Genomic DNA, 55545 nt, shown 5'->3' with positions numbered 1-55545 from the left:
TTGACATAAATTCTGCATAGTGTACGATTTTGCCTGCAAAATTTTAGTGTCTATCTCCAAAATACCAGGACTCTGTTTGTAGCCATTTTATCATACCTACAGCTTCCTCTGGAGCAACCGTCTGAGTGGACAGATAAGGAAACGGAAATTGAATTATCATATTCACGAGAATAAACAACCATTTCTTTTTTTTTTTTAAGATTTTATTTATTTATTTGTCAGACAGAGATCCCAAGTAGGCAGAGAGGCAGGCAGAGAGAGAGAGGAAGGGAAGCAAGCTCCCTGCTGAGCAGAGAGCCCTATGCGAGGCTCCATCCCAGGACCCTGGGATCACAACCCGAGCCGAAGGCAGAGGCCTTAACCCACTGAGCCACCCAGGCGCCCCCGATCAACCATTTCTTTAACGTTGTCACGTTGCCAGGCTTCAAACGTTTAAAAAACTTATGTTTGATTTGGGATCCAGTAAGACACTGCAGTTGCGACCAACCAACTGTATTTCTGTGTCTTTTTAAATCTAGGTCTCCCCTATGTTTTTCACCCCTTAAGTTTTTTTGAGGAGGGTGAAGAAATTGGATAGTTTGTCCTGTGGAATTCTTCACAGTCCGAATCTTGGTGGTTGCGATCGACTGGGAGTTTACATTCCAGCAGGATATTTGTTCCACGTTTGCTGGGATGTTAGCTTGTTTCCTAGAATCTACTCTCCTTCGATCCTCCTCTCCTGGAGGTAACTCCCCAGAAGTGGGTCAAAAGATCGGCCGAAATTAAAGGGTTTTGAGAAGCGTTAGCCACCTGGCCTCCAAAGTCTGTGACCAACCGAAATTGACTTTCATGGGGGCTTCTTCATTCCAGACATCCTTGCCACGTCCTGCTTGAGAGAGCTTCTCAGATTGGTGTCCCAGTATCTCAGTGCTATGGGAAGCAAGTGCCTGCCCCTGCTCTCAGGTGAGTGCCCATGAGCCCAGCATCCTAGTTTGGGTTGCTCCCCCCAGTTTGGCACTCTATGCCGAAGTGATTGTGTGCACCAGTCCTATCAGAAACTCTCACGCTGAGTCTCTTAGTTGCTCTCCCCAAGCAGAGCTGAGACAAAGACTTGGGTGTAAGTAGTTTATTTGGGAAGGGATCCCAGGAGGCACAAGGAAGGGAGTGGAGGTTGCCAGACCAAGAGGAGACAAGAGCCGATGAGGGTGTGTTAATGAAGAGTTACGCTGTGGGTAAGTGGCACTCAGTCCTGTTGGGGCATCTCCAAGAGGGAATGCCTTATGTGCTTTAGCAAGGCTAGGAGGCTGGGTTATTTACCCTGGGTCCTCATCCTTTGCTGCTAGATAGCCACTCCCGTATAATTCCCAAATATTTTGGGCTTGCCCTCCACAGTCTGCAGAAAATGCCCTCTTACAGAAAGAGAGCTATTTGCATGCATTGGAACCCCCTCTGGGGAAGTCTAAAGGGGACACTTGAAGGACCTGCTACAATGGTCAGACCACCTAGAGGGGCCATGTTTGGAGTATTACAGTTTAGTAGTTAAATTACCTGGATCCACCCACCGTTCTACTCTGGGATATTGGTTCTTCAAGGCAATACACAAACACCACAAGAGGACTCAAGTACAGTTTAAGGCAGGTTTGGGAAGGAGATCTTATTAGCAAGCATGTGATGTCCAATACTCTATGTCAGGGATGGGCAAACTTTTTCTATAAAGGGCCAGATAATTACTGTTGTCAGCGCTGTGGGCATTTGGTCTCTAAACTCACCGACTCTGTCTGCACTGTCATGTAACAGCAGCCCCAGGCCTTCTCAGACTGATGGGCATCTCTGTGTTCCAATAAAACTCGGTTTATACACATAGAAATTTGAGTTTCATATCATTTTCAAGCGCCATGAAATCTTCTTGATTGTTTTTAGCGATGTAAAAACTGAAAACCATTCTTAGCTCACAGGCCATATAAAAACAAGTCCTGGTCTGGGTTTGGCCCAAGGGCAATGGTTCGTTGACCCTTGCCCCATAGGAATCAAATATTTCTTTTTGTGAAGAGAGCATTCGCAGGGAAAGTACTGATATTTGAGCATTTTTTGACTTACAGACATGGCCATGTCCTGTGAGTCAGCCCAATACCATGAGTCCTTAAAGGTAATGAGTACCCATAATACGGAGCATAGTAAATACTACAGAGGACGTAGGAAAAGCAGGTGTTGACCTGTTCAGGGGACTTGTCCTGTTCTGCGATAATCCAAACGGGCCATAGGCAGATTTCTTACTCCTCCCCGTTCCATGTGATACAAATCCAAATTACCTCAATTTTACTTGTCATACTTAAGCCATTTGGGGGCTGGTGTTAGCTATGAAAGTAGATGCCTCCAGAGAGAGAGAGAGAGAGAGAGAGAGAGAGCATGCATGAGTCATGGCAGGTGGGTAGGGATAGAGAGGAAAGGAGAAGGAGAGAGAACCTGAAGCCTATCCCGTGGTGAGCGGGGAGCTTTAGTGGGGCTCCATCTCACAACCAGGAGATCATGATCGGAGCCCAAACCAAGAGCCCAACATTCAACCGACAGTGCCCCCAAGGCACCCCTAGATGCCTACAGGTTTTAGCCAAGCATCCCAGCACACCCTGCTTGCAATGAAAGGGATGCAGGAAAATCCGTCTTTCAAGTGCCTCATTATTTGCCACCTATGTACCTTGAGGAAGTGATATTAGGAAGTGTGTGGGGAAGTTTTCCGCAGGTCTGATTTCATCCCAGACTTTAATATAAAGCTTTATCTAAAAATGTGGGAGACATTTTTAGATCATTCTACAAAATGGACCATGCCCCAGACAGGCTCATCCTTTCCAAATTCGCCACGGTTTTGGACTCCAGGATTCTTATGGTCTGTGCTATTCAGATCCCCTCTTACTCCAGAGAAAACATGGGTTTTTAGCAGTCAGACCTGTCCTGTGCAGGACGACAGCCACCAACCACCTGTGGCTCCTGAGCACTCCAAACTAGGCCAGCCACCGTGGAGATCAGCTGCACATGCAAAATTCCTACTTGGTTTCAAAGACTATCTTAAACACAGAAAGGATCGTAAAATATTTTATGAGTAATTTGTCAGATATTTAATGCGTTGAAAGGATCACCTCTTGGCTCTATAGGGTTAAATGTAGTGAAACTAATTCCCCCTGTTTTTCTTTGCCTTTAAAAAAAATGTGGCTACCAGAAATTTTAAAAGGACCCATGTGGCTTGTACTTTGTCGCCATCAGACAGGTTGGGGTAGAGGTCTGGACAGGCCCAGAAAGACGACGGCATATGGAGGAGGCTGGCACTTGGCCTTTTGGTACTAGATTTGGAGAAAAAGAGCTTTCTGAGCCACTGGTTTTTCAGAAATTGGGACACACAGCTTGTGATACTGTGATTTATAATAAGAAATACATATTTGGGCTTTGTCCCCATTTCCCGCACACAGCTCTTAGAACCCTTGGCGTTCCCGTTTCCCGAGGAGAGAGTGATAAAGGTGTCTTCTGTTATGGTAATGAGGCGATTTGGGAAACTCACAGCCGGTCAGGGGATAGGGGCGGGGCTGGGAGAGGAGCCAATCCTGTGATTTGAAAGCTGGACCTTTCAGGAGGAGCTGGAGAGTGAATCCCCGGCCAAGGGCCAAAGATCTAATGAACCCTGGGGGTGCGAGGTAGCCTCCTGAGGCCGGGGAAGGCTGGTCTGCTGGAGTTGGTGAAGCTGGAGGCCTGGGGAGAGTGGCCACCCAGAGAGGGAGGGCATGGAGGTTCTGCGCTCCTCCCCAGTGCCTGGCCCCGCCCCTCACCTGCCTCAGGTGTTCCCAAGTGATACCTTTCCCTAATAAACCAGCAATCTAGTAACCGAACTGTTTCTCTGGAGTCCTGAGTTGCTCTAGCAAAGTAATGCAACTCAAGGAGGTGGTGATAACCTAGGCTTTCCATGGCTTCTAAAGTTGGAGGCAGGCTTGTGAGAGGGAGCCCTTAACCTGTGCCATCTGATACTGTCTCCAGGTAGATGGATTTGGAATGGAGTTGAATTGTAGGACACCCAGCTGGTGTCAGAGCACTGATTGTTGGTGTGAGGAACTCCCCTCCTGGAGTACCCCCACCCCCGCCCCAGCTTGAAATTGGTACAGACCCTCTTACAGCTGCAGCCAGATGGCCCTGGCATGCTTCAGTAGTAGATGCCCCCTGGGACTCGGGTGTTTGTAGTCTGCTTGGAAGGACCTACGGTGAAGTTAGCTCACATATGCCCCGGCAGTGGGAGACAAAACCCCTAACCCCATGGGCTTCAGCCAAGCTGAACTGTCCTCTTCTCTCTGTGCCAGGTCTCAGCGTCCTGCTGGCTTTGTCAGGATCAGATACCAAGAATTCTGGAGGTGAGTTTACTTATAACCAAATGCCAGGGAAAGGAAATTAGGATCCGACAACCTGCCGGGGAGGGGGGGTGGGGAAAAGGCCCTTTCCAAGGGAGACTACATGAATCTCTTCCGCCTTCTACCTTTTCCTTGCAGCTCCCAAGCACTGCTTGCCCTTCTCCATCATCACCACCACTTACGTAGCCTTTGCACCAGGCTCCATGCCAAACAAATTCTGCATGTATCCCATTCAGTCCCGGCATTCCTGCAGAGAAGGTCTGGACAGTATTCTCACTTGACCAACAGAGCTCTAGGGAAGTAGCTGGCTCAAGGTTGCACAGCTGGTGGATGGTGGATTCTGTCCTTTCTTTCCCAGAGCCTGTGTCTAAGTCATGGCAGGAGATACTTTTTTACCCCATGTCTTGGGTTTGGTGCCCGCCAGAAGCACACCCTGAGAAAAGGACCTGAGAGCAAGTCATTTGTCTGGGAAGTGATCCTGGGATTCCAGCTGAGAGTAGGAAATTTCCTGGGAAGGTGAGGAGCCCTAAGGGTCCATTGTCAAGCAGTTGAGGGGGGGAGGGGACATAGAGTATGCCCTCTAGCACCCCAGCATGAGTCCCCACTATGAGCAAGGAAGCTGTTATCTTCTTATCTTTTTAAACTTTCGTAAAATATACATAACATAAAATTCACCATTGTAATCATTTCTCTGTGCACAGCCTCAAACACATTCACACTGCTGTATAACCATCCCCACCATCCACTTCCAGAACACGTTTCAAACTCTTGCCAGACTGACATTATTCCCCCTAAGAAGCAGCAGTCCCCCATTTCCCCTTCCACCAGTACGTTCGTCTTTAGGACTCTGACTCCTCTAGCGGCCTCCTGTAAGTGGCATCAAACAGTAGTTCTCCTTTTGCGACTGCTTTATTTGTATACCTTAATTTCTTCAGAGTTCACCCATGTGGTAGCAGGTGTTGGAATTTCCATCCTTCTTAAAGCTGACTAATATTCCAGTGTATGGATGGACCACATTCTGTTTATTCATCTGTCAATGGACACTTGGGGTGTTTCTACCTTTTGGCTACTGTGAATAATGCTGCTATGAACATGGGTGTGCAAATATCTCTTCAAAACCCTGCTTTCAGTTCTTCGGGCTATATACCCAAAAGTGGTATATGGTATTTTTAATAAAAAAAAATTGTTAAGACTTTCCAAGCTGCTTTCCACAATATGTGCACCATTTTACATGCCTACCAGCCACGCACAAGGTTATAGTTCCTCCACGTCTTGCCAATACTTATTTTCTTTTTTTTTTCTGATAATAAAAAAGCCCACCCTTTCTTCTAACACATAATCCGTCATCGATTGAGGGAAATGCTCCACTGCTAGCACACCATGTGGTGAGCACAGAGGACTCTGGTGGCCAGAGAAAGCCCTCAGGGAAAGACACACAGGTGCTGACAGTTGGAAGTTCTACGGTTGAGCAGAAGTGGTGTTGGTGGCAGAGGCTAGATGTGGGTGAGGCAGGCACACAAGCATGTGGCTGGCAGTGGGAGGGGTGCATGGTAGAGGCCAACGGAGCTATTCCTAAAAGGGCATTTTTCTGACTACAGCATCTGGGACATCGCATGTACTCAAGGAATGTTTCTTGAATGAATGAGTAAATTAATGAAAGAATCCTGTGTTCCCTGCAGCTTTCTGTCCCATGTGCCCCGAAAATGCCAGCTGTTCCAACAGCACCCACTGTGCTTGTAACAATGGATTTCAGTCTCTGTCTGGGAGGAGCTACATCAAGCCCCACGAGAAATGTGAAGGTAGAGACTCAATCCACGACATCCTGAGATCTGGAATGGGGGTGGGGGCATGTGTGGGGTACTAGTGAGGCAAAGGTGCAGTTGTACTACAAGACAGAACATGTCAGAGCTGTCTCAGTGCCCTTAGAGAAGTCCCTATCCCTTGTGTCCCCTTCACTCTCCCTGAAGCTTGTTGGATGTCTTTAGAGGAAGGTAGAGTTCCCAGGACCCTTGAAGTTTCAAGCATCAATTTTGTTGGTCTGTCTGAGAATCCCACAAGAGTGCGGACCATGTCTGTTTTGTTCATTACTGTAAGCGGAAGACAGAGACTATGTCACATAACAGAGGCCCAATAAAAAAGTGTTGTCCAAGAGAAGAAATGAGTAACTTACTATCTTGATAGACATCTTCCATGATCTGACCCCAACTCAGATCTTGACACTTAATATCTTCTATGATTTGGCCTCAACTATTCGTCCAAGAGAACAAACGAATAACTTACTATCTTCACACTCAGTATCTTCCATGATCTGACCCCAACTCTATTGCAGTTTCCCTTATCACCACTCCCCTCTACTCCAGCCAAAATCCTATCTCATTTCCACAAATTCTAAAGGTCCATTTGACTGCCAAAGAGAAAAACCACTCCAGAATATCTGATTGGTGGAATTGTGTAAATTCAGAAGGCAAAGCAGACCATGGTAAATGACTTAGGATTTATTTTATTTGATCGTGGCAAAATACAGATAACATAAAATTTACCAGTTTAACCATTTTTGTGTACAGCCCAGTGGCATCAAGCACACTCACACTGCTGTGCAGTCATCCCCAACATCCGTCTCCAGAACTTTCCCCAAACTGAGACTTTTGTCCCCATGAAGCATTGACTGTCTGCCCCCTACCCTACTTCTGGCTCCCACCATCTACTCTGTCTGTGGACATGACTCCTCTAGGGACCTCCTATAAGTGGAATCATACAACATTGGAGATACCTATTTTTGAAACTTTTTAAAAGAGTTTAGGGAATTCTCTATTACCCCTTCACCAAATGCCCCGAAGGTTCACCAACAACATGGCCACACTACAATGATGAGAGCTAGGGAACTGATATTTATATAAGGATGTTAAACAAAAACAGACTTTTTCCCGAGTTTCATTAGGTTTTTTCCCCAATGCTCCCCCTTTTTTTTTCTGTTTCAAGAATTATTTCAGGGTCCCATTTAGTTGCCATGCTCCTGAGTCAGCAATCTGTCTTTTCTGGTCTTCTGTGAGACACCAGACATGCCCTTTTGCACTTTGCTTTTTTCACTTAACAGTACATCCCAGAAATTATTCCAAATCACCCAGAGATCTTCCCTTACTCTTTTATGTAGCTGTGTGGATGAAGCATAGTTTATTCAACCTTCTTCTGCATGGGGACAATTTACTTGAAACCTTAGGCTTTTTCCAGTATTTGTGGGAGATGTGTCTTTAGAGTAAAGTCCTAGTGCTGTGAATCGTGTAAGACTGATGATTCATGGACCTGTACTCCTGACGCAAATAATACATTATATGTTAATAAAAAAAAAACAAGCTGAAGTAGAGTCCTGAGGGTGAGGTGCCTTAGTTAAAAGGTAAATCCATATGTAGCTTGATTAGCTATCCCAAATTTAATTCTAGAAAAGTTGTACCAATTGGCATTCTCACCAGCAATGCATAAAAGCACCTGTCTCCCCACAGCCTTCCTGACAAAACATGTTGTCAGAACGCATTGCCAGTCTACTTGGTGAGAAATGGTATATCAGTAGATTTTTTGTGATTTACTCTGAATGATGAACAATTTTTCTTATTAACATGTAATGTATTATTTGCCCCAGGGATAAATGTCTGTGAATCATCAGGCTTACACATTTCACAGCACTCACCATAGCACATATCCTCCCCAATGTCCATTACCAAGCCACCCTATCCCTACCCCCCACCCCTCAGCAACCCTCAGGTTGTTTCATGAGATTAAGAGTCTGTTGGGGTGCCTGGGTGGCTCAGTGGGTTAAGCCTCTGCCTCTGCTCAGGTCATGATCTCAGGATCCTGGGATCAAGCCCCTCATCAGGCTCTCTGCTCAGCGGGGAGCCTGCTTCCCCCTCCCTACCGCCCCCACCCCCTGCGCCTGCCTCTCTGCCTACTTGTGATCTCTCTCTCTCTCTGTCAAATAAACAAATAAAATCTTTTAAAAAAGGAGTCTTTTATGGTTTGTCTCCCTCCCAATCCCATCTTGTTTTGTTTTTTCCCTCCCTACCCACCACGACTCCCCACCCTGCCTCTCAAATTCCTCATATCAGAGAAAGCATATGATAATTGTCTTTTACTGATTGATTTATTTTGCTTAGCATAATACCCTCTAGTTCCACCCACATCATTGCAAATGGCAAGATTTTGTTTCTTTTGATGGCGCATAGTATTCCATTGTATATATATATACTACATCTTCTTTATCCATTCATCTGTTGATGGACGTCTAGGCTCTTTCCATAGTTTGGCTATTGTGGACATTGCTGTTATAAACATTCGGGTGCACATGCCCCTTTGGATCATTACATTTGTATCTTTAGGGTGAATACCCAGTAGTGCGAGTGCTGGGTCATAGGGTAGCTCTATTTTCGACTTTTTGAGGAACCTCCATACTCTTTTCCAGAGTGGCTGCACCAGCTTGCATTCCCACCAACAGTGTAGGAGGGTTCCCTTTCTCTGCATCGTCGCCAACATCTGTCATTTCTTGACTTGTTAATTTTAGCCTTTCTGACTGGTATGAGGTGGTATCTCATTGTAGTTTTGATTTGTATTTCCCTGATGGCGAGTGATATGGAGCATTTTTTCATGTGTCTGTTGGCCATTTGGATGTCTTTTTTGCCAAAACGTCTGTTCATGTCTTCTGCCCATTTCTTGATTGGATTATTTGTTCTTTGGGTGTTGAGTTTGATAAGTTCTTTATAGATTTTGGATACTAGCCCTTTATCTGGTACATCATTTGCAAATATCTTCTCCCATTCTGTCAGTTGTCTTTTGGTTTTGTTGACTATTTCCTTTGCTGTGCAAAAGCTTTTGATTTTGATGAAGTCCCAGTAATTCACTTCTTCCCCTTGCTTCCCTTGCCTTTGGCGATGTTTCTAGGAGGAAGTGGCTGTGGCTGAAGTTGAAGAGGTTGCTGCCTGTGTTCTTTGATGGATTCCTATATCACATTGAGGACTTTCGTCCATTTTGAGTCTATTTTTGTGTGTGATATAAGGATATGGTCCAGTTCCATTCTTCTGCATGTGGCTGTCTAATTTTCCCAACACCATTTGTTGAAGAGACTGTCTTTTTTCCATTGGACAGTCTTTCCTGCTTTGTTGAAGATTAGTTGTCCATAGAGTTGAGGGTCTATTTCTGGGCTCTTTATTCTGTTCCATTGATCTATGTGTCTGTTTTTATGCCAGTACCATACCGTCTTGATGATGACAGATTTGTAATAGAGCTCGAAGTCTGGGATTGTGATGCCAGTTTTGGCATCTCTTTCAACATTCTTCTGGCTATTTGGGGTCTTTTCTCGTTCCATATAAATTTTAGGATTATTTGTTCCATTTCTTTGAGAAAAATTGATGGTATTTTGATAGGGATTGCATTACATGTATAGATCGCTCTAGGTAGCATAGACATTTTCACAATATTTGTTCTTCCAATCCAAGAGCATGGAATGTTTTTCCATTTCTTTGTTTCTTCCTCAATTTCTTTCATGAGTACTTTATAGTTTTCTGAGTACAGATTCTTTGCCTCTTTGGTTAAGTTTATTCCTAGGTATCTTATAGTTTTGGGTGCGATTGTAAATGGGATCGACTCCTTAATTTCTCTTTCTTCTGTCTTGCTGTTGGTGTGCAGAAATGCAGCTGATTTCTGTGCATTGATTTTATATCCTGACACTTTACTGTATTCCTGTATGAGTTCTAGCAGTTTTGGAGTGGAGTCTTTTGGGTTTTCCACATAAAGCATCATATCATTTGCAAAGAGTGATAGTTTGACTTCTTGTTTGCTGATTCAGATACCTGTTTTTTCTTTTTGTTGCTGAGACTAGGACTTCTAGTACTATGTTGAATAGCAGTGGTGATAGTCAACATCCCTGCTGTGTTCCTGACCTTAGGGGAAAAGTTCTCAGTTTAAATAACTAAGAGGCATTAAGTGTCCAAGATACACAATATAAGCAAAATACACACAAGCACTTAATATGTAATAGGTTAATTTGGTCACTCATTGGTGACTATCATTCTGGCACATATAACCCTCTACCCGAAACATACCCAGAGCTTGATATAACCCACAGACTAATAAGCAAGTTGCAACTATTGGTTCAATGCACTTACTCGTCCTGAGTCCTTCCAACAGAGAGAATATGTGTGTCATTGGCTCAGGGCAACTTCTGTCTGTGGGTCCCTTTGCTTGAACCTCAACACTGGTTCACCAGATAGATGTGGCAGATAGATGCAGAACACATGAATATTGCCTGTGCCAGGACTTTGACAGTGGGATCCTCTTGCATCTCTTGCTCTATCTCTTTCCTTGCTACTTGCTGTGTGTGTTTTTTTTAATTTGCTGTGTGTTTTAAATTGATTAAACAAACCTTGTGATCCGAGTATTGAAAGAACCACTTGTCCTTCATTCAGTGGTTTGACATATCACCATCATTATACTCTAAAGCTCCATATGTACTTGGGTCTGTTTCTGGACTTTGAGTCTATTTCCCTGGACTCTTTGTCAATTCATGTGCCAGCATTCATTTTATTGAGGCTTTAAAGTGTGTTTCGGTGTCTCATTAGACCAGTCCCTACTGCAGTTTTTCTGGCTATTCTTACATGATTGTATGTACTGTCTTACTCCTTAAAGTCTAGCTAGATGTTTTTCAGTAGGATTGTATTGTATTTATACATCAACTGGAGGAGAACTATTACCTTTATGATATGGAGTCATCTTCTCCAAGAACAGATGCTTATGAATGAGGGTGGGTACTGGAGACTCCCTGTGCAAGGGAAGATAGTATAGTTTGATGAGAATGAAAAATGATGTTTTTCTCTTGATTTGCAGATATTGATGAGTGTACAGCTGGGCTGGCAAAGTGCAAGAAGGAATCATACTGCAGAAATGAAATTGGAAGTTACTATTGCAGCTGTTTCTCAAATCGTTTCTTCAACTGGCTGGCTAGATTCTTCAAGTCAGATCAAGAAGCGTGTTATGGTAAGGATTTCCAAGTAGTTTCCACCATGAAAAAGGAGTGGGGGAGAGTAGACTTTGAGAGCTCCATTGATTTCAGGCCAGAGTAAGAGAACAGAGATTTGTCCTGGCCCTTGTCCTGCATCCTACTCTGGTCCCTGGTAATCTTTTCCCAGAAGGCACCACCCAAGCCTCCAGTACCAATCAACGACCTTATGCAGCTGCCTTGCAAGAGTATGTCTCCTGTCTGGGTCCCTTTCTTGAGCTTCCAAAATGACATCTCAGATTTTCTGCTGGACTTCCCTACTTGTTTCTTCCTCTCTCACTTTAAATTCAATTTCTACATCTATTTATCTATCTATATACTAAATCCTGTGAGTTCACACTGATACCTCAGATTCCCATCCAACACCAGGGCTCCTTCTAGCCTTCCCTCTGTCCTTGTTTGTCGCTGCTTCTGCCACACTGAGAACATGGCTCTCAATGACCACAGCATGTTTACCTATTTGCTCATTCCTAGTATAATTCCATGTTTTGAGTTCAATAGATTGGACTTAATTTCTGCCTCTACCACTTATCAACTGACTTTTGGGTAATAACTTTTATATGCCTCACCTATAATTGGGAATAATAACAGCATCTACTGTATGAGTTATGTATTACTACATAACAGTTACCCTAATGGTAGTGGCTTAAAACAACGATATTGTCTCACAGTCTCTGTAGGCCAGGAATCTAGGTATAACTCCCCTGTGTCCTCTGTTCCAGGATTTCTCACAGCTACAGTCAAAGTATTGGGTAGGGATGCAGTCTCATCTGAAGGCTCATCTAGGGTCAGATCTCCTTCCAAGCTCACTCATGTGGTTAATGGCCGGATTTAGTTCTTTCAAAGCCACTGGACTGAAGGCCTCAGTTTCTTCCTGGTGGTTGGAGAGAGACCACCCTCAGTTCCTAGATATGTCAGCCTCTCCAGCTTTCTTTGTTGTAGCAAGCACATGAGAATAGCCAGAAAAAGAGTGTGAAAAAAGTAGAAGTTGTAGTCTTTTATAACCCAGTCTCAGCAGTGACATCCTAACACTTTTGCTGTGTTCTGTTCATTAGCAGTGAGTCACTGGGTCTGGTCAGGGGGAGGGGGGGTTCCAAGGAACAGTAATTGTTGAGTCACTTCAGAAACCTACTTACCTTACGTTCTGGGTGGAATAGAATCTCCCCAAATTCACATCCATCTGGAACCTGGGGATATGATCTTATTTGGAAAGAAAGTCTTTGCAGATCTAATAAAATTAAGAAGAGGTCACACTAGATGAGGTTGGGGCACTCAATCCAACATAACTGGGGTCCTTATAAGAAGGGGGAAGTGAGTTGTAGGGACACACACACATACCGAGGGACATGCAAGGGCAGACACAGAGGCTGGGGTTCTGGTACCACCAGCCAAGGGACACCAAAGATTGCTTGCAACCACCAGAAGCTAGGAGATGCAAAGAAGGATCTTCCTTAGAGGCTTCCCGAGGGAGTATGGCCCTGCCAATAATCTTGATTTTGGACTTTTAGCCTCCAGAACATGAGGAAATAAATTTCTATTGTTTTAAATCCCCTTCGTTTGTGGAACTTTGTTACAGCAGACTTAGGAAACTAATACACCTCACCTACCCATTTTGACTTTTTTTTTAAAAGATTTTAATTTATTTATTTGACAGAGAGAGAGAGGTCACAAGTAGGCAGAGAGGCAGGCAGAGAGAGAGGGGGAAGCAGGCTCCCTGCTGAGCAGAGAGCCCAATGCAGGGCTCGATCCCAGGACCCTGAGATCATGACCTGAGCCGAAGGCAGAGACTTAAACCACTGAGCCACCCAGGCACCCCCATTTTGATTATTAAGGTGTGTAAAACATTCAGTGCAGTGCTAGCTACCTAGGAAGGCTCAATAAATATTAGTTATCGAGCTACATAAGCCTGTTCTAGAAACTTCTGTGTTTCTTTGCATGAGATAGTGTGTATTAAGGCACTTTATATGCCATGTGTGTAGACAACTACAGGTGTTATTACTGCTTCTGTATTATTAACCAAGTGAACACCCATTCCTTTAGGAAGCCTCCTCTGCACCCTCCACATTCTAAGGCTTCTCTGTGGGCTCCCAAGGTATCTTGTCCTATATATTAAGAAGATGCTGGACCCTTGTAATCACTTAATCATTTATTTGTCATTATTTAACTAGTGACTTTCCCACCAGACTGCAAACCCCACAAGGGAACACCCTTTGTTTCTTTGTCAACTTACTTCCATAAGGTTTAGTATTGTTCCTGGCTTTTAGTAGGTATGCAATAAATACTATTGACTTAGTCATTGAACTGGTGGCCCCGCCCTAATCCCCTTTTAAATTTCTACTGTAGAAGACATTTGGGACTTCTTGGAGGGGACTTGGGCAATGATGGGAAGCATCAGGGAAAGACCCAACTCAAGAGTGATTGGAAAGGGATGTGGGCCAGGCCTGTTAACCTTCCACATACCACTCAATGGCTACTTTTTTTTTCCGCAGAGGGCTCCAGTGAGGAGACACCATTCTTAGAGAATGGTCAGGTGAGTGAAGTGAAGCTTGGGTCTGGGAGGCAGCTGGCCAGTCTTGCCATATTATTCTCCTGCTCAAATAACTACCATGGCTCCCTCTGCCTTTTAGGACACACCAGCTCCCATGCAGGAATGATTTGTCCTTTCTCCCAGGGGACATCTGGCAATGTCTGTGGATGTTTTTTGGTTGTCACAACTCAAGTGCTACTGGGCATCAAGTGGGTAGAGACCAAGGGTGCTGCTAAATAGTTATGCCCGGGGACAGCCTCCCACATTATCTGGTCTCAGATGTCAATAGGCATTGAGAAACCGTGGAGAAGGTTTTTAGTGCCTCAGCTGTTGTTCAAAGACCAGCATCAGAAATACAGAGCTTCACTCCACCCCTGTCACCACTTCCCCTCCCCTGTCTTCCTCTGTAAGGTGCTCTTCATGGGTTCCAGACACCTCATCCTTCAGGCCTTCCTGCTCCCATAAACACAATGGAGTGAATGACACGCCCTTCACAGGGCTGTGTGTGGTCAATGAGAAGATACCTATCAGGCTGAGAGTGCAGAGCCTACACCTTAATCAATGTTACTGCCTTCTGGACTCACCCAACTACACACAAGATATTCCTGCTTTCTCAAGCTTCAGGAAGAGCCTACCTAATTAGCCTTATTTCCTTGAAAGGAAATTCTGAGGAACAAAAGAAACAAGGAGCACACTGCAAAAATGGCTACCCAAATGTTTCAAAAAATGGAAGAGATCATATGGACTGAGGATTTAGCTTCTCCAGGGAAGCATGAGAATTCTACTCTTGGTATAGGTAAGAAACATAGAACATTTTCCTTATGACCAAAACATTTTAGGAGGCTGATGTTTTGTCAGACCTTGTGTTTATGTTTCTGTGACATGGAGAATTCAAGGGGTTCTTTCCAAATGCAGACCTGCTCCCAGGTGACTTTCCCCAGAAAACTTTTAAATGTTTAGCCTCTCTTGCTTAAAAACTCAAGTCACCCCTTCACCAGGTACTCCAGTATACATTTTTTAAAGTTTTTTTATCTTTAAATATTATATGTAAAGGCTGAGCTTGTCCACCTGGTTGCAGCTCTGGGAAGCATGGCCATCCCCTATCTTCCCCTGGGTTGCTGTGGCCAGTGGATGCTGCTTAGACCCTTTTGACCATCTCATCCCATCAGCCAGAGATGTGGAAGGGAATGCCATCTAGTCTACCTTGCATGCAGAAAAGGAAATCATCAGTAGGGGACCTTTCAAAGAAGAGAGTTCTTCAACAAATTTCTTTTGCTTGAGAAGCGAGCAAAGCAGAACTAACTTTCTTAATGTTTCCAGTCTATGAAATCAAGAGGTGCAATGAGACAAGTGAGAAGACTTTTCTAGAAGCTGGAAATAACACTATGGATATCGACTGTACTGATGCTTTCAAAGGAACTATAGAAGGTACTGTGTTTAAGATGAATTCTCCTGACCTCCAAATCCTAGGCACTATTGTCTCATTTCTAGGTGACTGGGCCAACTTACAAAGCCTTCAAGGCAGGGGGTACTCTACATGGTGACCACTAACCAGGCAATTTGGGGAACACAGTTGTGGGTCTTTTGTGACAGGCTGAGGTTCAAACAGTGATCCCTTGGCATGCTTCCTTAAAAGGAACAGGCTGTTCCATGCTCTGTTTCCATGTGATGGTCTGAAAAGGAAGCACTTGAAAGCAACAGATCCTTGTCGCCTTAAACACTCTTTCCCTTGAGAAATGTTTCACGATCACCCTATTTAAAATAGTCCCTAGCCTTCCTCTGTCCTGTGAGTTGGCAAACTTTTTCTGTGAAAGGACCAGATAGTAATTTTTTTCTCAAGTTCTTATTTAAATTCCAGTTAGTTAACATACAGTGTAGTACTGGTTTCAGGTATAGAATTTAGTGATTCATCACTTACATACAACACCAAGTGCTCATCACAAGCGCCCTCCTTAATACCCATCACTCATTTAACCCATCCCTCTACCCACTGCCCCTCCAGGAACCCTCAGTTTGTTCTCTACAGTTAAGAGTCTGTTTTATGGTTTGCCCCTCTTTTTTGTTTTTTTCCCCCATGGTCATCTGTTTTGTTTCTTGAATTCCACATGTGAGTGAAATCATATGATTTTGCATAATACACTCTAGCTCCACCATGTCATTGCAAAATGCAAGAATTTATTCTTTTTATGGCTAAGTAATATTCCATCATATGGATATAGATATAGATATATCTCCCACAGCTTCCATCTTTATCCACTCATCAGTTGATGGACACTGGGCTCTTCTCATAGTTTGGCTAATGTTGATAATGCTGCTATAAACTTCGGGGTGCATGTATCCCTTGAGATCCGTATTTTTATATCTTTTAGGTAAATACATAGTAGTACAATTGCTGGATCATAGGGTAGCTCTATTTTTAACTTTTTGAGGAACCTCCACTCTGTTTTCCACAGTGGCTGCATGAGTTTTCATTCCCACCAACAGTGTAAGGGGGTTCCTCTTTCTCCGCATCCTTGCCAACATCTGTTGTTTCCTGTGTTGTTAATTTTAGCCATTCTGACAGGTGTGAGGTGGTATCTCATCATGGTTTTGATCTGTATTTCCCTGATGCTGAGTGATGTTGAACATCTTTTATGTGTCTGTTAGTCATCTATATATCTTCTTTGGAAAAAAGGTCTATTCATGTCTTCTGCCCATTTTTCAACTAGATTATTTGTTTTCTGGATAAGTTTCTTTCTTAAGTTCTTTATAAAACTAATCCTTTATCAAATATGTCATTTGCAAATATCTTCTCCCATTCCAAAGGTTGCCTTTTAGTTTTGTTGATTGTTTTCTTCACTGTGCAGAAGCTTTTAATTTTGATGGGGTCCCAATAGTTCATTTTTGCTTTTGTTTTCCTTGCTTGCTTGGGCCAGATGATCGTTGCTATAACTACTCAACTCTGACATTCCAGTGGGAAAGCAGCCATAGATGATATGTAAATGAAAGGGCATGGCTGTGTGCCTTATGTACGAAAACAGGTGGTAGGCTGGATTTGATTCTCAGGCCATAGCTTGCCATCCCTGCCTTATTCCACCATCTCTTTTAAATTTCTGCACAGCACGTACACTATACAATTTTTCTTAAGGTGTTTGTGGTCTATCTCTCCCACTATAATATCAGCTCTCTGATGGCAAGAACTCGGCCTGTTTTCTTCACTGTTGTATGTATTGCAATGTCTGGAACACTGTCTGGCACATGCTAGATGCTCAATAAATATTTCTTGAAAGAGTGAATAAATATTGGGGCACCTGGGTGGCTCAGTGGTTTAAAACCTCTGCCTTCGGCTCAGGTCATGATCCCAGGGTCCTGGGATCAAGCCGCGCATCGGACTTTCTGCTCAGCGGGGAGCCTTCTTCCCCCCTCTCTCTCTCTGCCTGCCTCTCTGCCTACTTGTGATCTCTGTCTGTCAAATAAATAAATAAAAGTCTTTTAAAAAGAGTGAATAAATACAATAATGAAAGAGTGCATGAAAAATATTTCAAAGAGAAAGACCTGGTTCTCTGGAGAGAGTGAAATACCTGCTCTATTTTCTCCAGAAAATTCCCAGCTACTGATTAATCTTCACTCCTGATGGTGAGCTGTCAGATGGAGAAAGGGGAGGGAAAAGAGCTACAAATGAGTTGGTGTTCAAAATGGAGTAAATAATAATAGAGGTGGAAAGTAGCTTTGACTAAAACTGGGGGTGGTGGTTCACAAGCAGTTGCAGTTTAAGAAATACTACATTGTGCGACAGAGCATCATATGCGAATTTGCCTTCTGTGAATTAAATTATTCTTGCATGAAAAGGGGAGGGAAGGAGGATGGGAGAGGGAGAAACAGAGAAAGATGGAGGGAAGGAGAATGAAAGAATTAATTAAAAGAATGTGTCATCCTGCATACCTTTCCTTACCTTTCTAAATTAGGTAGCCCAGGGGCACCTGGGTGGCTCAGTGGGTTAAACATCTGCCTTTGGCTCAGGTCATGATCCCAGGGTCTTGGGATCAAGTCCAGCACCCAACTCGCTGCTCAACAGGAAACCTGCTTCTCCCTCTCCCTACTCCCCCTGCTTGTGTTCCCTCTCTCACTGTGTCTCTCTGTCAAATAAATAAATAAAAATCTTTTAAAAAATAAATTAGATACCCCAGAGTGGGCTTGAGATGGAAGATGGGAATATGTGATCTCCTCACTCCCACCTAAGTTCCACCTGCTCTTTTGAGAGCCTCATGGCTCTGATTTTTATGTCTAAGGGCTCATATATATTTTTACAATGCACTAATGGATATTTTGCAAACATATCTCTTATAAGTTGTGATACATTATAATATGTATTACATATACAAAATGTCATACCCCAAACCATACACAAGGTATTGAAGGGACAACATAAAGGATTTCCAAGGGCGATTTTGACTACATGTAATGTTTACCTTATGACTCTTAACAAGACACTGATTTCCCATAATATGGATGCCCTCTAAAGTGATTTCTCTCCTGTTTTCTCAGATAGAAGTGCAGTTGCACTTGTCACTTACCAGTCTCTTCAGGATATGCCGAATGGGTCCTTTTTTAATGATGGAAGAGGGACACAGGAAGTGAAACTGAACTCTCATGTTGTGAGTGGCACCATTAGTACGAAGAAAAAAGTATATCTGTCTGAACCTGTGTTCCTGACCTTCCAACATGTTCAGGTGAGCAAAATCCAGAGCTGGTTCTCAGTACATTACCTCAAAGAGGTGTGTTATGGTCCTGCCAAGAAACTGAATCCAACTCTGCTCGCTCGGAGTTAACAGAACCAACAAGAAATGTTGAGGCATCCAGAGATTGGCACAAGGGGAAGCTATTATCATGTTTTAAGGCCAAATAGGCAATGGAGAGATGGGCATTGTTGAGCCCAGTGAGAGCTGGAGAAATGCAGGAGGGTTGCCCTGCTGGAGACGGCGATATCCTGAAGCAGAAGAAGCATCTAGAAGAAATGCCTGACTTCCTCCTCCTCTCATCTAAGGACTTTTCACCTGTTCCTCTCATTGGTTGTCCCAACGACAAGGAGCTTGGGTAAAACAGTTCATATGGGTCAATCCCTGGGGCTCTGAGATAACCAGAGAAGGACAGGATAAAGGAAGAATAAAGCCCACAGCAGGTGTGGTCATATCAAACTCTTCCCCACAAGTGTTCTAGATAATGGGATTTTCCCATTCCAGTTTCCAATGCAATGCATCCATAACTAACCAGTAAAATTGAGATAATAAAACCAGAAAAAGCCCTACTTTCAGGCTATTCTCTTTCAGCCTGGTGGTACAAGAACAAAACCTTTCTGTGTCTACTGGAATGGATCAGAAGAGGGGGGCATCTGGTCAACAGAGGGCTGCCATCATGTGGGGAGCAACAGTTCACATACCGAATGCAAGTGCTTCCACCTCTCCAGCTTTGCTGTCCTCGTGGCTCTTGTTTCCGAGGTACCAAGATTCATGGTCCCCTCCTGGTATCTGACTGTATCCCAGAAACTGTGAGATTGTCCTCTCCCTGTCTTAGAAAAGAACTCTGAGATAAGGAGTCAAGTGGGAGTAGTTTACTTGAGAGGTAATTCCAGGAAGCACAAATAAGGAGCTGGGAAATGAAACAAGAAAAAACAGAAGCTAATGCAGACAGCATTATCACACCGCTCATCACTTTGGGCATCTGGAACCTAATTCCCTCTAGAGTACTCTGGGAGTTAGTGTAGGAGATGCAGCTGAGTCATCCTAACTGAACTGCAAGAGAGATAGGCTACCTATACACAACCTGCTCTCAGGCATTGGTTGAAAGCTGCATCTGGGGTGGGGCCATTAATTCTGGCAGAATTCTGTCCATGGGCATGGGCAGAGTAAGCTCAAGCTAGCAGAGAAAGCCCTCAAACACTAGGAAGTTGGGTTGTCAGCCCCTATAGTGGCCGAGTCTGGGGTCTAAGAGGATCAGAAATCAAGCATCCGTTACTCTGCAAGAGACAGTTACAACGGGTCAGACAGGAAAGAAGGCAACTGATTATCACCAATGAAAAAGTATAGGTCCTTGAACTTCCCAGGTCCCAACCACATCTAGGATAAGCCAGATTTTAAAGAAGTTTACCTAACTTCTTATCCTATTTCTTTTAAGTTCTCAATTATTGAACATTCACTCTATGACAACCATTGTATTACACATTTAAATGGATGGCCTCGTTTTCTTCATTCAACAAATTTGCATATGAATGCCTACTATATGCTAGATGTTGTTCTAGGCATTGAGGATACAGCAAAGAACAAAACAGATAAAGAAATTCCAACCTTCATGGAAATGGCTTTGGAGAGCTATGTTGTCCAATAGGATCACCAGCCATATGACTGTTGGGCACTTGAAATGTGGCTAGTGTGTCTTGAGAATGAACTCTTTAATTTTATTTAATTTTAATTTATTTAAATTAAGAAGCAGTGTAAAATTTTTTTTTACAAAAATTTACAAGTTTCCATCAACTACAAGTTCACTGGTAGGGCTTCATTTTACTTTTATCGTTGAAAATAAAAGTATCTGAATTCAGATGTGTTGTAAGCCTAAAATACACCCTGGACTTCAAAGGCTTAATTATGGAAAAAAGTATCAAATATCTCATTAATAATTATTTTACATTGATTGTAATTTGAACTGATTGCATTGTTGTTATATGACTATATTCAATACATTGGACTGATAATATTTTAAATAAATACTATTAAATTAATTTGACCTGATTCTTTTCACATTTTTAAAGATATGGCTACTAGCAAATTTAAAATTCCACATATGACTCGCATTTTCCTTTTGGACAGCACCAGGCTAGTGGTTTTGGTTTTTCAATAGCCTTGTGCAGTGAATGTTATTAGTGTACCCATTTTGAAGATGAGAACTTCAAATCTCGGAGAGGTTAAGTCAAGCTGTTTAAAGGACTGAACTGGGAAGCCCATCAGACTCCCCATCAGAAATACAACTGCAGAATTGGAAACTGTAATTTATTCTTAACTTGGTGGCTCATAGGTGGACCCTGTGCTGACTGTGATCACCTATGTGGGGCTGAGCTTCTCCCTGCTGTGCCTCCTCCTGGCAGCCCTCACCTTCCTCCTGTGCCGACCCATCCAGAGCACCAGCACTTCCCTCCACCTGCAGCTCTCCATCTGCCTCTTCCTGGCCCACCTGCTCTTCCTTACAGGGATTGATCAAACTGAGCCTAAGGTAGGTGATTTAACCAAATCACCTTGTTGTCATCATCAAATCTAGCCATCTTGTCTTGAGGAAGGATGGGGAGAAGGCAAGAGCCAGCAGCAATGGTAACAACATGGATGGAACTAGAGGAAATTATGCTGACATAATGAGTCCATCAGAGAAAGATACATACCATATGATTTCACTCATATGCAGAATTTAAGATATAAAACAGATGAGTAGGGGAAGGGAAAGAAAAATAAGATAAAAACAGAGAGGGAGACAAACCATAAGTAACTTTTTAATTTTTATTTTATTTTTTATTTTTTTAAGTCATCACATTTTTAGTATGTTCAGTTAGCTACCATATAGTACATCAATAGTTTTTGATGTAGCATTCAATAATGTAGTTGTGTATAACACCCAGTGCTCATCACATGTGCCCTCCCCCAACCCTCCTCCCCTCTGAAACCCTCAAGTTTGTTTCCTGGAGTCCATAGCCTTTCATGGTTTATCTCCCTCTCTGATTTGCCCCCCTTCAGTTTTCCCTCCCTTCCCTTATGGTCTTCCATGCTATCCTTATGTTCCACATATGAGTGAAACCATATGATAATTGTCTTTCTCTGCTTGATTTATTTCACTTAGCATAATCTCCTCCAGTTTCATCCATGTTAGTATGAATGATGGGTATTCATCCTTTCTGGTGGCTGAGTAATATTTCATTGTGTATATGAGACTGACACGCTACCTACTGCACTAACGAGGCACCTGATTTCATTGTATATATGTACTACATCTTCTTTATCTATTCACCTGTTGAAGGGCAGTTTGGCTGTTGTAGACATTGCTGCTATGAACATTGTGGTACATATGGCCCTTCTTTTCACTACGTCTGTATCTTTGGGGTAAATATCCAGTAGCGCAACTGCCAGGTTGTAGGGTAGCTCTATTTTTAATTTTTTGAGGAATCCCCACACTGTTTTCCAAAGTGGCTGCACCAACTTGCATTCCCACCAACAGTGTAAGAGGGTTCCCCTTTCTCCACATCCTCTCCAACACTTGTTGTTTCCTGCCTTGTTAAACTTTGCCATTCTAACTGGTGTAAGATGGTATCTCTATATTTTTTAAATTATTTTTATTAACATATAATGTATTATTCTTGATGTGGTTTTGATTTGAATTTCCTTGATGGCTAATGATGATGAACATTTTTTCATGTGTCTGCTGGCCATTTGTATGTCTTCATTGGGGAAGTGTCTGTTCATGTCTTTTGCCCATTTTTTTATTATATTATTTTTTAAAATTTATCTTATTTTTTCAGTGTTCCAAGATTCATTGTTTATGCACCACACCCAGTGCTCCATGCCCTCCTTAATACCCATAACCAGGCTCACCTAACCCCCAGACCCCCTCCCCTCCAAAACCCTCTGTTTCTCAGAGTCCACCATCTCTCATGGTTCATCTCCCCCTCCAATTTCCCTCAATTCACTTTCCTTTCCTTCCCCCCAATGTCCTCCGTGTTATTCCTTATGCTCCACAAGTAAGTGAAACCATTTCATAATTTACTTTATCTTCTTAACTTATTTCACTCAGCATAATCTCCTCTAGTCCCATCCATGTTGATACAAAAGTTGGGTATTCATCCTTTCTGATGGAGGCATAATATTCCATTGTATATATGGACCACATCTTCCTTATCCATTCATCTGTTGAAGGACATCTTTGCTCTTTCCACAGTTTGATGACTGTGGCCATTGCTGCTATGAACATTAGGGTACAGATGGCCCTTCTTTTCACTACATCTGTATCTTTGGGGCAAATACCCAGTAGTGCAATTTCAGGGTCATAAGGAAGCTCTATTTTCAATTTCTTAAGGAATCTCCACACTGTTTTCCAAAGTGGCTGCGCCAACTTGCATTCCCACCGACAGTGCAAGTGTTCCCCTTTCTCCACATCCTCTCCAACACACTTTGTTTACTGTCTTGTTAATTTTGGCCATTCTAACTGGTGTGAGGTGGTATCTCAATGTGGTTTTGATTTTAATCTCCCTGATGGCTAATGATGATGGACATTTTTTCATGTGTCTGTTAGCCATTTGTATGTCTTCTTTGGAGAAATGTCTGTTCATGTTTTCTGCCCATTTTCTGACATGATTATCTGGTTTTTGGGTGTTGAGTTTGAGAAGTTCTTCATAGACCTCGGATATAAGCCCTTTGTCTATTGTGTCATTTGTGAATATCTTCTCCATTCCGTGGGTTGCCTCTTTGTTTTGTTTACTGTTTCCTTTGCTCTGCAGAAGCTTTTGATCTTGATGAAGTCCCAAAAGTTCATTTTCCCTTTTGTTGCCCTTGCCTTTGGAGACGTGTCTTGAAAGAAGTTGCTATGGCCAATGTCGAAGAGGTTACTGCCTATGTTCTTCTCTAGGATTTTGATGGATTCCTGTCTCACATTAAGGTCTTTCATCCGTTTTGAGTTTATCTTTGTGTATGGTGTAAGAGAATGGTCCAGTTTTATTCTTCTATATGTAGCTGTCCAATTTTCCCAGCACCATTTATTGAAGAGACTTTTTCCATTGGATATTTTTCCCTGATTTGTCAAAGATTAGTTGACTATAGTGTTGAGGGTCCATTTCTGGATTTCCTATTCTGTTCCATTGATCTATGTGTCTGTGTTTGTGCCAATACCATACTGTCTTGGTGATCACAGCTTTGTTTTAAAGACTTTTTAATTTTTTTGAGAGAAAGAGTGATTGAGAGAGAGAGAGAGAGAGAGAGAGAGCAAGCAGGGAGAGGGTCAGAGAGAGAGGGAGAGAGAGAATCCCAAGCAGACTCCCTGCTGAGCACGGAGCCTGATTTGGGGCTTGATCCCATAATCCTGAGTTCATGACCCGAGCCCAAACCAAGAGTTGGTTGCTCAACCAACTGAGTTACATTGTGTCCCAAGAGACTCTTAACTATAGAAAACAAACTGAAGGTTACTGGAGGGGAGGTGGGTGGGGTGATGGGGTAATTGGGTGATGGGCTTTAAGAAAGGCACTTGATGTAATGAGCACTGGGTGTTATACACAACTGATGAATCACTAAATTCTACCCCTGAAACTAAAATACATTATATATTAACCAAATTAGATTTAAATTTAAAATTATTTATCTTTTGTGTATGTTGTAAGAGAATGGTCTGATTTCATTCTTCTGTATATAGCTGTCCAATTTCCCCAGAACCATTTATTGAAGAGACTGTCTTATTTCCCCATTGGATATTTTTTCCTGTTTTGTCAAAGATTATTTGACCATAAAGTTGAGAGTCCATGTCAGGGCTCTCTACTGTGTTCCATTGGTCTATGTATCTGTTTTTGTGCCAGCGCCATGCTGTCTAGGTGATCACAGCTTTGTAATAAAGCTTGAAATCAGGCAATGTGATGCCCAGCTTTGCTTTTCTTTTTCAACATTTCCTTGGAGATTCAGGGTCTTTTCTGGTTCCATACAAATTTTAGGATAGTTTGTTCCAGCATTTTGAAAAATGCCTTTGGTATTTTGATTGGGATGGTGTTGAAAGTATAGATTGCTCTGCAGCATGGACATTTTAATGATGTTTATTTTTCTGATCCATAAACATGGGATGTTTTCCCATCTTAAAATTTTTATTATGTTATGTTAGTCCCATAAAGAATCAGAGTCAGCAGTGATGGTGTTAGGGGAAAAAGCAAGTTTCCATTTCAACTCTCCTTCATCTGTAACTCTGAATAAAATGTGTACTTTTTGAGAAGGTATTTAGCAAGCTGACTGAGAGTCAGACTGGTGGCATTAGGTAAGGTAAAAACAGTTCCTGTAACATATAAACTAAAATGTCATTGACTGAGGCACCTGGGTGGCTCAGTGGGTCAAAGCCTCTGCCTTCAGCTCAGGTCATGATCCCAGGTCCTGGGATTGAGCCCTGCATCGGGCTCTCTGATCAACAGGGAGCCTTCTTCCCCCTCTCTCTCTGCCTGCCTCTCTGCCTCCTTGTGATCTCTGTCTGTCAAATAAATAAATAAAATCTTTAAAAAAAATGTCATTGACTAAGCACAAGAGTGGTTAATTTCCCCCTTCTTTATCAGTAGAGGGTGGGCAAACAGGTTTGAAGGGTGTCTATCCTCCAACCTCAGGCTGATGGAAGCTCTTCTGTCTTGTATGTACAGCTTTCGAGGTCATCAAAGAGTCCTTTCCATTTTTGCCAACTGACAAGAGAAAAGAACCTGGCAGAGTTCCATGAGGGAGGTTTATAAGGGCTGTCTTAAAAAATAGTGCACATCACGTCCCTTCATGTTCTACTGGCTATAAATCCGTCAAGCGGTCCCACCTGACAGCAAGGGGAGCAGGGATATGTAGTCTCTGCCTGGGAAGTTCCATCCTAGTGGCAAGTCTATAGTCTGGAATCAAGGGTGGAGGAAGTTTTGAATTCTGGGTGGACAGTGGCTTTGCTACACTAATTATGTTAGCTTTTGTCTCCATTATGATCACAGTCATCATCATATCCAGGAAGAATTGGAACTAGATGTTTTCCAAAGCTCCTTTTAACCCTAAAAGACTATGATTTCACAGACAGAAGGTTGTGAAAGCACTATTCCCTCCCACCCCCCAGACCCCCAGGAGGCTGTACATTGCTATGGTTAAGAGTAAGTATAGTGTCTGGAGACAGTTTGGGTTTCAAATCCATTTTTATTTTTTGCCAGCTATGTGATCTTGGATGAGAGTCTACCTTTTGGGGCCCAGTTTCCTCATTAGGAAATGGACAGTGTTGGCAGAGTACAGTGCTGATGCTGATTCCGGCCTACCCTCTGTTACTGTTTTTATAAAAAACAAAACAAAACTCTGTTTTGTAAAACAGTCTGTTTTTGTTGTTCTTGTTGTCATTGTTGTTGTTTTATTGGAACCACAGCCACCAATGGCTGAGAGCTGGCTGTTTTGTAAAACAGTCTGTTTTTGTTGTTGTTGTTGTTGTTTTATTGGAACCACAGCCACCAATGTCTGAGAGCTGGCTGTCCCAGCTCAAGCAGAGAGCAATTTCTCCCTTCCTCCACATAAATATTTTTTAGACCCTCAAATGGATTGATGATGGCCACTCTCAGTCTCCTGACTCAAATGCTAATTCGTAATTCCTGAAACACCGTCACAGACACACCCAGAAATGATTTTTTACATGTTATCTGGGCATTCCTTAGCTTAGTCCAGTTGACACATAAAATTAAGCATCAAGGGTATCCAAAGAGCAAGGGCCATGGACTATTCATCTACCAGCACTGGTCTGTCATGGATCTGAGGACTATTCAGAACATTCATTCCTCTGCATTACTGGACTGCTCCATACATAGGGTAAGCATGGGACCAGTGAAAGCTCCCCAAAACTGTGTTGTCCCCCCCAGCAAAATGTCACAGGTGTTAGAATTGAAAATGCAGGCCAATATCCAGGAAATGCTAAGTGCTAAGAACATGATCAGGTACAGACCACATTCCTAACTCTTGTCTCCCCTCCAGGTGCTGTGCTCCATCATCGCTGGGGTGCTGCACTACCTCTATCTGGCCTCCTTCACCTGGATGCTCCTTGAAGGGCTGCATCTCTTCCTCACCGTTAGGAATCTCAAGGTGGCCAACTACACCAGTGCAGGCAAATTCAAGAAGAAGTTCATGTACCCTTCAGGCTATGGGATTCCAGCTCTCATTGTGGCTGTGTCTGCAATAGTAGGACCCCAAAACTATGGCTCACATACTCAGTAAGCATGCTCTGTGCCTTTCTGGTGGAAATGTGTCCATGACTGATGCATGATCTGAAATCAAAAACATTTCAGTCCTTTTCCTATTGTGAATTATACTTCACAAAACCAGTCCCATTTTATTTTTATTTTTATTTATTTATTTTTATTGTTTACCAGTCCCTTTTTAAGTCAGAATGCTATTTGTCCTTAGAAATTCCTAGAGCAATGATTCTCAGAATCTTTGGGGTTGGATCCTTTTGAGACTTTTGGTGAAATCCAGGGCCCAATTTCCCAAATAGGGATGTACCTTTCAGACAAATGTACTTACAATACAATTTTGAATACAACTTCAGGACATTAGGGACAAAAAAATACACTCAGGAAATTCAGGGATGGAAGAGCTCACCTGTGGCCTCTGTGTTCTGGAAGATTCTGAAAGGGTATCCTGAAGAGCTTGAGATTCATCCCAAAATATAGAAAGTAACTACAATGACAACAAATATTGAAGGACTGGGATGCATCAGAAATAGTGCATATATTATGTCTCAATCTCCCCCTGATCCTGTGGGGTCAGCACTGTTAATTACCTCATACACAGGACATCTGGGACTTAGTGCGTCTAAGAAACTTTCCTAAGGTGTCAGCTGAAAAGAGAATTAGTCAGAATTCCTCACTAAAGGCATTGCTGCTGCACTGAAGAAGTTTGCAAAGCCCTGCAAAGTTAGTTGAGGACGTTAGTATTTTGGCAGTGGGGCTTTGGTTAGAGAGTAGGCACACATGTGCAAAAACAACATGATGAAGGTGTCTCTCTTGAAGAAGAAATGATGTCCTTTCTTCAGCCTGAACCCTATGTCCAGGTTCTGACATAGATCCTATGTCCTGCCAGAACAATTCTGGAGATCTCATGGTAGCATATATCAGTGGTTGGCAAACTATCTATAAAGGGCCAAATGGTAACTATTTTTGTCTCTGTGTCCATATGGTGTTTGTGGCAATTACTCAATATTGCCTTTGTTGTGGGAGTGCAGCCAACTCATAGACCATATATAAATGAATTGATGTGGCTATGTTTCAATAAAGCTTTATTACAAAAACAAGGAGTGGGCTGGGTTTAGACTGTGTTAGTAACATCTGGAATAGAACTTAAGTGTGGGAACTTTTCTGCTCACTGAGTGTGGGCAATTGCTTGTCACATTTCCTAGTTTTATGCTGCCAAGTCTTTGTTCAGCGTAATTTATACACTCTTTGCCAACATAGGGCATGACTTAATAAAAAGTATTTGAGCAACAGAGTACTTGGTACATGGAAAATATTTAGTGTTGGCAGGTTTTCTTGCTGTAGTTAAAGTACTGCTTTTATTCTCTTTCTGATAACAATCATTATTTTGGGGTATAATTTATTGAGCCTTACCTGTTTGCCAAGAACCATACTCAAAAACTGTGTACACATTATCTCATTTGATGTTTCCTACAAGATCTATATGAGGAAAGCCGCAAAAATCTCATGAAAGAAATCAAAGAAGATTCAAATAAATGGAGGGATAGTCCATGTTCATGGATAGGAAGATTCAACATTGTCAAGAAGTCAGTTCTTCCCAACTTGATCTATAGATTCAATGCATTTCCAATCATAATCCCAAAAAATTATTTTTTAGATAATGATAAACTGATTCTAATATTTATATAGAGAAGAAAAAGATCCTGAATAGCTAACACAATATTGAAAGAGAGGAGCAAAGTCAGAGAACTGACCCTACCTGACTTCAAGACTTGGCATATAGCCACTGTAATCATTTAATCTTTTCAATACTTCTGTTTGCCCTCACTTTACACTTGAGGGAATTGAGGCTTAGATTATATAGCTTGTGTCAGATGAGGACCCATGTCTGATTGCATCTAAAGTCTAGGTTCTGAACTAAATGGTTCTCTGCACTGGTTGGATCTTGCTACAGGAGTCTGAATTCAAGTTCTCTGCCTTCTGAGAAATAGGCAGCTCATGCATACCCCTCTCTCAACAGCTGCTGGCTCAAGCTGGATAAAGGGTTCATCTGGAGTTTCATGGGACCAGTGGCAGTCATTATCTTGGTGAGTAACTAGTGATAGTTATTTATGGGTCTGCCTGCCCTGAGTTGGCCAAGCATGGAATGTGTGTTTTTTTCCATGAAAATTGAAATGAAGTGAAGGTAAGGAAATAGAGCCTAATATGATTAACTCCTCTTCCTTGAAATACTGTCATCATGTCTTTCCCATGCTCCCTTATAGATTACTTGTTGCTTTGATATAACTCTACGGGGTATTCCAAAAATCCCATGTTTGTTCATTCAACAAACATTTAGCAAGTATCTCCTCTGCACAGAGTGCCATGTTCTCCTGTTTGCCAACAACTTCCTGATCACATCCATTGTCCTGGTATAGAGATGAATAGTAATCTTTCACTTTCAAGTTGTCTTGATTTGAATGATATATTATATAGACAGCCTAGTCAAGCACCAAGTGTCACAGGTCATATACACGCAATGTGCTGTATAAAAGAACAGAGCATATGTGCATAGCATGCTATGAAGCCTGTATCTTTTGGGAAAAGATATTTTTAGGTCCACCTCAAACTGGGTTGCATGACATGGCCTCAAAATAAAATTCCAAGTCAATATTTCATTCTGTGCCCACAGATAAACTTGGTGTTATACTTCCAAATTCTATGGATTTTGAGAAGCAAACTTTCCTCCCTCAATAAAGAAGTTTCTACCATTCAGGACACCAGGTAAGAAGGTCCCAGAATCAGTGGTATCCATAGATTTTCCTACAGGACTACGTTTCTTTCTGCCTGGGAAAAAAACCTATACATGAAAAACCATTTCATGGTTGGATATCCATGGTATTGTATAAAGCGTGTATGAGGTGCAACTTCTAGAAGTAAAAACTATAATTTTCAGGTAGCTTAGTGTACTCCTTGATCTCTTTATTCAACAAATATTCATTGGGTGGCATTTGTGAAGCAAATACTTTGTATAGCATAATCTTCATATGAAATTCATGCCAAGAGTGTTGACATTATCCTCCCTCCTCCAACCCCATGAGTCCACCCACTTCTGGGTACTCCATTATCCTTGGTTGTAGGCACTCAGTTCTTACTGTGTTGATCTAAATGATTAAAAATAATGGTAAGAACAACTAACATTAACTAGGAACTTGGTAGATGTTGGGAATTTACCAATATTCTTTCATTTTTTATTGTGTTATGTTAGTCACCATAAAATACATCATTAGTTTTTGATGTAATCTGGTCCAAGATTCACTGTTTATGTACAACACCCAGTGCTCCATGCAATATGTGCCCTCCTTAATACCTACTACCAGGGTATTAAGGAGGGCACATATTGCATGGACCAATATTCTTTCACTGAATGCTCATAACTCCAATCTATGTGGTGGGCACAACTACCATCCCCCCATTGATAAGAGAAGCAAGTGCTTATTTTTCCCAAGAGTGGGCAAAAACCTTACATTGGTGATGAATCATGTGGACAAAACTTAAAGGAATATCTTTCCAATTTCAGACCCTGGCTTTGATTTCATCTACTTATCAGACCAACCTAACATCTCTTTGTCTTAGTGTTTTCAGTCTTGAAGGGTCACAGCTCACCCTTCTTGGCATTTCTTCATTCCTCTACACGTGTTGAATGAATGCAGGATCACACACACACACACACACACACACATTCACACATGTCATCTCTCCTAGACAGTTGCCACGAACAACCCCATTCATTTTATAAAACACAACTTTCATTTGAAGAAACACAACAGCATGTTATATTCTAAAGTCATGATAGCATCATCAACACATTTTCAATACAAATTTCTAGAAGGCACTTCCACACATCTCCCAATAGAACCAGGTAAAAGACTTGCAGATAAATCACTTCCAAGAATAGGAGAAAGCATTATTCTCAGAAATATCTATTGAAAATGTGGGTTCTGCCTCATCTTTGAGTCATATGACTTTGCCTAAGTCACTTACGCACATGTTTAAATCAGGTAATATGTGCAGAGCATTTAGCACAGCGCCCAACACATAGTGAAGAGTGATACTTATTACTGCTCTTGTTCCTTTTCAGAGTCATGACATTTAAAGCCATTGCTCAGCTATTTATCCTGGGCTGTTCTTGGGGCCTTGGCTTTTTTATGATTGAAGAGGTTGGGAAAGTGATTGGATCAGTCGTTGCATACACATTCACCATCATCAATGTCCTGCAGGGTGTTTTGCTCTTTGTGGTACACTGTCTCCTTAATCGCCAGGTAAGGCTAATTATTTTGTCTCTCACCAGCCAAATCCCTAAGTCTTATTGAATGGTCGTTCACATTCTCACCCTTCTCTGACCTTTCATATTTGTATTTGGGGTTGCCTTCATTCTGAAAGGAGGCTTTAAATAATGACTTGGTATGCTATATGCTCTGAGTTAGCATTGGCCTAACCTTCACATTCCAACCTATATCTTAAGAGAGTGCTTCTGTCAGTGGAGATGACATATCAATATACCATAGACTGCGGGGCTTGGGCAACAGAAATTTCTCTTATCATTCTAGAGCATGGACATCTGAGTTCTGGGCACCTGTGCAGTTGAGTTCTGGTGAGATCTCTGTTCATTTTTGCAGATGGCCACCTTCTTGACCCTTACATGGGAGAGAGAAGGAGAGAGAGCTTTTCTGTCTCTTCTCATCAGGACACTAATCCTATTGGACACTTATCCTTCTTATCAGGAACTAATCCTATTGGATGATCCTATTCAGGGCTCTACCCTTATGACCTCATTTAATCTTAATCCTTCCTAGAAAGGATCATCCTATCTTCAAATACAGTCGTACTGGGAATTTAGGGCTTTAACATGCGAATTTTGGGGGCGCCTGGTTGGCTCAGTGGGTTAAGTCTCTGCCTTCGGCTCAGGTCATGATCTCAGGGTTCTAGGATCGAGCCCTGCATCAGGCTCTCTGCTCGGCAGGGAGCCTACTTCCCCATCTTCCTCTGCCTGCCTCTCGGCCTACTTGTGATCTCTCTCTCTGTGTCAAATAAATAAGTAAATAAAATCTTTTTAAAAATGTGAATTTTGAGGAGACATAGTTCAATCCATAGCAGAGCATGTATCAGTCAGCATAAGGGAGGTTATGCTGCAGTAACTTATAGCCACCACCCCCTAATTTCAGTGGTTTTAACAATAAAGGTTATTTCTTGCTCATACTACATAGCCATGGCTTGATCTACAATATCTTTACTCTGGGATGCAGGTTGAAGGGCAGCCCTTATTTAGAACATTGGTATTCTTCTGGCAAAGGGAAAGGAAATCTTGGCAAAGTGTAGCTTAATTTCATTGGGTAGAGCAAGTTCCTTGGCCATGTCTGAGTTCACCAGAAAGAGGATACATAAGCCTCTTATAGGGAAGTGCCCTTTAGGGAAGGATACTAGAATATTTGGCATAATATGCCAAAAACAGAGGGACTGTACCTCCCATGTCAGGTTATCCACTGAGTAGGTGGCTGTGTGAGCTTGGCCAGTCTTCTTACCCTCTCTGAGGTTCAATCTTCTTACATCTGTACATGACAACACCTGCCTCACAGGGCTGAGATTAAAAGAGATATTGCAATATGAATCTCCAAGCATAGTCGTTGGCACACATTAAATTTTTGTGAGGGTCGTCATTATATTTTTTCATCCACTTAGAAGATTGGAAACAGTTCTCCCCCTTTGCTATTGAACAGAACTACCAGCAATTATGATGCTGGTGTCAAAAAGACCATCGTAACACTTCATTAATTTCTCTTTCATCTTCTAGTGCCTTCTTAATGCTTGGTACTCCTCATGCCCAGAAATGAAGTACAACTTAAGTGCTTTGGTGAAATAATGTTGAATATTAAATATTTAAATACCTTTTTAAAACATTTTAAGCAAGTTTCAGGAAGGAATCCATGCAATCACAGGGAGTGGTTCAGCATGTGGTTAGTGTCCGGGCTCTGATGTGAGAATGATGCAGTGCTGAGTGCTGGCTGTATGACCTTGAACAAGTCCATACTTCCAGCAGTGTCAGCTTCTTTACCTTTCATTGGTAGTACGAGAAAATCCTTTGTCATTTGATTTATGTAAGGATGAATTGATATATTGTGAATAATAAAGTGTATTGAAGGTTGCCATTGTTCAATAAATGGTGACTTATGTCGTAATCACCACCATGACCACCATCACCTGCACTGTTTTTGTCATCATTGACCATCATCACTTCTGTGATCACCACCATCATCTTCACCATCCTCCTCCACCTCATTGTCAGGATCATCACCACCCCCACCACTCTGTAGACTCTATAGAAGCTTTGTAATGCCTGACATTTAGTAAATACCTTTTCTACAATGAAGAAGTTGAATTTTAGAATGAGCCAAGGAGAGGATGTCCAAGACTATACAGGAAAACAATGAGGGGGTAGTCATGGGGCCCCACAAATGGGGCTTGGCATGTATATCTTTAGCATCCTATTCAGGGTCCTTTCTTCCCTAAGCTAGCTCCTGATGTGACACAAACCTCTGTGTTCCTCAGGTACGAATGGAATACAAGAAGTGGTTTAGTGGGATCTGGAAAGGAGTTGAAACTGAAAGCACTGAGGTGACACGCTCTACAACCCAAACAAAAATGGTAAGACCAGCTTCTCTGCAATGTCGTATACTGGCTGAACCTAACCTCTTCTACTGCCACGAGTTTCCTGGTCTCTTGATCTGAAAGAAAAGAGAAATTACATTACTTCCTCCATTATGCTGGTGGTTTTTAGTTTTTGAGGCCAAAACTAGTAGAACTCTTTTCTTTTGTCTTTTCTTTTTCCGTTCCTTCCCTTCCCTTTCTTTCCTTTCTCTTCCCTTCCTCCTTCTTCCTCCCTCCCTTCCTTTCTCTCCCACTCTCTCTCCATTTTTTCCACAAATATCCAAATGATTTTCATCAAAAATTTAAATTTATTTAACAATGTTCATTTAACAAATATTTACTGAGAATCCAGTATATGCCAGATGCTGTTTTAGGTGCTGGGGAAACAGCAGAAGATACACTGACAAAAATCCTTGCCCTCACAGAACTGATGTTCTGGTAGGGGTGGCTGAGAATAAGCCCCCAAACATGAATTATGCACTATTTTACAAAGTGATGTGGGCTGTGGAAAAATACAGAGCAGTGAAGAGAAATCAGGACTCATGAGGTGGGGGAGTTTGGTTTCCAGTAAGGTGGCCACAGTGACAGTCTTTTACTGTCTATCACCACCTTCTATTTAATTCTCTGTATGTTGTGCCTCTCTGTGTGATATTTCTCTTACTCTGAAAAATATGACAGTGTTTACCTTTGGTCAGTCTCTGCCCCCATGTAAGTTTCAGAGCTATGGTTATTATCATTTTCCTTCTACCTAGAGCAATGCCTGGCCCACAAAAGATGCTCACTTAACTTGTTGAGTGTCTAAGGTCCTTGTTTATTGATGAGGACACAGACTGGGAAAGTCCACATGATTGGCCTGAAGCTACTCAGCTGGGAACAGGGGTTCAGACTCAAGTCTGTTTTCCTCTGAAAGTTGACAGCGTTCCTTGATTGTCACCAGAGTTGTTTGTCACTCCAGATCATCAAAAACTTTTGGGACCGGCTTCCTGGGACATGCACTTTCAGACCAAGGACAATTCTGTTTACTGGCTGCTGACTGTGTCCTAAGAGTATATGCCACTGGTTCACTCCTTGGCTAAAATCACCAGTAGTCAAAGGATATGTCAATCTAAACTGTGAAAAGGAACTGTCCCAACACATGTCTCCAAAAACATGTCGCATAGTGGAATCCATTGCATGGATTCTGGGGTTCACCAGATTTGAGTTTGAATCTTGGTCCTTTCAGGTTCCAGCTGGTAGATGCTGGGCAAGTAGCTTAACCCCCCTGCACCTCAATCTGCTCATCATTGAAATGTCATATTGAGGGAAAAAAACAATGTACATGAAAGCACTTTGCTATACTCTGAACCATGTCAACACTACTTGTATGAACACCACATTATCAAGAGTCAACTATATAGAAGGCCTCAAACAGTAATCCTATCCCCTTATCTATGGACAATGCTTTACTTCTAAAAAGCACATGCTCAGGGGGGCACCTGGGTGGCTCAGTGGGTTAAAGCCTCTGCCTTTGGCTCAGGTCATGATCTCAGGGTCCTGGGATCAAGCCCCACATCGGGCTCTCTGCTCAGCGGGGAGCCTGCTCCCCCACTGCCCTGCTCTCTCTCTGCCTGCCTTTCTGCCTACTTGTGATCTCTGTCAAATACATAAATAAAATCTTTAAAAAAATAAAATAAAAAGTACATACTTAGGCCGCGTAGGTGGCTCAGCTGATGAAGCATCCCACTCCTTGTTTGTTTCGGCTCAGGTCATGATCTCAGGGTTGTGAGACTGAGCCCCGCATTGGGTTCCATGCTGAGTATGGAATTTGCTTGAGATTTTCTCTCTATGCCTCTCTCTCTTCCTCTCCCCTAACTCGCCCTCACACTCTCTCTAAAAGATTAAGTACGTAAATATAAAAAAAAAGCAGATATTCAACCTTACAGTCTTCACTGATCCTCTATAGCATTTAGTGATAAATGCTATCACTATAATAACTATAAATGTTTGTGAGAAGAGCAGATAAATAAAAAGACTGTCATAGGTGGTGTTTGGGGGAGGAAAGACTGTAAAGTCAGATATGAGGACCTCTTTACTGAGCTTTGGACCTTAGAGAGATTCTGGCTTGTCATTTCCTGAGGTGTTAATTTCTCTTCAGCTTGTTCTACATATTATCTCCCCAAATAGGAGGAACCAGCGATGTCATCAGCAGTCTTCCGCAGAAGAGACGTTGCTTCTGTGCAACCACAGCCTCAGACTCTTGTCTCTGTCTCTTGGTTAAGAACAGAAAACTGAGCCGCTACTGGACAGCGCCCCCTGTGGTCACATGTAGATCGGACAAATGCCACCATTTGCATCTTCCTTCTGAAAGCAGTTGAGGCTTTCCTCTATTTTGGCTTCTAGCTCCATAGAAAAAAAGTGCACCAGGGGGAGACCTCTGAGTCCCATACCCAGTATTGTTTATCACACGCCATTAAATGTTCAAGGAATAATTTTTAATAATGAAGGAAATAAAGAGTTTTTCTTCTTCCAGCTCTCGCTTCCTTGCCAGGATTTATTGGCCAACATCTAGATTCACCTGGCAGTTTTCTCTCTCTCGGTATTCGGTTGCATTTTATGCTCTGAAGATTTTGCAAACCCGACATTTTCAGAATTCAATAATTCCCATATGAATAAATATAAAGAAGGGGGTTGCCTTCTTGTGTTGCAAAATTCTACCACCATCCCACTTAGGAGTGCCTTGTCAACAGGAAGTGTCTTGTGTGCAGAGAACAGCACTATCTCCTTTGCTTGATTATTTTCAAACCTACTCATTTATTGGGTTAATTTTGTTTTCTTAGTGTCCTCCAATGTATTTTTGTGGAAATACTTCCAAACCAATAGCATGAGGGTCACAGCAGTTGTTTGTCCTTGTATGTTTTCTTTTTTTTTAAATTACATAGTTATATGTATATTTTTAACATCTTTATTTTTTTTTCAGCGTTCCAAGATTCATTGTTTTCACACCACACCCAGTGCTCCATGCAATACGTGCCCTCCTTAATATCAACCACCAGGCTCACCCATCCCCTCACCCCCGCCCCTCCAAAACCCTCAATATTTCTATTTCTTTTTCATACTAATTGGATTCTAGAAGTGTTTTTCAGCACTGGAATTAATAGATGCATGGCTAACTTTGTTACCAGAGGTGTTTCAAAAACAATTTTACATGATAATAACAGGAAATATAAAAAAATAGCAGTAAAGGGTTCCCATGATTCATTTGAAGAGATTTCGTGTGCAGTTTTTAGGTGGTGGACCAAAGACTGTGTCCCTTTTTCTGCTTAATCAGCTCAAGTGCCTCTTCCACATGGCAGCAATGCAACCAAAGTATATAATTCACTCCACTTGCTGCCCTTAAAATGATGTGATTCCTCTTGAACAGTTAAAGTTTTGGGAGATTCACATGGTTTCAAAAGGTGTACACGAATAAGACTTCCTGGGCTGTTGGAAATCCTTAAGCCCCACAAGTGTTGTTGCTGTTTTTATGTCCAAGACAGTTGCAAGAAGAGGATAAACCAGACAAATGTTCAAGGTGCTGTGGGTTTGGACTTCTCTATTCAATATTTTTCCTCCCTCCCAACATGAAGTCTGCTTTCTTTCTCTTTTCTGCCTCTCTTACCCCTTTGCTTTCTTTAAGAACTAGCTTCCACAACCTTCAAGAGCCTTTTCTTCTTCTAGCTCTTGGAAATCCATCTCCCTTACTTGCTTTATTACCATCCATGTGACTTGACTTATCCTGTATTATGTGTGCTGTTGCATACCTAATGTGTGTGCTTGTAAGTCATGCCTGCTTGGATCATAAACTTCTGGAAGGCCAGAATGATAAATGTTTTAATGATAAATTAAAAAGGTCATAAATGAAATGTTCCTTGCCTCCATTTAGAGCATCACTTTTCAAGCTCTGCACTAGTAACACTTTGGGCTGGATAATTCTTGGTGGTGGGCGGCTATCCTGTGCTTTGCAGGATGCCGAGCAGCATCCCTGGCCTCTCCCAGCTGGACACCAGTAACCACCCCACCCCACACACCCATTGCAACAATCAAAAATGTCTCCAGACATTGCCACTTGAGAATGTTGAGAATTACTGGTCTAGGCATTAGTTCATAGTGAACAGGCAACTGCTGAAGAATTTCTTTGTGGTCAACCAGCTGTTCAGGGAAATGAATAATCAACCAGAAATCAGAATGTAGTTGCTTGGTGCCTAGTCTGTACTCAGAGTGGCGGTATATATGAGGAACACCTCTTCTGTTGTCTGCCCAGCTTTTCTTTTCTGGGAACTGCTTACCCCACTGAGGCAGAGGCCATTCACCAAAACCCACTTCTGCTTCTAGGCAACATGAACTTTTGCTTAGAAGAGCCCATGCTTGTGTTAGTGCCCCAGAGGAATGGAAAGAAAACTAAGGGTCTCCAAGCTGGGAATGCTTAATATTTTCTTTTATTGGATCACAGAATGGAAGAGGCCTACTGCTGCCTCAGGAATGGTAGCGAGCTTATGTTCTCTCTCAGAGTTTTCTCTATCCCTAGTGTCTCCATGACATTAGTCTCTCTCCACACACTGCACTGTCTGTCTTCACACACCACCTTGGCAAGGAAGCTGTCCCCGGATCTCTTTCACCTTTTCTACTTTATCATCCTGGACAGTACTCAGCACTGTTGCACAAATATTTACTTATTATTCAGATTACTTCTTGTGTTACTCCACTGGAGTGTCCATACCACATGGACAGGGGTTTTTGTCTGTTTCATTCACCACTGTATCCTCAATGTTTAAAATAATATCCAGCACATAGTAAGCACTCAATAAACATTCTTCTTTTATGATGAACTTGCTGATTGGTCCTTCCTGTTACTGGTTTAATTCTTACACTGTCTGCTACTGTCTGTCTTGGTCATCGTTTCTCATCCCCACACCTCCTTATATTTATGCTATATCTATATGTACACACAGATATACACTCGGTAGAAAAGACAAAAGGCCCCCCACTATGTCTACAATCAGAAGACAGCATTATTAGTGTGTCAGCTTTCCTCCATGATACCTTTGCCTTTGGTGAAGAAGGTACACCCCCCCCCACCCTGCCACGTGCCACATAACTTTGTCCCTACTGGCCATCACTGATTGCAACAGTGTGGCCACCCAGGAGGGGTCAATTCATTCACATGTCCTCTAACCCGTCAAATTTTCTCTCTTAAGCATTTGAATTAAGAGACCAGAATTGACCTGGCAGCTATTCAAGTAGTAATAATATTTGAACTCCTAGAGAAAAGGTCATTTAAGGGCACTTGTCAGGGAATAGTAAGGCGGACCTTATTCAAGGAGGAACACTGAGATGGGTGTAAGGACCAGAGCAATAGGGTCTTGGTGTCAGGAAGGAGATTGGACTCAGTTCTGATTCCAACAGTGACAACTGGAGATTTATATCCAAGGAGCAGGGTGGGTGTTAGGGTATGTAAATCATCAAGAGAAAACATCAGGGCCAATAGACTCCTTAAGGAAGGCAAGCCAGTGTAGTAAAACAATGGATCGTGTTTGGATACCAAGGGAGGGGGGTTTTTGCTAAATTGATTTAGCAGGATTCTTGCTCAAACTGGATTCTACAAGGACAGAGAATACCTAAGGTTGAACCTAGTCCAGCAGAGTCCAAGGAGAGAGTCTTTGTCAGAGGTCCCATTGAGATGGCCATAAAAGGACCCTGTTCACCAGTTAGAGAAAGTCAGCCTACAGAGGGAAGAGGACAGACTGAACCAAGTTGTCAGAAAAAGGAACAATAATTATGTGATTCTTCGCACAGAGGTCAATGGTTAGAGCTGAGGGTCAGAGGGACCCAAGTGGAGAATCCCGGTTCCCCAGCCTTGGGCACATGGCTCAACCTTCCCAAACCCCTTCCTCCTGCCACAATGTATGAAATCTCAAGGTTCTTGCTGCTTCTCTTCGAATATCACTGTTGATCCCACAATATTGATGTGAATCCCAAATTTACTGTCTAGGAAATAGACAAGATGTGTAATCTCTATCCTAATGTATGACATTGACTTCATTTAGCTTATTAGGAGAATCAGCCATTCTCCACCTGGAAATGGATGCTCGAGGCAGGGTGTGTCTAATAGGGATCTGGGCTGGTGGGCAGGTGAGGTCAGTCAGGGGCAGTTCCAAGAAGCGAGCCCTTAAAGGCTAAGGAAGTGAGAAATAAGAGCTGGTATTTCTATGTCTGCTTGCAACAGGCAAGGTCAGGGTCAAGGATACGAAAATCGACTTCAAAGTAATTTCTGCATGGCAGAAATACCATGAAAACCAGAAAGAAAAGCAGCTTCTCAACCTCACAGATCAAATCCTAAAAGTCTAAAGCGTAGAACTGAAATGTTCCTATTTTACTATTATATGTTATCTCAGTCCCTCACTTACTTATAATATTTCATATCAGTTTATGTGGCTTTGATTCAATTTCTTTTTTTCTCCCCCCCCCATCAAGTTTTATTAAGGTATGATTGACAAATAAAATTGTATATGTTGAAGGTGTACAATGTGATGTTTTGATATATACACACACTGTGACATAAGCACAATGGTCAAACTCATTAGCACATCCAGCCCTCCCATAGTTACCATTTATTTTTGAAGAGAACGCAGAAGATGCGCTGTCAGCATATCTCAGGTACACAAGCCCATATTGTTAGCTCTAGTCCCCATGTCATACACCAGATCCCCCGAATTCACTCATCTTACACAACTGAAAGTTCACATCTCCTGACCAGGATTTCCCCATTTCTCCTTGCCCCCGGTTCCCTGCAATCGCCATTCTACCCCCTGCTGTTCTGTACTTGTCTTTCTTAGATTCCACATATAAGTGAGATCATGCCATATGTGTCCTTCTGTGTCTGGTTCATTTCCCTTAGTATCCTATCCTCCAGAATGACCCATGTTGTTGCAAATGACAACATGTCCTTCCATAAGGCTGGATAACATATGTGCCTCTATATTTCCAGCCCATCTTCTTTATCCATTCATGCTTTGATAGGCACTGAGGTCATTTCCATACCTGGCTATTGTAAATAATGCTGCAATGAACATGGAAATGCAGATAGATTTTATTGTGTGTGTGTGTTTAGTTTTATTTATTGATTTATTTATCTGGTTATTTATTTTTATTTCTCATTATGTTCGGCTATCCACCCTATAGTACAACATTAGTTTTTTATGTGGTGTTCGACGATTCATTAGTTGTGTATAACACCTAGTGCTCGTCACAGCACGTGCCCTCCTTAATACCCACCACCCACCTACCCTATTCCCTTACCCCCCTTCCCTCTGAAAGCCTCAGTTTGTTTCCCGGAGCCCAGTCTCTCATGGTTTGTCTCCCTCTCTGATTTCCCCCTGTTCAGTTTTCCCTCCCTTTGTCTATGCAGATGTGTTTTAAAATGTTGCTAAGCATAAAGCATTGGCAGATTGGTCGCTGGCTTGGCTGATTAGTGCCCCAAAGTCAGCGATGTCCTACTTCTTGGTCTTTATTTCTGGCTCTGACATGTGACTAAGTGACCAGAGAATTCTGCAGTGAGCATGGTGTGGATACCGATGGCCTAAGAGGCTTGTATTCGTGATGCTGCCTTTAATTAGACTTTGACTTGATGCATGGAAATTACACCAACAGATTGTGGTCCTCTTGAAACCACCAAGACTCCTTGAGAAATAGGATATAAGACTCTACTGTTCCCTCTCTGTTATCAGTCATCAGTTAGAAGCTGGGGGAGCTATGGCCAAGAAGACAAACTTTCTTCTGTGTGGTGAGTATTCAACATCTTATTTTCTTTGGTTCTAGAACAGCTATAGCATTCAGTTGAGCTGGTGGAGGGCTGGCCTGAGGGGCATTTCCTGAAAGGGGCAAGTCCGGATTTCTAAGTGTGTGTTCACACAGATATAGCCAACATCGCAATGCTTTTTATTTGTTTTCACTTATAATGCCTAATGTTCTTGGAAGTAAAAACAACATTGAAAGTAGTGGTTCTCAACGGGGGGGCAGTTTGGCGTCCCAGAGGAGACCCTTAGTAATGTTTGCAGACCGTTTTGGTAGTTGTGACTGGGCGCAAGGGTGTGCCTGGAATTGAGTGGGTGGAGGCCAGGGGTGCCACCCCACACGCTCCAGTCCAAGGGCCAGCCTTTGTGAGAGGAATTATCCAGGCTAAAATGGCATTAGTGGGGCGCATGGGTGACTCACTTGGTGAAGTGACTGCCTTAGGCTTAGGTCATGATCCTGGAGTTCCAGGATCAAGTCCCACAGCAAGCTCCCTGCTCAGCAGGGAGTCTGCTTCTCCCTCTGACCTTCCCCCCTTTCTTGCTCACTCTCTCTCTCATTCTCTCTCTCTCTCTCTCTCTCTTAAATAAATAAATAAATAATATATTTTAAAAAATAAAATAAAATGCCATAGTGCCAAGACTGAGCAACCCTACCTAAAGGAAGGCATAAGTATTTTTTTTTTAATTTTTAATGGCATGAATTAAAACAGCAACAACAACAACAATGCACTAAACTGGGGTGGGGGAGGGGAGACCCTCATGGGGAGATTTACTGGCAGCAAACTCAAAATCTCCATGAAATTTTTGACCATTGATGTTGTTGATTTTTTTCTTAAGTTCCAGGATGTAGTATCTCCCTTCTCTGGACTTGTCAGTATGTACATATGAACATCTGAAGTTGACAGAGGATTATGGAATTTGGGGAGAGTTTGGGGCCAGCCCATGAGGCTCTTCAAGGAATCCCGAGTCACGTAGCAGAGTCTAAAGAGAATTGACTTCTCTGTGTCCTGTTGACAGAATCTGTTCCAATTGGGCAGTGAGGGAGTCTTACCACCCATGTTCTCTCCTCTCTCTGTGGCACAAAACAGGACACTTTCTGGTCCCTGGGACTGTTGGTGCAGTAACTATAGTGTTAATAAAAAGGGGGAGATCTCACAAACCAAGGTTGTGGAAAGTGCTTAATGAAAACAGCGAGTGGTCGTGTAGTCTAGTGAAGGGTTGGGCTTTGTTGTTTCCCCATTGTGTTATCTTGGGCAAGTTCTGGAACCACTGTGACCCTCAGATTCCTGTGCTGTATAATGGGGCTCTGAAGAGGTTCTGCTTCTTGAGAGTGTCAGGGGGGATCCATGAGATGGTTGTACCTGGAAGGTGCCTATCAGAGGTTAACATTTACTCAACACTGGGTATCACTGTTGGTGATATTGCTTCCCTGTTCACCCACTCTACTGTAGCTTTCAGCATAAATGCCACTACTACACTATTTTTAAATTTAATTAAAAAAAAACTTATTAGGATAGGGCAGCTGGGGGTGCCTGGGTGGCTCAGTGGGTTAAAGCCTCTGCCTTCGGCTCAGGTCATGATCCCAGGATCCTGGGATTGAGCCTCACATCCGGCTCTCTGCTCAGTGGGGAGCCTGCTTCCTCCTCTCTCTCTCTCTCTCTCTCTCTCTCTCTCTGCCTGCCTCTCTGCCTACTTGTGATCTCTATCTGTCAAGTAAATAAATAAATAAATAATCTTTAAGGATAGAGCACCTGGATGGCTCAGTCATTAGGCATCTGCCTTTAGCTTGGGTCGTGATCCCAGGGTCCTGGGAGCCCCACATTGGTCTCCCTGCTTAGTGGGAAGCCTGCTTCTCCCTCTCCCACTCTCCCTGCTTGTATTCCTTCTCTCTCTGTCTCTCTCTCAAATAAATAAATAAAATCTTTTAAAAAATAAAACAAAACATTATTAGGACATAATTGGCACATAACATTGTGTAAGGTTGAGGTGTACCCCATGTTCATTCAGTACATTTACATATGGCAGTGTGATCTCCACCTTAGCTTTTGCTAACATCTCGTGGCATCATATAAGCACCATTTCTTGTTTCTCATGGGAACCAATGAGATCTAGTCTGTCAGCCACTTTGAGGTTTATCCTATGGTTCTGTTGTCTATCCTCACTATGCTGTGCATTCAATCTCCAGGACTTACCTCTCTACTAGTTCCAAGTTAGTGCCCTTAAACATCCCCCCAGATCTGCCCCTGTGCCCCCAGCCCCTGGTAACCACCATCCTAATGTCTGTTTTCATGAGGTCAGCTTCAGAACCATGATTGAATTGGATGGGTGTGAGACTGGCTTCAACAGAGAGGTTGAATTTGGGAACCCACACAGTCAAAGATTCCGAAGAGGACAAATTGCTTCTTCAGCCTCTGCAGAGCCTCGCTCTCACTGATGGGTCCACATGTTCCACCTTCCCCCCTATGCTCTCTTATTTTTTTCTCCTCTTTCCTCTTCCCCTGGTGAAATCTAAGCCAGAGTTTCGGGGCAATGTGAGCAGGGAGGAAAGTGCTAGGGAGTGGTAAGTCTGTTCAGTTCCATTGGAGTAAAGCACTCTGGCTATGAGAGAACGACACCTATCACTGATACCTGGGTCCAGCTGCCTCTCGGGAACACTGAGCTGGCCCCCACCTGCTGGGTTGTAGGGGAAGGGACTGTTCCCCTTATACTGACTGTGGAGTTAATATTGGTTCACAACCCTCCCTTTTGGGAGGTTCTTGGGTGTCCTCTGAACTGGCCCCATTACTTCAAGGTAGAGAGACTAAAGGAGGAGACTGGCCAGTCCAGGTTGGGAGGTGGCAGTTTCAATAAGCAAAGGGAACTTACATAGAGGGTTTGTCTTGCAACAGCAAGACAAATGGACCCCCACATCCATCCACCAAATCTTGTAAGTCTACATATAGAGAGAGGGGCCTTAACAGGGCTCAGTCATGCATACACCACATCACTATCTCAAGGAGATGTCCTTAGAGCAGCCTCTGAAAGCAGGAAAGGCAAGGAGAACCCACTCTCCAAGGACGGGGAGGGGACCAGGAGCCTCTGAGTGTCCAGCTCATAGGTCAGTTGGCGGTCATGTCTTTTTGATAAACTTCCTCGGCACTTGGGTTGGCAGACCTGGGAAATAGGAACAGTCTGGGTCTAACAGTTTCATCAGAAAACCAGAATGACTCATACAAGAAAGATAAGGTGGAGTTTTCACTGCTAGGGCAATCAAGCTCTTTGCTTAAAAAGCAGAACTTCGGGGCACCTGGGTGGCTCAGTGGGTTAAAGCCTCTGCCTTTGGCTCAGGTCATGATCCCAGGGTCCTGGGATCGAGCCCCACATCGGGCTCCCTGCTCAGCAAGAAGCCTGTTTCCCATCCCTCTGCCTGCCTCTCTGCCTACTTGTGACCTCTCTCCTCTCTCTCTCTGTCAAATAAATAAAAAAATATCTTGAAAAGAAAAAAAGGAAAAAAGCAGAACTTCGCCTTCAAAATAATCAGGCAGTCACCCTGGTTAAAATTCATGAATATCACCAAAATGGCAGGATTTCTGTGTTCATGGGGCTGGTGGTGGTGGTGATGCATATGATATTTTTCTCAAAAGGTGAATACTCTCACAGCTTCTATTCTCCAACATCATTTTATATTCCCTGAGAGGAGAATATAAGTCGCTACGTAAGTAACCCATATTTACTCTAGGAAAAGTTAGAAAATGCCCATGAGCAAAATTGAAATCTACCTAGAAATGACCACTCTTCACGTCCTGGTCTATGTTTCCCCACACCTTTTCTCTCCAGTATTTATGAGTAGTAAACATTTATTTTGTGTTGGTCTTTTTATTTTATTTATTTATTTATTTATTTATTTGACAGACAGAGATCACAAGTAGGCAGAGAGGCAGGCAGAGAGAGAGGGGGAAGCAGGCTCCCTGCCGAGCAGAGAGCCCGATGCAGGGCTCCATCCCAAGACCCTGAGACCATGACCTGAGCCACCCATGAGCCCCTGTGTTGGTCTTTTTAAATTGGCCTCCAGCCACAGCAGCTTAAACCTGATATAACTGTTGAGCAGCTTCCGAAGAAGAGACCATTTTATTAAGTTTGCTAGCATTTGTCAGCTTTATAAAATTGATTAAAACCCTTAATGAATGTATCCACATATTGTTAGGAAAGAGGGAACTGAATCTATTTAAATGAACAAAACATTCTGCCTGGTATGAGTGGGGTATATGGTATATGGTATATGGTAGGTGATAATGATAAATTTATCTCTATTTAACATGCTGCCCTTCGTTATAGTCAAGACAATAAGTTCTGTGTTGTAAATCAAGTACTAGCCCTGGAAGAAACAGGTGGGTGGCCAGGAGTATTCAGAAGGATTTAAGGAAGATTCCTGAAATGTTAATTCCTTTCTTTTATTTTTCTTAGGGCTTTCCTGCTTGGTCTTTGTTGTGAGGACATACAATGGTATGTTGGCACTTGGAACCAAAAGCAAGCTCTCTTTATTATTTTTTATTATGTTATCTTAGTCACCATACAGTACGTCATTAGTTTTTGATGCAGTGTTCCAAGATTCATTGCTTAATACCCAGTGCTCCATGCAATACGTGCCCTCCTTAAATCGGTATATTTGGATGGGAATGCCCAGTGCATCAGGGCACAATCCTTCAGGATGTGGTCTTTCCCCACAGCCTCAACAACAAATGCAAAATCAACCATCATTTCTAAAAGCTCTGCGACTCTTGGTTAATTAGGATAGGCTACATTGATTGCCATTTTGTAGGTCCAGAGTGGCCAATACTGACACTTTTGTGCAGTTCCATTGACATTATTCCACAATTTCTATACTGTGTTCATATAAAAGACTATGCCCAGATTCATACAAGGATGGAATGAGAAGATAGTTTTCCATTTTGTCTGACATTTTCTTTTTTTTTTAATTTTTAAAAATCAATATTATTAAATAGACACAATAGCAATAATTTTATCCGTGTCAAAAGACTGCCAGTTAGATATGAACAGAAACATACACATGATAATAATCTTCCTATGATGTAATTGAATACAGTAAACATTTTAATAACATTTACACAATCTCTTAGGAGCCCAGAATACCCCTTTTGATCATTTGATAATCTTAGCACTTTAATATTATAATTACAGCATGTCAGTACTCTATTTAAATTGTAATTATCAAAGCTCAGAGGAAACTGATTCTTGTGCATCCGTAATTTCCTACAATATAATTTTAAAGCTTAAGCTATTTTTCTGTTATCATTTCAGTCATAGAAACATACTTGGAAGTCTAGGGACTTGTAGTTTTCATGCTTCAAAGGCTATTAAAAAAATTTTTTTATGTTCAGTTTGCCAGCATATCATTAGTTTTTTTTTTTTTTAAGATTTTATTTATTTATTTATTTATTTGACAGACAGAGATCACAGGTAGAGAGGCAGGCAGAGAGAGAGAGGGAAGCAGGCTCCCTGCTGAGCAGACAGCCTGATGTGGGGCTCGATCCCAAGACTCTGGGATCACGACCTGAGCCGAATGCAGAGGCTTTAACCCACTGAGCCACCCAGGTGCCCCATATCATTAGTTTTTGATGTAGCATTTAATGATTCATTAGTTGCATATAACACCCAGTGTTCATCACAACACATGCCCTCCATATACCCATCACCTGGTTACCCCATCCCTCCCCTTCTGTAACCCTCAGTTTGTTTCTCAGAGTCCAGAGTCTCTCATGGTTTGTCTCCCTCTCTGATTTCCTCCCAGTTTTCCCTCCCTTCCCCTATGGTATTCTGCGTTATTCCTTATATTCCACATATGAGTGAAACCATATGATAATTGTCTTTCTCTGCTTGGCTTATTTCATTTAGCATAATCCCCTCCAGTTTCATCCATGTTGATGCAAATGATAGGTATTCATCCTTTCTGATGGCTGAGTAATATTTCTTTGTATATATGAACCACATCTTCTTTACCCATTCATCTGTTGAAGGACACCTCAACTCCTTCCACAGTTTGGCTATTGTGCACATTGCTTCTGTGAACATTGGGCTTCCTTCTTTTCACTACATCTGTATCTTTGGGGTAAATACCTAGTAGTGCAATAGCTGGGTTGCAGGATAGCTCTATTTTTAACTTCTTGAGGAACATCCATAACTGTTTTCCAGAGTGGCTGCACCAACTTGCATTCCCACTAACAGTGTAAGAGGTTTCCCCTTTCTCCACAACTTCTCCAGCAATTGTTGTTTCCTGTTTTGTTAAATTTTTTAAAATATTTTATTTTTTTATGAACATATAATGTATTATTAGCCCCAGGGGTACAGGTTTGTGAATCACCAGGTTTACACACTTCACAGCACTCACCATATCACGCACCCTCCCCAATGTCCATAACCCCACCACCCTCTCCCTACCCACCCCCCACCACCCTCAGTTTGTTTTGTGACATTAAGAGTCTCTTATGGTTTGTCTCCCTCTCGATCCCATCTTGTTTCATTTATTCCTTTCCTACCCCCTAAGAACCCCACATTGCCTCTCAACTTCCTCATATCAGGGAGATCATATGATAATTGTCTTTCTCTGATTGACTTATTTCGCTAAGCATAATACCCTCTAGTTCCATCCACGTCGTCGCAAATGGCAAGATTTGTTTTGTTAATTTTTGCCATTTTGACTGGTGTGAGGTGGTATCTCATTGTGGTTTTTATTTGTATTTCCATGATGTCTAGTGATGTTGAACATTTTTCATGTGTCCATTAGTCATTTGTATGTCTTCTTTGGAGAAATGTCTGTTCATGTCTTCTGCCCACTTTTTGACTGGATTCTTTGTTTTTTTGGGTGTTGAGTTTGAGTTCTTTATAGATCTTGGATACCAACACTTTATCTGTAATGTCATTTGCAAATATCTTCTCCCATTCTGTGGGTTGCCTCTTAGTTTTGTTGACTGTTCCTTTTGCTGTGTAGAAGTTTTTATCATGATGAAGTCTCAAAAGTTCATTTCCCTGGTCTTTGGAGACATGTTTTGAAAGAATACATAAACAGAGGACCTACATACATTTGTATACTCCATGTATGATATATGGTATAATAATTTCATACATGCACTGCATATATGTATAGATATATAATACACAAACACATAATTTTTTTTTCTAAACTACTTGAGAAGAAGCTACAAACACCATAATCCTGCACTCCTTAACACTTCAGTATGCATATTCTAAGAACATGGGCATGCTCTCAAATAATCACAGACCAATTAACAAAATCGATGCAACTGACCCATTAGTTATGGGGCAGGTACTTAGCCTAATCTTTGGCTACATTGTTCCATTCTCACTTTAAAGATGAGGACAAGGAGGCTTGGAGATATTTCAGAAATCAGCTGAGGTCCCAGCTATGTAAATGGTACAGCAATAAGGGCACTTCATTCCCCCATAGTGCAAAGGTTAATGGGAAGGGACAAACAATTTCAACGTATTAATGTCATCACCTTAGTTTGAGCTACAAACACTTATTGGTAGGGGCCGAAACAGGAGAATGTGGAATTCGGACAGGATAATGTCTCCTAATAAAACATGGCACGACAGTTTTCTTTAGTTGCCTTTTTATTTTGGACACTTAAATCTATAGAACTATTGTAATGATAGTAAAAATGATCACCCTATACTTTTCACCTGGATTCATCAACTGCTAACATACAGCTACATTTCCTTCTGGTTTCCTAGCTACCTCTCTAAACACACAAGTATCTATTAGCAAAAATAATTAAATATATCTATCAGTGAAAATTAATTAAAAGGAAACCTCACTAACATGGAGTCTGGAGGTTCAACAGGAGTTCTCCTGCCCTGCCACTTATGGTCAATTACAAACCCAACAAGAAGAGATGGACCTTGCGAGCCAATACGATTCCTCTCAGCCAGTAGGAGGAAGAAAGTCTCCTCTAACCTGCTCTCCTCCTTCACCTCCCCGCAGCAGACTAACCAATGAGAGGTAGTCACAGACCAGCCAATGAAAGACAGCCACAGCTCAGCCAATGGGAGACAGTCACAGCTCAGCCAATGAGAAGCCACTATACTTCAAACTCCCAGTTTAGTCCAATGGACATTTTGCGTAGAATAGCCCTGCCCAACTTCCTCTTTCCTCTCTAAAACAGAAGTCTCCTTTGTTTAGTGGGCAGGGGACTTGCCTCTGCCTTGTGGGCTGCCTTGTGTTTCCCACTTTGCAATTCTCTTCCATCCCAAATAAACCCATTTTTCCCAATAAAAAACTGGCTCTTTTACTTTTAAGGTTAACATACCTATATACAATATAGATATATCTTCAACTTAGTTTTGTGTCACATTGAGATTATGTAATGGTTATAAATATTCATATAATATGTGTGTATTTATTTTTCACTAATCCATTGGAAAATAAATTGTGGATATCATGCCCCTAAATCCCTTAGCATTTATCTACTTAGAATATGGACATACTCTTACATAACACAGGGTCAATTTAGGAAGTTTGTCGTTGATTCAATTCTATAATTTAAGCCTATTGTCAAAATTTTTTCAGTTGTTCCAGTAATACATTTTTTTTCAAGTTTGGGATTTATTCTTCAATCACGTAGGCATTTTATTTAGTTACTATGTTTCTTTCATCTCCTCTAGTCTAGGATAATTACTTTAAGCCTTTCTTTTTCTTTCATGACGTTGACATTTTTGTTGAGGCGAGGTAGTTAGATTAGAGCATGTGCACCAATTGCGTTTGTCTGAGATTTCCCCATATTTAGGTCTGGTTATGCGTGTGGGGCAGGGAAATGGCACATATGCTGTTCTGTCTGTCTTTGTGTATGATATTGGAAGTAGCACATGACGGAGATGGTTTAAGTTGTTTGTCTAATATATCAACAACAGAATTACACTGACTTAACTAGCTTATTACCTAAATCCTGGTGATGGGCATTAAGGAGGGCATGTATTGCATGAAGCACTGGTTGTGGTGCATAAACAATGAATCTTGGAACACTGAAAAAATAAGATTAAATTTTTTAAAAACCCAAGAAACTTTTAAAGTGCATCTGGGAAGAGTCCTAGAGGAAAGAATTATTTTTAACTCACGAGTGAGTGAAGTCATTTGTTGACATTTTAAGAGACAGGACTTCAAGTGGGGATTAGATTGATTAAATATTGAATTAAATAGAGAATGCACAGTGCTGCCTTCTTCTCTCTCTCTCTCTCTTTCTCTACAGATCCATGCGCAAGCCATCCCTGCCCTGCTAAATCTTACTGTGTCTCCAAGGAACAAAAATACTTCTGTTATTGCATAGATGAATATGTTTCGAACACAGGAGAAAGGAGTTTCACAGACCGGAACGTCACTTGCAGAGGTGATTCTGGGCTTGGAGAAAGAGTGGCATTACTGCAAAAGTATGCAAATCTTGGAAGGGAAGCTGGCCATAGGATTCTCAGAGGGGAAAGGCTTCAGTGTCCTGCCTGAAGGTCATGTCCCTTTACTCTGTAGCATCATTCATGTGAGAGTAAGAATTTGAGATCCAGGTGAAATTGACTTGTGTTCCATCTCAACTCTAAATAAGCAGCTGTGCGACTTTTGGGGAAATTGCTTGAATCCTCTATCTCAAGTGTATAGCCTGTAAAATAGGAGTAATCATCCTACCTTCTGCAGATCAGAGAACTTAGGTCAGAGGAATATGTGTTTGTTTAAAGGAGTCAATCCCAAAATTAATGAAATGCCCAGTTTAAAAAATAAGTCCTCCTATGCATCCAATGTCATGCTGGGCATTTTTCTTATTTAAACCACACTCCAACTCCCTATGACATGGATGTCTCTCTTTTTCTTTTCTTAAGATTCTATTTATTTATTTGACAGACAGAGATCACAAGTAGGCAGAGAGGCAGGCAGAGAGAGAGAGGAAGGGAAGCAGGACCCTGGGATCATGATCTGAGCGAAAGCAGAGGCTTTAACCCACTGAGCCACCCAGGAACTCTCTCTTTTAAGATGGAAGTTAGCAAACTTTTTCTGTACAGGGCTATCTAGTAAATATTTCAGGCTTTGCAGGCCATATGGTCTCTGTTGCAACTATTCAGCCCTGTCTTTATAATGTAACCATAGCCACAGACATAAATGAATGGATGTGGCTGTGTACCAATAAAACTTTATTTACAAAAACAAACAGTGGGCCAGCCCAGGGCCACAGTTTGCAACCTTGGCCTAAGTAATGAGAATACTTGCTATCCCCCCAAATTCCCCAGTACTTACAGTAGGATATAGTCATATTTATTTGAAAAGGAAAATAATTTGTTTTGCTGAGTTTATCTCAATATATTTTCTAGTGGAATAGTTTCTAATAGAAATCTAACAGAAGCCACTTATGGGAGTCACACAAGTAATTTTAATTTTTCTGGTAGCTACATTTAAAATGTAAAAACAGGAAATTATTTTTAATAATATACATTTTTCAAATTTTATTTTATTTCTTCAGTGTTCCAAGATTCATTGTTTATGCACCACACCCAGTGCTCTATGCAATCCTTGCCCTCCTTAATACCCACAACCAGGTTCACCCATCCCCCCCACTCCCCTTCCTTCCAAAACCCTCAGTTTGTTTCTCAGAGTCCACAGTCTCTCGTGGTTCAACTCCCCCTCTGATTTTCCCCAATTTACTTTTCCTTTCCTTCCCCTAATGTCCCTCAAGTTATTCCCTTTGCTCCAGAAGTAAGTGAAACCATATGATAATTGACTTTCTCTACTTGACTTATTTCACTCAGCATAATCTCCTCCAGTCCCATCCATGTTGACAGAAAAATTGAGTATTCATCTTTTCTGATGGAGGCATATTCCATTGTATATATGGACCATATCTTCTAGTAATATACTTTAACTCAGCATATCAAAAGTATCATTTCAAGCTGTAATAAATATAAAAAGCACTAATGAGACCATTTATGTATTTTTTTCATATTGTCTTTGATTTCCGGAATGCATTTTATGCTTACAGTACATTTCAGTTCAGACTAGCCATAGATTCAGGTACCTGGTGGTTCCTGTTTTGGACAATGGACTTCTTGGACCTGACTCTCAGTTGTTGTGACATTTTTTAAAACTCCAGCTCTTTACATTTTGGAATCCAGAATGAGATGGAAGTAAAACTCTTGATTTACAATCATTTTCTCTCAGGAATTCTTAGATATCTCTTCCTTATTTTTAATATCTAACATTCTCAATTTGAATCTTGTTTTCTTTATAACAACTGTTTTTTCCCTCTTTCTGGTAGCTTGTAAGATTTCCTCTTTTTCCTTGGAGGTAGGACATTTCATTTTATTTTTAGTATATTTTTATATATTTTTTCTTACATAGATGCATATACATATATCTAATATTGATATAGAGATTTATTCTCTTCTCCCTTACAAAATCTCTTCTTGGGGTTATCTTTTTCATTATTCTTTTTTTTCCCAGTGTTCCAAGATTCATTGTTTATGTGCCACACCCAGTGCTCCATGTAATCCATGCCCTCCTTAATACTCACCACAGGCTCAGCATGTTCTAGCTTCTGTTGATCTAAAAGTTGTTCCTTTTCACTGTAGGGAAATAGTTGATTGGATTGCATTTCTTCTTGTCATCTTGAAAAAATTCCTTTTGGGTGGGTACTGGCCTTCTTGGATAACTCCTTCCTCTTTACTTTTCCCTCTAAATCCTCAACTTTCTTTTCCTGACTAATAATTTGGCCTTTTGCATATTCATTCTGTTACTGAACATTGTCATTAAAATTTCAGAAACCACAGCTTTAATTTCTCAGAAACTTTTTTGGTTATTGTTCTTTTATTGTGCCATTTCCATAACAGCTTCTTCTTTCTTTTAGTTGCTACAAGATATTTGTTGAGATGAAGAGCTTTGTCAAAGGCAAAGACAGTTGTTAGATATAGCACATGTATCAACACACAATATACATAAGCAAAAGTTAAAAAGCAAAATATGAAAATATCTAAGATTAAAACTCTCTGTAGCTACACAATATTATTTATTTGGTATGATTCCTACTCATCTTTTCAAATCAACACACAAAGTCATAACTTATGTAAGTATTAGTCAAATTCAGTGTTATAACCTCTTTTTGTGTCTCAGACAAAAGATTGAAATATTCCATGATAACAGGCTGTTCCTATAATATATTGCTACCCATGACATAATAATAATGAAAAATATATGTAATATACATAATAATATAATATAGTAATAATATCTTCATGTATTTTCTATATAATAATTAAGTGTTATAATATTAAAATATGAAATGTTTGATAATAATTAAAAGCCAAATCATTTGCCTTAATTAAAATGTAAAATGAGAACTAGAAAGAGAAAGGATACTTTTTTGTTGTTGTTTTAATATTAAAAAAATAATTTACCTCCAGTCATAGAGAGGTATAATCGACATATAGTTCCGTATAAGTTTAAATTGTAGAATAACTTGAAGAAAGCCTATTCTTTTATTATCAAACAAATGAATTCTTGAATCTTTTTGGAGATCCTGAGGATTTTAAGTTCTCTCCTGTTTCCTGTATTAACTGTGTACTTAAGTCCAGATTTTCCTAGAAAACAACCTGAGGCACAACATGTATCCAGGTTTTAAGGGGTTGTGTGTGCAATCTTAAGCCAGCAAGGATGAGGAAGGAAAAGAACATGAAACAGGGAAGAAAAGAAAACAAATTAAAGATGGTGCATCCCTTTGCTGGGTGCTGCCTTATAAGACAATGCGGATGGTGGTGTGGCCATGCAAGACTTTCCAGAAAGGCCACTTATAACTGTTTCTTGGGACTGGACAGACTCTTGGCAGGAGGATAAAGGGAGAAAGAGAGAGGCCAGCTCCTTTTCATCTTGTCTCTCTCCTTGGTCAAGCTTTGCCTCACCGGACTTTTCCTGACTTCTGTGTTGATCTGACTGTCTGGGGAAACCAGATCCTATATCCCACAGCAGATCAGTTCATCTGAGTCCAGGTGGGAGATCCCAGAGCCTCCATGTGTATGATGAGATCAGATCTGGTGCTGGAGCTGCTATGATGCCCACCACACCAGGGGAACCTCATCTGGGGGAGGTCAAGTCAATCTGTGCTATCAGGAGACAAGGCACCTGAGGTAATCTCAGGAAGCTGTGGGTGGGCAAAGATAATGTTGGTTATAAACTGGGTCAAATATAATTCGCTGTCATTGCTTCCTGTCTTGCTTTTCCTTCAAGCTGTAACATTCTAGTGTATGTGTGTGTGTGTGTGTGTGTGTGTGTGTGTGTGTGTGTGTGTATGTATGTGTGTGTGTGTGTGTGTGTGTGTGTGTGTGTGTATATGTATGTGTGTGTGTGTGTGTGTGTGTGTGTATATATCTCACTACATCTTCTTTATCCATTCATCTATCAATGCACATCTGGGCTCTTTCCACAGTTTGGCTATTGTGGACATTGCTACTATGAACAATAGGGTGCAGGTGCCCCTTCAGACCACTACGTTTGTAACTTTGGGGTAAATACCCAGAAGTACAATTGATGGGTCATAGAGTAGCTCTATTTTTAACTTCTTGAGGAACCTCCATATGTTTCCCAGAGTGGCTGTACCAGCTTGCATTCCCACTAACAGTGTAAGAGTTTTCCCTTTTCTCCACATCATCGCCAACATTTGTTGTTTCCTAACTTGTTAATTTTAGCCATTCTGACTGGTATGAGTGGTACCTCATTGTGGTTTTATTTGTATTTCCCTGATGGCGAGGGGTGTGGAGCATGTTTTCATCTGTCTGTTGACCATTTGTATGTCTCCTTCAGAGAAATGGCTGTTTATGTCTTCTGCCCATTTCTTGACTGGACTATTTGGTTTTTTGGGTGTTGAGTTTCATAAGTTCCTTACAGATCTTAGATACAAATCCTTTATCTGATATGATGTCATTTGCAAATATCTTTTCCCATTCCATAGGTTGCCTTTTAGTTTTGTTGACTGTTTCTTTGCCACGCAGGACCTTTTATCTTGATGAAGTCCTGAAAGTTCATTTTTCCTTTGGTCCCCTTGCATTTGGAGACATCTCTAGCAAGAAGTTGTTGTGGTTGAGGTCAAAGACATTGATACCTATGTTCTCCTCTAGGATTTTGATGGATTCTTCTTTTTTAAAGAATTATTTCT

At 41.7% G+C, this 55545-nt stretch overlaps 1 protein-coding gene across 1 annotated transcript; it reads left to right on the top strand.

Annotated features, from left to right (window-relative positions):
• Positions 1-866: 866 nt before the first annotated feature.
• LOC111161722 (putative adhesion G protein-coupled receptor E4P) lies at positions 867-36007 on the top strand. The gene is made up of 16 exons (XM_022525599.1): positions 867-942; positions 4314-4364; positions 6041-6160; positions 11229-11378; positions 13890-13930; positions 14588-14723; positions 15248-15355; positions 18452-18636; positions 19234-19401; positions 20972-21166; positions 26650-26885; positions 28885-28951; positions 29536-29627; positions 30985-31165; positions 33450-33545; positions 35712-36007. The coding sequence occupies exons 1-16, from the start codon at positions 912-914 to the stop codon at positions 35817-35819; spliced, it is 1965 nt and encodes a 654-aa protein (XP_022381307.1). The 5' UTR covers positions 867-911; the 3' UTR covers positions 35820-36007.
• Positions 36008-55545: the final 19538 nt, after the last annotated feature.

The sequence above is a fragment of the Enhydra lutris genome, unplaced genomic scaffold (genome assembly GCF_002288905.1).
Source record: "Enhydra lutris kenyoni isolate GAN:26980312 unplaced genomic scaffold, ASM228890v2 scaffoldscaffold86, whole genome shotgun sequence".
NCBI classification, from domain to species: Eukaryota; Metazoa; Chordata; class Mammalia; order Carnivora; family Mustelidae; genus Enhydra; species Enhydra lutris.
This window is presented reverse-complemented; position numbering and strand designations above follow the sequence as displayed.

Bases quoted from the DNA above. Each gene is read 5' to 3' on its own strand.
- LOC111161722 (XM_022525599.1), top strand. From the start codon at position 912: ATGGGAAGCAAGTGCCTGCCCCTGCTCTCAG. The intron at 943-4,313 runs GTGAGTGCCCAT...TCTCTGTGCCAG, and splicing joins GTGCCTGCCCCTGCTCTCAG to GTCTCAGCGTCCTGCTGGCT. The intron at 26,886-28,884 runs GTAAGCATGCTC...CTCTCTCAACAG, and splicing joins AACTATGGCTCACATACTCA to CTGCTGGCTCAAGCTGGATA.